Genomic DNA, 70,832 nt, shown 5'->3' with positions numbered 1-70,832 from the left:
ACGGGTAGGACTCAGTTCATTCAATTCTGCTTCCCTTGGCGGCAACAGTGAAAAAATCATTGTCCACACAAATCTGCAATGTGCAGAAGATCACATGAGAAGAGAGTTTTATGGCTTTGACAGGGTTGTCTAGCCTGAGAAACTTTGGTGAGTGTTCTGCTGGAAATGAATGGATCTTTCACCTAAGTTGTTGATCTTTTGCTCTTTCACTGGACGAAACTTCATGTGGGATCGTGTTGCTGTTTGCCTGACTCCAGCTTTGGAGCCTATTAAGTCTCAACATAATGATCCATTTATAGGAGGGTCCAAGCTGTCCCTTAGGGGGCCACTCCGCCAAATACCAGCTGTGGAAGGAGTTGCCGGTAAGAGTGGTTAGGGCACTTTAAGAAGACTGCAGAAGAACACAGTGAAAGTTCTGGATCAATGGGAGGACTGGGGGTGCATTATAGTTAGGGAGGGGCTGAAGAGATAAAACTTTCTGTGAGATATGCCTGCTGCAGTGGAAATTGGAGGAGAGGCAATTTGGCTGCAAGTGTGTGCGGGGACTCCCTAGTCAGTTCCATTTTGGTGCAGAAATACCAGACTTTCACCTGCATTCCCCTAGTATCCATTTCTGCTCCTTTCTTTGTGTCTTTGTGGTTTTGTGTGTACACGTTATCTTCTTCCAGAGGGGACTATATTTAAAGATACAAAGGGGCCTTCCTCAAGGTGGCATCTTGGATTTGCCTTTGGAGACGTAAAGAATATGCAGATCTCTTACATAGCAATAGCGATGGTACGTCTTCTCCGGATGTCCTTTTCCCACTGACTGTTCAGTGATTATTTCTGCATCCAGATTATTCCAGCTGGAAAAGAGCAGGCATGGAACACTCTGGAATGTTCTTGAGCTTTGCAGCTGGAGGTGGTTGCAGGTTATGCAGCATGACAGCTCTCCTTTCCCTCTTCAGAGAATAAAATGCAGGCTGAAGGCTTGGATCCTTGGAATCCAGTTCATTTAGCCAGCCTAGTCCAGGAATTGCCCCAGGGACATTTTCAGCCAGTCTCTTTGAGAGGAAAAGAGAAGCATGCTGAGTAGCCCAGTGTTCAATAGGCCGGCTGAAAAAGGTTAGTTTGGATTTTGGAGTGGACCTTTTTCAGTCAGGCCCCACAAATCACTCCTTCCTTGCAGGCTTCTTCATTGACTTATGGTAGTCTGCAGAGAACTTGCAAATATTAATGACATCATTATAGGGCACTTGGGAACAGGCAGGAAAGCACTAGAGACACCGCGACTATATTCAACCTAATATAATATTGCATTCTACTGTAAAATGTGGCTTTCTGACGTTTGTACTCCTTGTAACCAAAAATATTGAGGGGTCTTGTTCAGTTTCTAACATTAAACTGGTTTTCAAATATACAGTTCGGTTTACCTAAACACATTCATATTTTATTTAATAACTTTTGTAACATTTTGTCTATTCTTTGCACTAATTCATAGCCTTGTAATATAAATACGGTTGCTTCCTTCTTTTTGCCTAAAATATTTGCCTGCCTAGAAGAAAAATAACTTTCTAATACCTGGTTTGGTTTACATGTTCTCTCCATGAAAAAGAGCATTCATTTGTGCTTATTAAGTACTTAGGTTATGATACAAGATTTCTAAAATGATCACAGAAATTGGATACTCCAATTGAGATATGGGCAGATTTGTGACTGCGTTTTTTTGTGTGTGCTTCTTTGAGAAGGTATATTTGTATTACTGTGTCTCTCTTCCTATACTAGTGCTATCTCTTCTGTGAAGCTACCAAACAAAATCCTGCAATTCTGAACGAATTTTTTCCATCCTCTCCTTTTACTCTTTGACAAATTAGGGACTTTCTCTTACAATTCTTCCAATGCCCCGACACCTTCACAATCTCCTCGTGGGGACTGGGTTCTTTTAGATAATAGTTGTTCAGCCTAAGGCTTTCCCCACACCTCGCAAAGTCTTTCTCATTCTCCCATTACCCCATCCCTACCCATGTTCTCCAGAACTCTTTTCCATTGTTTGTTTATAAAGAAGAGAAACAAAGGCATGTGAGACTTTCTAATAAGGTTTCCTATATAAGGTTTCCTGTGTAGAGAGTTTCCTCCTTTAAATTTCTGGGAGTCTACCTCTGTGAAGATCTGACCTGGAAAGTTAACACAACCCAGGTGGCTAGAAAGGCCCAACAGAGGCTTCACTTTCTTAGGGTCTTGCGGAAGAACAGGGTAGAACAACGGCTAATGACCCTCTTTTACCGGTCTACTATAGAGAGCGTCCTCTCGTATGGTATTGTGGTTTGGTATGCTGGTCTGACAGCCGTGGACAGAAAAGTATTACAGAGGGTAGTGAGCACAGCACAAGACATTGTGGGCTGTTCCCTGACACCACTGGATGACATCGCCAGGGCTCGTTGCCTTGGAAGAGTGAGGAAAATTCTCAGGGATGACTCACACCCTGGACGGTATCTCTTTACTCTCCTACCATCTGGTAGGAGATATAGGAATATAGCCAGCCGTACCAACAGGCTGAAAAATAGCTTTTATCCGTGGGCTGTTAGGCTTTTAAATGGGACATAATCGTATGCAGAATTGACTTGGGAGGACAGTGTGTGGCGTAGTTGGTTCACATGGTGTGGTAGGATGGAGGGTTTGTTGTCACTGTGTGTTAGGGGGAGAGAGCATGGGGGGAGGCTCAGCTAATCTCAATGTACACATGTTGTACTTTGACAATAAAGGTTTATTTATTTATTTAATTAATTTACAATGAGAATGAATAGTTAGAATATGAGCTGAAAGGAGTCAGTTAATTCCTGCATTAGAGGAAAGAAAGGGAGAGAAGAAAGAAGGAATTCTGGCCACTTCCTCAAAAGCTGGAGCTTCTTACATCCCTAAGGTGTCCGGGAGGTTGAAATAGGCTTGAATTTCTTTTCCTACTATGAATTATTTCTGAGTGAATACCTTTGCCTAAAGAAGAAATAAATCACCCTATAACTAAGGTCACTGATCTGCCCTCAGCAATTTTGATATTCGATTGCTTATAGCTTTTCTCCTGTGTGACCAGAGATTTTTTTCACTTTCCATGCTTTAATAAACTTCCTGCAATATCTAGATCCTTGGATGAATAATAAGTTGACTGTTGCAAATAAAGCTGAATGCATGGATCCATTTGTTTTTTCCTGTAAATCAGCGCCCAGTCAGCCTGGGCCAGGCTAAGGCACTGTGGGACGGTCTTTCGGCATTTCCAGGGGCTGAATATAACCACATAGCGAGCCGGATTTCACCCGCAGGCCTTGTGTTTGACATGTCTGCTGAACAGGAAGTCCTTGACTTACAGTTTATTTAGTGACCTTTCAAAGTTACGACGCCACTGAAAAAAGTGACTTATGACAATTTTCACACTTAACAGCCATTCCAATATCCTGATGATCATGTGATCAGCATTAAGAGGCTTGGCAACTGGTTTATATTCATGACTGTTTCTGTGTCCCAAGATCATGTGATCCCCTTTTGTGATGTTCTGACAAGTAAAGTCAATGGGGAATCCAGATTCACTTAACAGATTACTAACTTATCAACTGCAATTATTCATTTAACAACATACGAAAGAAATGTCATAAAATGGAGCAAAATTCACTTAACAAATGTCTCACTTAAGAGAAATTTTAGGCTCAATTGTAGTTGTAAATCAAAGACTACCTGTAGTGAATAAAGGCTCCCCCCCAACTCAAGACATTTGTGGGCTTGTTCCCCTAGATACCTTGGAGGCCAGTATCGCTTCTCGCCTCAGAAAGACTCTTTCTAGCCTCCATGGATTTATATGCTTTTATGAGAATTATGTTTTCCAAGTATAGCTATTTCCACACTCTGTGCATTAATGCGGTATATCCCCACTGTGGATCCTTTCATGACAATTCAAATGAGCTTTCCAAGTATAGCATCTTCCAGTCTATGAACTTATATGATCACTTCACACTGTAAGTCCTTTGGTGGCAATTAAGATGACTGTTGCTAATGAAGCTCTTTCCACATTCCATGCATTTTTACGGTCTGTCCCCAGTATGGATTCTTTCGTGACGATTAAGATCTCCTTTCCGGGTAAAGCTCTTTCCACATTCCATGCATTTATATGGTCTGTCCCCAGTGTGGATCCTCTCATGAAGATTAAGAGGTCCTTTCTGGGTAAAGGTCTTTCCACATTCCATACATTTATATGGTCGCTCCTCAGTGTGGCTCTTTTGGTGGTAATTAAGAAGACTGTTGCTAATGAAACTCTTTCCACATTCCATGCATTTATACGGTCTGTCCCCAGTGTGGATCCAGTTGTGACGATTAAGTTCTCCCTTCCTGGTAAAGCTCTTTCCACATTCCATGCATTTATACGGTTTTTCCCCAGTGTGGATCCAGTTGTGACAATTAAGATATCCTTTCCGGGTAAAAGTCTTTCCACATTCCATGCATTTATATGGTCTCTCCCCAGTGTGGATCCTTTGGTGGTAAATAAGATGACTTTTGTTACTGAAACTCTTTCCACATTGCATGCAAAGTTTCCTCTTTCTGCTCAGACTGGAATCCCACCCAGTTTTTACAGAGGTATTTGGTGTCTTTGGTGAAGTAGAAGCGAAGGACTTATTCTCCATAGTTTTTACAGGCATGCATGTTTTTTTTAGTCTGGTTTCTGCCATAGTTATGTAATTCAAATTCATGTTTTCTCTTTTTCTATACTTTTCTTTTCTCATTTCCTTCTGATCATGCTGGGATAGGAAGCCACAAATACCAAGAAAAGTGGATGGCTTCTCCCTTCCATTTTGTGGCTGTTTTCTCCTTAGCATTTTGGTGTCCCTATGATGGCCAAGGATCACTTTTATTTTATTCTTCTCTATTTCAAGTAGATTTAACCTTGCCTCCTTGTTGTCCTTCACAGAGACATCATCTGCATGGGAAAAAATGAGAATATTTTGAGTAATATTTAGAAGGACCCCTTAAAAGCATGCCAATCTGCGTTCCAGGTGTAGTACAATCCATTTCTCTAACCAGGATGTGATACTTGAAAATTGTTATATAGGAGACTTGATTTTATGGAAATAATGTTTTCATCTAAAACACAAATTAAATTTTTGGTGTTGAATCAATCTGTTCAGTCACTTCCATGGAGTATCTAGGACAGGGGTCAGCAACATGAAAGAGTGAAAGAGCCAGTCGGAACCGGTTCCCTCACAAAAGGAAAAACTGGGAGCCGCAAAAAAATACGTGCATATGCGCATAGATGCACGCATGCGCAGAACAGGGTTTGACTGAAGAGTGGTGCCAAGGCGAGATATGCACCTGCCCTGCATATTTGAATTGATTGGTTGAACTTTTTTAGTCCCACTTTTTTTTTGGACTGCACATGGCAGAGGACTGGGAGCCACAGGAGACTGCTGAAAGAGCCGCATGCGGCTCCGGAGCTGCGGGTTGCAGACCTGTGATCTAGGATATCTCTCAAATGTAAGGTGAATGTTTCTACCACGACCTTATAGCAAATTGAACAGCCTGGCCTTACCCAGAGCAGCCATATTGATAGAAACCTCCTGCATGACTTCTATGCACAAGGCCTTCTGCCCACAATCTAGCAGCCTCCACTCCTCCTCTGTGAAGTGCACAGTCACCTCCTCAAAGGGATCAGTGTTCTAGAAAGAGAAAAAAAGTAGACAATTCGAGGAAACAGTTGAAAGTTCTCTCCATGGGGCTGGGAAGTTGCACCTTAACAAATCACGGCTTAGCTGCTTCCAGGTTGTAGAATTGAACACAGCCAACGTTCAACAACAGTTTTATTGTTACAGCCACTTAGTGTTGACTTACTGGCTTATCCTTCATGTGCTATATTTTTCTTGGTATACTTACAATTACAAGGGAGACACGTGGTATAAATATTTAATAAACTAAATAAACACTTCTCAGGTATGTTTATTCCCAGTGTTATAGTTTCTATTATTATTATTATTATTATTATTATTATTATTATTATTATTATTATTATTATTATTATTATTAAGTTGGAAGGGACCTTGGAGGTCATCTAGTCCAACCCCCTGCTCAGGCAGGAAACCTTATACCATTTCAGGCAAACAGCTGTCCAATCTCTTCTTAAAAACCTCCAGTGTTGGAGCATTCACCACCTCTGGAGGCAGGTTGTTCCACTGGTTAATTGTTCTAACTGTCAGGAAGTTTCTCCTTAGTTCTAGGTTGCTTCTCTCCTTGACTAGTTTCCATCTGTTGCTTCTTGTCCTGCTTTCAGGTGCTTTGGAGAATAGCTTCACTCCCTCTTCTTTGTGGTAGCCCCTGAGATATTGGAACACTGCTATCATGTCACCCCTCACTCTTCTCTTCGTTAAACTACACATACCCAATTCCAGCAACCGTTCCCTATATGTTTTGGCCTCCAGCCCCCTAATCAGCTTTGTTGCTCTTCTCTGTACCCTCTGTACTCTGTACCCTTTCTAGAGCATTGTAAAATGGTATTAGTACTTCACTTGATCTTGATTCTATCCCTCTGTTAATGCAGCCTAGCACTGTGTTGGCTTTTTTGGCAGCTGCAGCACACTGCTGGCTCATATTGAAGTGATTGTCTTCTAAGAATCCGAGATCCCTCTCACAGTTACTACTATTGAGCAAGGTACCACATATACTATACCTGTGCATTTGATTTTTCATGCCTAAATGTAGAACCTTACTTTTTTCACCATTGAATTTCATTTTGTTAGATAGTGCCCAGTGTTCGAGTCTGTCCAGATCCTTCTGTATCTTAAGCCTATCTTCTGGAGTATTGGCTATTCCTGCCAGCTTGGTGTCGTCTGCAAATTTGATGAGTTCCCCATCTATTCATGGGCTTCATTTCTAACTATTTTCAGCACTCTTCTTAATAGCATTAAGAAATATTAAACTTTCTACAATTAAATTTCATTTCTAACAAAAGGTTCCTGACTATGAATTGTTGCATTTGCATTTCCAGCACAATCTTGAAAGCCAAATGTGGGTGGACAGTGTTTTCAAGTGCACAGACTCAGCTTTTGGTATTAGACACAGCTCCTGAATGGATGGAGCCGGAACACTACTGTTCTCAGATAAAACCTGCACCTACCTGGCAAGGTGACCAGAATTGGGTCCTCCTGAAAAACTGCTCCTGAATAGAGCTGGATCGATCTCCTCTAACCCAGAGCTCTGCTGAAATCTCCTCTGTGAACGGCTCCTGCATTTGAGGAACAACCTGATTTATAATCCATTTTCAGAGGACAATATCTAGACAATTCCATAAATTTTGCTTTCCTACTTGAATTTCCCCAACAGAATTCAGACACACCTCAGAGACTGTGCATGTGACTTAAATTTCTGAGTAAATGGGAGTTAAAACAGCAGGCTGTGTTTTTATGGACATAAAATTTGTTTGTCTTACTATTGTGGAATTATAGTTTATTAAATGTAAATCATCCAGTTGCTTACCCTTACCTAGATTCAGGTAACAACAGATCATAAAGTAAACACTGATTATTATGAGATATGTGGATAAAATTAATTTAGGAAATAGAAGCATTTGCCTAAAAAAAATTAATTCTTCAAAAGTGAGGAATTTCAGAAAAGGCTGCAGAGTCATATTTTTCATCTGTTTTATTACAGACATAGCTAGATGAAACTCTGATCCTTCCCCCTTACCCGCCCCCCACCAAAGGAGCTGCCAGGACTAATCTACCCCCCCCTCCTCACCTGCCCCTTTCCCGGCTCTTCCCGCTGGGCTTGGCTGAGGAGGAAGCCTTCGGCCAGGGCCACCGCCTGCGAACAGCTCTCGGCTCCGCACTCCCTCACCCAGCTCGCCATCTCCGCGGGCAGCAGGGCCAGCAGCTGCTCCAGCACCACCAGGTCCAGCATCTCCCCTTTGCTGCTCCTCTCCGGCCGCAGCCACTGGCGGCACAGGCGGTGAAGGCGGCTGCAAAGCTCCCGGGGCGTCTCGGCCTCCTGGCGGCAGCCGTCGAGACCGCGGAAGCGCCGGCGGTGGATCTCTGGGCTGAGGGCGGCCTCCATCCCTGGGGATCCCTTCGGGTCTCCTGCTCGAGGGCAGCCAAAAGAAGCCCGAGGCAGTCCCAAATGTCCCTCAGCCCCTCCGCAGCCCCTTCTCCGGTGTGCAGGAGGGAAGAAATGGCTCTCCGCTCACTCGGGCTTTACCCGCCTGAGGAGAGCAACGGCAAATCTTTCCCGCCAATTTCCTGAGCGCTCCTGGCCTCACGTGTCTCAACCAAAGGCACGCTGTCTGAGGATTTCTGGGAGTTGAAGTCCACAAGACAAAAGGGTCAGGTTTGAAGACTCCTGCTCGAGAAGGAGGGAGAACGATAGATATAAGCTTTCTAGAGGGGATCACGTAAAATGAGAATGAAAGGGGACGTTCTTTTTCCGGTATTCCGGAGTGTCTACGCCGGTGCTCTTCTTCGGAGTGGGGCGAGTTTCGCTGAAAGAAGGCGGTGGAAGCGTTGCCTGCAAAGGGTATGAAAGAAGCGATGATCTCGGCGTCGCCCCTCTTCATCGGCCGCTTGCTCCTGCCCGGATCCTGCACCCTGCAGGGAACTCGGGGAGCCTCCTCTGGAAGTTGGGGCTCTGCTTGGCCTCTGGGTCCAGCGCAGGACGGATGGATCGCGAGCTGAACGTCGGAAGGCGCCTGTTAGCCCCTTTTCCCACTGACCCCTTTCCTTGCAAAACGAGAGCTTCGTGAGTGCAGCCGCCTCCGTCAGATGCAGAGACTGACGCGGGATGGAAATCGGGGAGGGCGACGGGAGGAGAAGGCAGGTTGGATCCGGGGCTGCCAACGAGGGAAAGCCTCGCCCTCTGCCTCGCCCTGGAGGTTGTCAGGATGGCTGGAGCAGAGAGCTTCCTCTCCTCTGTGCTCCCTTGTGGAGACGAGACTTGCTCTCTAGGCGTAAAGCATTTCTCCCGCTGGTTCGCTTGCCGCGTTGCTAGAGCAGAAGTGAGCGCAGAGGACCGAGGGTTTCAGTTTAACCGAGCTGGCACCGATTCCCTCGTTTTTTATGTCTGTTTAAATACTCTTCCTCTGGAAATCGTGAAAGAGCAGATTATCTTGGAGAAACTCTTACCTATCTGATTAATCAATACTCATTTGATGCCCCGTAATCAATTCATCAAGAATTGATAAGTGGGTTTTGGGTTGTAGTTTGGGCACTTGGTCTCTAAAAGGTTCACCATCATTGCCCTAGTCACTCCCATTTTGGTGCTGAAATATCAGCCTATCACCTGCATTCCCCTATTATCCATTTTTGCTCCTTTCTTTGTGGGTTTGTGTGTTTGTGTGTACAAGTTATCCTCTTCAAAAGGGGACTATATTTAAAGATAAAAAGGTGCCTTCCCAAGGAGATATCTTGGAGTTGCCTTTGGAGACATCAAGAACAGGCAGATCTCTTAGATAGGAATAGCGATGGTAAGTCTCCTGCAGATGTCCTTTTCCCACTGGCTGTTCAGTGATCATTTCTGCATCCAGATTATTCCAGTTGGAAAAGGACAGCAAGCATTGTACAATCTGGAAAGTTCTTGAGCTATGCTGAAGAAGGCTCAGATCCTTGGAATCCAAAGTTCATTTAGCCAGCCTAGTCCAGCAGTTGCCCCTAGAAACACCTTTTGATGGGGGACATTTTCAGCCAGTCTCTCTGAAAGCAAAAGAGAAGCATGCTGAGTAGCCCAGTGTTCAATAGGCCGGTTGAAAAAGGTTAGTTTGGATTTTGGAGTGGACCTTTTTCAGTCAGGCCCCACAAATCACTCCTTGCTTTCAGGCTTCTTCATTGACTTTCGGTAAAGTCTGCCGAGAAGTTGTGATTAATCACATGATTATAGGGCACTTGGGAACAGGCAGGAAAGCACTAGAGACACCGTAACTATATTCAACCTAATATAATATTGCATTCTACTGTAAAACATGGCTTCCTGATGTTTGTACTCGATGTAACCAAAAACCTGTTGCTGTGTCCCAAGATCATGTGATTTTCTTTTGTGATGTTCTGAAAAGCAAAGTCAATGGGGAATCCAGATTCAGTTAACAACCAGATTACTAATTTATCAACTGCAGTTACTCACTTAACAACATAGTCAAGAAATGCAGTGAAATGGGGCAAAATTCACTTAAAAAAGGTCTCACTTAATGAGAAATTTTGAGCTAAATTGTGGTTGTAATTCGAGAACTACCTGTAATTAAAGGCTTTCCCCCCCCAAACTGAATACATTTGTGGGCTGGTTCCCCTCTGGATACTTTGGTGGCCAATATCGCCTCTCTCCTCAGCAAGGCTCTTTCTACCCTCCATAGACTTATATGCTCTTTATGAGAATTGTGTTTTCCAAGTAAAACTATTTCCACACACTGTGCATTTATGCGGTCTATCCCCAGTGTGGATCCTTTTATGACAATTGAGATGAGCTTTCCAGTATAGCTTTTTCCAGTCTATGCACTTATATGGTCACTTCCCACTGTGAATCCTTTGATGATAATTAAGATGACTGTTTCTAATGAAACTCTTTCCACATTCCGTGCAAGTAGTAGTATAAGTACATACAAACTTTTAATGGATCTTATCAGTAGTTTTGATCAGTGACATCATCAAAGTAAACAAAGCCACGTGCTGATTACGTCACCAGGCCATGCCCATAAATGGAAGTGACGTTCGCACCCCTCCTCCCCGGAAGTGACGTGCATAATCCACACCCCACCCCTCATGGTACAGGACTCACAAGGCCATAACCCTTGCCGGATATGACGTGTCTGCCCAACCCCATCAAAATAAGCATGGGTAACCCTAGCAGATAAGGTGTGATATAAGGTGATAGCCCTATTTCCAGATGGTGCTTGCCAAACCTAATCCCATCAACAAACATGTGGCGGTCAAGCTTCTGTGTACTTGATTACATTAGCCCTAGACTAATTCCATGGACGTGCAAATCCAAAAGAAACACAGAGACCTGTGTTTTTGGGAAACAAAACCCTGCTTTTGGGGGGGTGATAATTAAAAAAAGCTTTTTATTTCTAATCATTCTAGCCTAATGATGCTTTTAATTTTTGTGGAGTTTTAAAAATCAATACCTCAAAAGCTGGGGGTGGGGGGGAAAAAGGATCACCTAAAAGGCTTCCAGGGTTTGCATTTAAACCAGGCAATTTTAAAAACATTTTCCCTGAATGTAGGGGGAAAAAACCACAGGCCTTTTAAAGCCCACAGCTGGTTTTTTACCTTTGTAAAAATCTAAAGACTTATATTTTGGCATTTGCAACTCCCTCGAATTCATATGTACGCGTAACCGTTCATAGCAGAGATTTAATAAAATTTATTCTAACCTTACAGCAAAAGCAAAGCGTTTCTGAATGGCCAGAACACATTGATGTATTAGGTATGTGTATTGTGGGCATGTCTGGACATGTAATTCCCCGTGATTCTGGACAGGCACAAGGCTCAAGGACGTGTCATAGCATGCGTGAGGATGTTGTACAGGCAGGTCTGAACAGCTAGCAAATTAATTCCACCAGTCTTTTGAAGATGGCAAATATTGATGGTGATTTGTTTGATGTAAATTTGACCCCCAAACCTCCCAAGCGTAGACGTAGAATAAGAAAAGGACCTGACCTACGTGGCGTCGTGGAAGACAACAAATTTATAAAACCTTGTTGTTGCAGATTCTGCAAAACATCAAATGGTAAGTAAATATAAAAATTAAGAAAACAGTATTTTGATTAGTTGAAACAGCTAGACTAATTCTACCTTATTTCCTGTTTTAGAAACGGTGGAATCTCAAAATGCCAGCATGCCTCAGATTCTGAAAGCGTGTATCATTAAAATATTACACCATTGTTTAATGGGGTGCCTACAATCAGATGAAGACCATACGGATGGAACCAGTGAAACAGAGCTTATTAGCAGCTTATGCTTTAGACTTTCTATGCCTCATGTTCTCTGGGTCATCATCAGTATTTCTGACAAAGTGAATAACTTATATTTTACCAGGGATTCCCTTGGGGAGGTCAAGAAATTTATATATCGTATAGCTCTTATGCGTGAACCACTGTCATTAATGTCAAAGATTGAAGCCAAATTGCCATTGTCTCTGAAGAGGATCATATGTCAGAATGTAACAGAAATAGATTACAAGAAACTGTTAACGCTATGAAATTTATAATAAAATGTGCTTTACAAATCACATGAAAGTTGTATTATATTTTTTTCTTGATATGAGGGTGTACTGGTCAAAAGGGGTGAAAAACTCAGCAGAATTAATTACAAGAAACTATTAACACTATGAAGTTTACATTTGCTGGTCTCATGTTTAAGCCTATCAGGTGCTAGACACAGATGTATAATCTAATCATTTGGCTGGGGGTTACCTGATTGGTGGGCGATGTGATTTTTGAGAAAGCCAGAGTGTACAAAAAAGTAGGATTCATACTGAACCCAGACACGTTTGTCAGTTTCTGACATATTCATACCTCTGGACCCCTGTTATCTGCTAAGAAGACCCTCTTTACAGAATGGATGCTACAAATGTAAGTAAATTTATTGCTAATTTTTGAAACATTGTTCCTCTTAGCTATAAAAAAATGAGTTTATAATATTCATGGCCTGTTTGTTTTCTTTTACTAGATGGAATTAACTGATTCTGAATGTGTAAGGGGTGCAGATCTAGTAAGTAGTTTTGTTGCTAAAATTTTGAAACACTGCCCTTCTTAGATATAAAAAAGAATGCATTTATAATATTCATGGCCTGTTTGTTTTCTTTTACTAGATGGAATTAACTGATTCCGAATGTGTAAGGGGTGCGGATCTTGTAAGTAGTTTTATTGCTAAAATTTGAAACACTGTCCCTCTTAGATATAAAAAAAAAGTATGTGATTATAATATTCTTGGCATGTTTGTTTTCTTTTACTAGATGGAACTGACTGATTCCGAATGTCTGAGGTTTTATAATGGTATTTGTTTTTCATACCTACATACATTCAGATTCTTACAAAAATTTCTGCAACATTTCTGACCATTGGGTTTTTCTTTTCCTTCAGAATGGGAAGATGATCAACCATTTGTTGATCTCACTATACCCACAGAGCAGGAAGGACCCCGGAATGGCATGACCCCTCAACCATGCACAAGCCACACAGCACAAGAGTTAGTAGGTATAACATCTAGCATTTTATCCAACTACAAATCCAATCGTATTATTTTATAATCTAAAAAAGGGGTGTGTGTGTTTGTATTACATTATTAGGAATGTAGGTGATAACATTTTGTTTGTTTGATTAACCAGGGCCGCCCTGCAAAAAAGCAAAAATGCATGGAGGCGAACTCCCTGCACCCCCAGCAGACAGTGATAGTAGTGAACCTACGCCTGAATCTCAACAAGAAGAGGAGATAAATCATTCTATGCCCCAGCTACAAAGCACTAACTCTGCAAACTCTCAGAATTCGAACAATGTTTATCTGGATTTGGTGCAAGAGTGGGAGCATCCTATCCGAAATTTCATGGCTGTGGAATACTACCGGCGATATAGATTCGTTAATGTTGACCAAATACAGTCTTTTGTACATGCTATAGATGCTATTCATAATGCTATACAGCATATATTGAATAATGTTGCTAGAGACATAGGTGCAAATGATTTTGTTCAACTCCGGTTGGATGCAGATGGGTTAAATCATCCTCTCTTTTCTCTGAGGAGGAATATGGATGGTTTAAATGCTGATGAATTTCTGACCAGTGTTGAAAATCTGCTTCAAAGTAAAGCAGAGATATTGTGGGGGGGAGATTTACAATTAGTGGTTACCATTGTGAGGAACAATGAGGGGGGAGGGCTTAGGAAGTTAAGTACTGTGCTGATCACCAAAGTACTGGAGAAAAAAAGACGTCACCTAGTAGATTTCAATGTGGAAGGCGTATTTCTGTGTTTTGCTAGCTGCTTGCTCTGGCTCATTGGCGGGGGTCTTAGTAATGAAGAAATTATTACCAGGGCCAGGGAACTTCACATCAGACTGGGTATTTCCACAGAAAACATGGTTAACTTTTCTCAGATACACCTCTTTGAAAAAGCTTTAGGGGTTACTATAAAGATCTTGTTTTATCTGCAGGACGGATTACACGACAATCATTACTATGCCATCAAAAATATAAAGGGTTTCCTGGGCGAACGCTATTTCTGTAAATTTTGCCACACACACTATCACCATAAATTCAGTCATGGTTGTCAATATATCTGCAGATCATGTCTCAAGCAAGAATGCAAGCAGGTAGAGAAGGAAAAGATGCGCTGCTATAGGTGCAAAGTGGTTTGTCATTCTAAGGTATGTTTTGAAACTCACGCACAGCTAGCTACGGAGGGAAAAGTTGACTGTAAGAGTAAAGAATATTGTGAAAAGTGTGGGGTTTACGTCTTTACTCCCCACATGAAATGCAAGGAACCCAAGTGTGGGCAGTGTTCCGAGAAGGTTGAAAGTTTGGAATATCATTTATGTTTTCTAAAAGAGCTGGTCCGGCCACGAATTGGCCAAAGGTACATTATTTATGATTTCGAATGCTGCCAAGAAACTGGCACACATATACCTAATTATGCATGCGCCAGGGATATGTTGAAGGATGATGATGACGAAGATGTTGTGATGTGGGATTGTTACGGTGTTAGATGTCTGGATCAGTTTGTAAAGACATTTATAAATGATAAGTTTAAAGGATGCACTTTTATCGCTCACAATGCCAAAGGTTATGATGGGTACCTAGTACTGAGGCAGTTGATCCGGGAAAAGGTTAGGGTTCAACTTATAAGCCAGGGAGGGAAACTTCTGTGTATCACCCTGCCAGCTTACAAGATCCGTTTTATTGATAGCCTCTCATTTTTGCCCCTTAAATTAAGTAAATTACCCAAAGCTATGGGGTTTCAAGGCTGCAAAGGATATTTCCCCCATTTGTTCAATACAATGGCCAATCAGGACTACGTTGGGCCGCTCCCTGAAGCCAAGTATTATAGTCCTGAAACCATGATGCCCGGTGAGAGAGAAGAATTCCTGAAATGGCACGCTGCTAATAGAGGTACTGTAGAGGTACTGTATTTAAACTAAAAGGGATGCGGTGGCTCAGTGGGTTAGGACCCTGAGCTTGTCGATCAGATGGTCGGCAGTTTGGCGGGTCAAATCCCGAGTGCCGCGTAACAGAGTGAGCGCCTGTTACTTGTCCCAGCTTCTGCCAACCTAGCAGTTCGAAAGCATGTAAAAAATGCAAGTAGAAAAATAGGGACCACTCCGGTGGGAAGGTAACAGCGTTCTGTGCGCCTCTGGCGTCTAGTCATGCCGGCCACATGACCACGGAGACATCCTCGGACAAGCGCTGGCTCTTTGGCTTTGAAACGGAGATGAGCACCGGCCCCTAGAGTCGGAAATGACTAGCACGCATGTGCGGGGGAACCTTTACCTTACTTTATTTAAACTAAAGAAGGCTCTGGCTTACTATTGCAGGCAGGATGTTGATATACTAAGAGAAGCATGTATTCGATTTAGGGAACAGGTAATGGAAATGACTGAGCGTGAGTTCGTCAAGAGGGGCGGTGGGGATATTGTTGAGGAGATAGTGATTCGTTGCATTGACCCCTTCCAATATATCACACTGGCGTCTGTCTGTATGGCACAGTACCGGTTCATGTATTTGAAAAACAACTCCATTGCTTTGGCTCCTATGGATAATTATCACAAGACCCAGAAAAGGTATTCAGCACCTGCAATACAATGGTTGATGTACATAGAGCACACTGAGAATGTCAATATCCAGCATGCCCTGAAGGGGGGTGAAAAACAAGTAGGCAAATATTTTTTGGATGGTTTTGCTGTCATAAATGACACCCCCACAGCTTTTGAATTTTATGGTTGTTTTTTTCATGGGTGCCCTGTCTGCTACTCTGAAAGAGACTTCAACAACTTACTTGGTTCAACATATGGCATCCTGCACAGCCGTACTAGGATTAAAGAAGAGGACCTCAGGAGCCAGGGTTATGCTGTGCGCTGCATCTGGGAACACGAATGGAGGGCCTTGGTGGAGGCTGACACCTCTTTGAAGCAGTTTCTGGTTGAGAATAAGCTCCCAGGACCTTTGATACCTCGAGATGCCTTTTTTGGTGGTAGAACAAATGCTACATGTCTTTACTACAAACCAAAACCTGGTGAACAAATCTTATATTACGATTTCACCAGTTTGTACCCCTTTGTGAATAAGACCAAGGAGTACCCAATTGGGCATCCACAAATTATCTACCAAGATTTTGGGGACATAAAACAATATTTTGGGTTAGCCAAAGTCAAAGTGTACCCGCCAAGGAATCTCTATTTTCCTGTACTACCCCACAAATCAGGGGGCAAATTAATGTTTAGTTTGTGTGCAACCTGCACAGAAAAACTGCAAACTACCCCCTGTAAACACAGTGATGAGGAAAGAGCTCTGACTGGAACATGGTGTACTGTTGAATTGAATGTAGCTTTAGAAAAAGGTTACAGAATTGTTGAAATCTATGAGATCTGGCATTTTGAAAGTACATCAAAGGGTCTGTTTTCAGATTATATTAACGCACATCTCAGACAGAAACAGGAGGCCAGCGGTTACCCTGACTGGTGCAAAACAGAACAGGATAAAGAGCAATATATTCGTGATTATGAAAAGATGGAAGGCGTCCGCTTACGCCGTGAACACATTGAGGTAAATCCTGCAAAAAGGCAGATTGCCAAACTTTTTTTAAACTCGCTGTGGGGCAAGTTTGGTCAGAGCACCAATCACCTGACAACATCTGTGGTGACAAACCCTGAAGAATTATTCAAATACCTTTTTGTGCCCTATTATGATGTTTCCTCCTGTGAGTTTGTGGATAGCGAGACAGCCGTTGTGACGTGGAAAACTGCCAAGAGTCATCCCACCAAAGCCTCATGTACTAACGTATTCATTGCCAGCTTTACAACAGCGTATGCACGACTGGAATTATACAGGCTGCTGGATGGGCTGGGCGATAGATGCCTGTATCATGACACCGATTCAGTCATTTTTGTAAGTAGAGAGGGGGCGTGGACTCCACCTTTGGGTGATTATTTAGGACAGCTGACAAGTGAGATTCCTCCAAACACTACGATAACAGAGTTTGTTGCGGCTGGCCCCAAAACGTATGCCTATGCTTTGTCCAACCGTGAAGCGGTGCTAAAGGTGAAGGGAATCACACTGAACTGCGGTAACAGCAAAAAGGTTAATTTTGACAGCTTGAAAGATTTGGTAGATGATTATTGTCTGTCTGGTGCAGAGAGAAAAAAAGAGATCAGGGTAGAACAGTTGGGGATTGTTAGGGTTAAGAAACAGTGGTCCCTTGAAACGCGGGTCCTCCGAAAAACTCTAAAAGTAGTGTATAATAAAAGGTTATTAAAGAGCGAAGATTACTGTACGCTACCTTACGGCTATTAAGGATGGCAGAAAATATTGCACAATTTGTACACCCTTTCTCGTGTATTATAAGCGGTCCGTCCAATTCTGGCAAATCTTTTTTTATCAAACAAATGTTAGAACATGGTGATGTTGTGTTGTCTCAATTGCCTCAAAATATTGTATGGTTTTATAGCTGTTGGCAACCTCTGTACAAAGAACTGCTTAATAAATTCCCTTATATTAAGTTTATTGAGGGGCTTCCGTCTTCTTTTGAAGATGATGATTTGTTTCCGCCAAATCAAATTACTCTAGCTGTGATAGATGATCTCATGACATCGGCCAGTGAGAGCGATCAAATAGAGAAGGCATTTACACAGTACGTTCATCACAGAAACCTGAGCATTATTCTCATACTACAAAACCTGTTCTTTCAAGGCAAGAAAATGAGAACAATAGCTCTGAATTCCAAATATTTGGTTTTATTCAGCAACCCCCGTGATCAGATGCAAATTGTCACACTGGCCAGGCAGATGTACCCCACTAACACAAAGTATTTTTTAGAAGTATTCCAAGATGCCACTCACAAACCACATGGGTACCTTTTGGTAGATTTGGCAGCCACCACTCCAGAATCCTACAGGTTGAGAACAGGTCTCTTTCCACCTGATTGGCCTGCTGTTTACACAATGAAAAAGAAGTGTAAAAAGCAGTAGCCCGGCTGCCTTAGCACTAGTTCATTTAAGATGTCAGAGAGGGTACGTAGAAATTGGGGGCTTTTAAAAATCTTAGTAAAGGCCGGACCAAGACAGAGAAAAGCCATCTTATGCAATGCTAATAATGACCTGGTGGGGGCTATAGCAGAAATAGCTTTGAACACCCTAAAAGGAAACCTTCCTCTGAAACCTTCACAATTCCGGTCTCTGAAGAGAAAGGTGTCATTAAAAAGTTGAGCGATAGAAAGGTCTCACTCAAAAAGAAGAAGCAGGCCATACTTCAGTCGGGTGGTTTTATTGGTCCCTTACTAGGGGCAGCTATTCCGCTGTTGACTAGCCTGTTAGCTGGATAAACCATGGATCATGCTGAGAAAATGTATCTGGTATCGCATCATCAGATGGAGCAACTACAGGGCAGGCCCCCTACTATGGGGGCTACAGCCACTAACCGGTTGGATGCTGAGATGCGTTCCATTCTTCAGAGAGCTGATTTGTCTGAGGATGACAAGATTAAGCTCTACAGTTCTGCATTGCAGAGGTATCTAAGACTAACCAGGCAAAATGAGTCTGAAAAGGACAGACTGAATCTCATTTACCCACCGGAAGAACCTCGGCCACTTCCAACATTACCAGAGCAGCCACCACAGCCATCTCCGCAGGACACAGCGATGGACGAAATCCTAAGCGGTGTGAGCACCCGTTACAGGAAAAATGCGGAACTTTTGCTGAACAAAATGAAACAGCATCAGGACGTCTCAACCTGGAATGATCGCGGTACCTTTTTATACAAAGGGGTCCCTATTCCTGGGACTAATATTTTAGACTTGGTGAAAGAAGCTTCGCAGCACCGAGCCCCTACTGAGAAGCGGAAACCTAAAGGCTGGGATGACTTTATGAATGCTATGGCTGAGGTGAATGTCCCGACCTCTGTGTTGGGGTCTACAGCTGTTAAAGAGCAAGTAGAAAAGTTGAAAGATTCTCTGGTTGTTAAGGATGAAACTGCTACTAGCCCCGACTCTGTTATGACAGCCCCTTTTGGGGCTCAGAAGCCTCTGTTTTCCAGTGCCCCTTCTAGCCCTTGGACATTAAACCCTAGAAGTAGGTTCAGGTTTGGTGACTGGCTCAATTTGTAAAATGAATAAAAACACAGTGAAACAAGTAAAAACGTTTAAGTATTTTTCTTTATTTTACAGTAAGGCAGGCATGTCTGCATGCACTGGTGACGGTTACAGGTTCCAAGCCCCCTTCCCACCTTTATAGTTTTTACAAACAGCTTTACCATTTGATCATTTTTAATATCAACATTGGAGTACATCTTTAAAATGTTTTCGTAGTCTACTCCTTTAGTCCGGTTCAGTAGAAAAAATGCACAGTGCTGCCCGCAGGTCACAGCGCTGGGGTGCTGCAGTTGGCGTTGGTGAAATGTGTACTTCTCAGCTTGCTGCTCTAAAAACGTCGCTATGGAGCCAGGAAAGTCAGGGCTATCCGGCGGTCTTCCATAAGAATCAAAAAATTCGCCATATCCGGGAGATGGGAAGTAGAGAGCCAGCCAGTGTTCACCAGGCAGAGTGTGAGGGTGGGTATTTACAATTAATCCAAAAGGTCTTTTGGAGATCTGTCTCTGGGGTAACAGGTCGCAAGGGTAGACCCCTAGAAAGGCTTTATTTCCAGAGAACAAGTGGCGGAGTTGCAGTGTGTCCATACTCACATATAATCAAAGAGCACATTCCTTGTGTGACTTATTTCAATAAGGTTTTCGAAGATTGCATAGAGAATCATGTTGACGGTGTTGGGGAGGGGTTGCGCAAATCTAATTTCGGCTCTGAGTTTACCATTCCTGATCAAAGAATAGTGCTCAGAGCACCCCTGATCAGGACTCAAGTCAAAACAATACAAAGTATACCCTCGGTTAAACTCTTCCCTACTGATTAACAGCAGTCTGTCTTTCATGCCTTTGCCTGTGGCCTGCACCATCTGCATGTACTCTCTCACAAAAAGACCGTGCTCATAATCAGGCTGAAGAGGCTTTGCAGGGATCTGCTCGCCATCACAATGCAAGGCGCAAAAATTGACATTGCAGTGTAGAAAATTGAACGGATTTCTTTCATAATCCCCACTAAAAGATGCATTGTCCACAAACCCAATCACTAATTGTTTAGGTAGCTGGCCCAGAAATAGATTTTCCTGATTACACACAAGGCTACCTGCAGGAATGCTGTAAACCTTCATTCCCACTCGATCAATGGGGTATTTAGCATTGGAGGAGAGCAAAGCTTCTGCATGACCGAGGCGCACTCCCGGGGCTACTTTTACACGCTTTACAAAGAGAGATGCCTCCAAGAGTTGTACTTTGTAATTCTCGTTGCCATCCTTCATCACGCAAAATTCATTTCTGCTTCTTGTGAGTTTGACTTTCACATCGACACCGTTAATTAGCAGTCTGTCTTGAAAAAACAAATCGCTATGCAGAGGCCCTAGCAGGTCCCATTTACGGCTACCGGCCGTCTGTCTTGCTCTCACTTTGAAACCGGAGTTCCCAGCGGCTGTCAGTAGAGTACTCTCCATGAGGTCCGAGTCATCTTTGTAAAAACCGCCAGCTGTAAATTGAGTACCCAGCGCATCACCACCAAAGTTCAGAATCAGTTCAATCATGGCCCGGTAAGAATAGCAATGATGGCTCTGTGTAATGAGCCGATCTCCCAAGGTAACATCCAGCTGATTAAACAGTGATGCTATGGGGTAGTTGGTCAGGGCCACCCTAGCCCCGTCATCAATATCCGTACCGTCAGCCTTTACAATCTTGCAACTCACATACAGCAGGGTGTTGTTTAAATCCGTGTAATGTTCACCATGCCCCGTGATAAAAAATTCCAGGGGAGCATTGGGTGTCAGCGCTGATAAAGGTGGGATCTCGACATAAGTACTGCTTTCAATACTGATCTGTGTAGGTGCCAGTTGAAAAAGATCCAGTTCTGATTTAACACATTCCTCTGAAGCAGAATGAATAAATGCCATATCGTATTAGAATATGTCTTCCTTGTCACAGGGCTTCCTCTTCTGTGCACGTCTCCTCTTGGTATGGCGGGTCTTTTTCACAAGTCTTCTCTTTTTAAACGGAATAGGCGGGCCCAATGCGTAATTCTTCTTGGTTATGATCATCCCTGATCCATCCTGCCCCCTCTCAACAACACGGGAGACAAGATGACCCGCGACATCTCTGGCAATGTTTTTGGCAGCAGATTTCACATGCGGCTTAATGATTTCTAATCCTCGCCTCAAAAACGGCATTGCTTTTCGAAAAAGCCCACGGAACAGGCCCCCTAAACCTGTCCCGTACATAATGGGGGCTCCTCGAAAGCCTGGAAGGCCCCCGCCAGCTTGTGCCCTGTAGTAAGCCACGTAGTCTTGAGGGTTCCCGTGCTCCTTGATTACAACCATCCTTCACTTTTCCGAGGCCTAAAATGAAGCTTGACAATCACCTTCCCGTGATAAAAATGCACATTTTTGTCCTGATCGGTTTTGATTTCTATGGTAATGGTATCGATGTGATGTTTGCTGACCGGTACATAATGCGGGCGGTCATAGGTAATTGTGATGACATCATTGTCTTGCCCTCGCACAGGCACACAGCGCAGTAACGGCACATAGAAGTCGCCCACTATCTGGAGCTCTACAATGTCTGTGTAAACATATAATGTACTGAATCCAGGGAACATCCCTAACAAATGTCCGAGATCTCCGCTAACTAGAATGGTGTGCGGTTCGTCTCCTTTAAGATTAATTTTTCGTCCCACCGAATCATAATGTAGGGTTGTCTTAGGTCCATCCTTGGCGTTTGATATAAGCTTGTTCATATTTTCTAACAGGTGACGGATGCTGTTATAGTACCCGCTTCTCAAAGAAAAATGCCATCTCTTTCTCTCGTTAGCAATTTCAAAATATCCAGGTGAAGTTAATGTGTACCAACTATGCGGATACTGTATCTCTGCTAGCGCTACTTCCCACGCTCCTGGAAGATCCAGCACTCTCGCTAATTGTATGGTAAAATTAGAATTTTTGTTTTGGGGGAAAATTGCTGCTGATGCATTGCTGGGTAGGGTGATGTAAAACTCCTCCATATCAAAGATGTTGTACTTCAGACTCCTTAATCCAACTGTTGAACTTTTCTGGCCACCCCTGCCATTTAACCAGGAATTCTCTTTGTTTACCCCTCCCTCTTTTCCGTAATATTTTTTCAATTCTGTAGACGCGTTCTTGATCACTAGGAATTTTTTGCAGCTCTTCTGGGTAAAAAGACCCTTGTACCGGCTCTTCTGCATAATCCATTAATCTATATACATCCCCAAGATCTTACAGGTCATGTCCAGACATGCCCACAATACACATACCTAATACATCAATCTGTTCTGGCCATTCAGAAACGCTTCGCTTTTGCTGTAAGGTTAGAATAAATTTTATTAAATCTCTGCTATGAACGGTTACGCGTACATATGAATTCGAGGGAGTTGCAAATGCCAAAATATAAGTCTTTAGATTTTTACAAAGGTAAAAAACCAGCTGTGGGCTTTAAAAGGCCTGTGGTTTTTTCCCCCTACATTCAGGGAAAATGTTTTTAAAATTGCCTGGTTTAAATGCAAACCCTGGAAGCCTTTTAGGTGATCCTTTTTCCCCCCCACCCCCAGCTTTTGAGGTATTGATTTTTAAAACTCCACAAAAATTAAAAGCATCATTAGGCTAGAATGATTAGAAATAAAAAGCTTTTTTTAATTATCACCCCCCCAAAAGCAGGGTTTTGTTTCCCAAAAACACAGGTCTCTGTGTTTCTTTTGGATTTGCACGTCCATGGAATTAGTCTAGGGCTAATGTAATCAAGTACACAGAAGCTTGACCGCCACATGTTTGTTGATGGGATTAGGTTTGGCAAGCACCATCTGGAAATAGGGCTATCACCTTATATCACACCTTATCTGCTAGGGTTACCCATGCTTATTTTGATGGGGTTGGGCAGACACGTCATATCCGGCTAGGGTTATGGCCTTGTGAGTCCTGTACCATGAGGGGTGGGGTGTGGATTATGCACGTCACTTCCGGGGAGGAGGGGTGCGAACGTCACTTCCATTTATGGGCATGGCCTGGTGACGTAATCAGCACGTGGCTTTGTTTACTTTGATCACGTCACTGATCAAAACTACTGATAAGATCCATTAAAAGTTTGTATGTACTTATACTACTCGTGCATTTATACAGCCTATCCCCAGTGTGGATCCTTTTGTGGCGATTAAGATTTCCTTTCCGGGTAAAGGTCTTTCCACACTTATACGGTCTCTCCCCTGTGTGGATCCTCTCATGAAGAGTAAGATTTCCTTTCTGGGTAAAGGATCTTTCCACATTCCATGACTTTGGAGGTCATCTAGTCCAACCCCCTGCTCAGGCAGGAAACCCTATACCATTTCAGACAATTGGCTGCCCAGTCTCTTCCTAAAAACTTCCATTGTTGGAGCATTCAGAGCTTCTGGAGGCAGGTTGTTCCATTGGTTAATTGTTCAAACTGTCAGCTAGTTTCTCCTTAGTTCTAGGTTGCATCTCTCTTTGATTAGTTTCCATCTGTTGCTTCTTCTCCCACCCTCAGGTGCTTTGGAGAATAGCTTGACTCTTCTTTGCGGCAACCCCTGAGATATTGGAACACTGCTATCATGTCACCCCTCGCCCTTCTCTTCATTAAACTAGACAAATCCAATTCCAGCAACCATTCCCTATATGTTTTACCCTTCAGGCTAATAATAATAATAATAATAATAATAATAATAATAATAATAATAATAATAATAATAATAATAATAATAATAATAATATAAAGTTGGAAGGGACCTTGGGACCTTGGAGGTCATCTAGTCCAACCCCCTGCTCAGGCAGGAAACCCTATACCATTTCAGGCAAATGGCTGTCCAATCTCTTCTTAAAAACCTCCAGTGTTGGAGCATTCAGCACCTCTGGAGGCAGGTTGTTCCACTGGTTAATTGTTCTGTCAGGAAGTTTCTCCTTAGTTCTAGGTTGCTTCTCTCCTTGACTAGTTTCCATCCGTTGCTTCTTGTCCTGCTTTCATGTGCTTTGGAGAATAGCTTGACTCCCTCTTTTTTGTGGTAGCCCCTGAGATATTGGAACACTGCTATCATGTCACCCCTCATCCTTCTCTTCATTAAACTACACATACCCAATTCCAGCAACCGTTCCCTATATGTTTTAGCCTCCAGCCCCCTAATCTTCTTTGTTGCTCTTCTCTGTACCCTTTCTAGAGTCTTGACATCTTTTTTACATCGTGGTGACCAAAACTGGATGCAGTATTCCAGGTGTGGCCTTACCAAAGCATTGTAAAGTGGTATTAGTACTTCACTTGATCTTGATTCTATCCCTCTGTTAATGCAGCCTAGCACTGTGTTGGCTTTTTTGGCAGCTGCAGCACACTGCTGGCTCATATTGAAGTGATTGTCTACTAAGACTCCGAGGTCCCTCTCACAGTTACTACTATTGAGCAAGGTACCACCTATACTATACCTATGCATTTGATTTTTCCTGCCTAAATGTAGAAACTTACTTTTTTCACCATTGAATTTCATTTTGTTAGATAGTGCCCAGTGTTCGAGTCTGTCCAGATCCTTCTGTATCTTAAGCCTATCTTCTGGAGTATTGGCTATTCCTGCCAGCTTGGTGTCGTCTGCAAATTTGATGAGTTCCCCATCTATCCCCTCATCCAAATCATTAATGAAGATATTGAAGAGCACTGGGCCCAGAACAGAGCCCTGGGGCACCCCACTACACACTTCCTTCCATGTAGATGCGGTTCCATTGAGGACCACACGCTGAGTACGGCCTGTCAGCCAGCTACGAATCCATCTGGTGGTAATGCTATCTAACCCACATTTTTCTATCTTATCAAGTAGTAGGTTGTGATCTACTTTTATCAAATGCCTTACTGAAGTCCAAGTAAATTATATCTACAGCATTCCTCTGGTCCACTAATTTTGTCACTTGGTCAAAGAATGTAATAAGATTTGTCTGGCATGATCTGTTTTTGACAAACCCATGTTGACTTTTAGTGATGACTTTGTTTCCATCAAGGTGCTCGCTGATTTGTTGTTTGATTATCTTTTCCAGAATCTTCCCAGGTATTGAGGTCAGGCTGATAGGTCTGTAGTTTCCTGGATCTATTTTTTCCCTTTTTTGAAGATGGGAACTACATCAGCTCTCTTCCAGTCCTCTGGTAGTTCCCCAGTGCTCCAGGATCTTTGAAAAATATAGTTCAGTGGTTCTGAGATCACATCTGCCAGTTCCTTGAGAACCTTGGGGTGTAATCCATCTGGTCCTGGTGATTTGAACTCGTCACTTACCATTTTCTTGCCTATCTTAACTTGCGTTTCTATTCTGTTTTTTATGTCACTGGTTTGGGTAGGTTGGACTGTTTTTTCCCTTTGTGTAAAGACAGATGCAAAAAACGAATTAAATAGTTCTGCTTTCTCCCTATTGCTTGTCACCTTCTTGCCACTTTCCCCCACTAATGGACCAATCATTTCCTTAACTTTTTTCTTGTTTTTTATATGTTGAAAGCTTTTTTTTGTTATTTTTGACTTTGGTCGCAAGCCTTAGTTCATTTTGAGCCTTAGCTTTCCTCACTTCATCTTTGCAGGCATGGGCTATTTGCTGATATTCTGACTTAGTTATGTGCCCCTCTTTCCAATTCTTATACTTGTCCTTTTTATCTTTCAATATATCAGAGAGTTCTTTATGCAGCCATGCTGGTTTCTTTTGAGAGCTGTTATTTTTCTTCTTTGTTGGTATTGTACTAGACTGGGCCTTTACTATCTCACTTTTCAAAATTTCCCAAGCTTCTTGAGTTGTTTTCCCCTTTAGGATTCTCATCCATGGAATTCTTCCCATGGTCTCTCTAAATTTATTGAAAATAGCTCTTTTAAAGTCCAAGACTCTAGTTTGGCTGTGTTCTATTGCTTGTGCCTCCAGAATGTTGAATTCCAATATTGCATGATCACTTTGTTGCTCTTCTCTGTACTCTTTCTAGATTCTCAACATCGTTTTTACATCGTGGTGAGCAAAACTGGATGCAGTATTCCAAGTGTGGTCTTACTAAGGCAGGGGTGTCAAACTCAATTTCATTTAGGGCCACATCAGCATTATGGTTGCCCGGGGGCGGGGCAGGTGGGTGTGGCCAGGTGGGCATGGCCAAGTGGGTGTTGCCGGGCGGGCGTGGCCAGCTCAATGCTGCTCACTCAGCGCAGCTGACTCTTGGCTTCCATGTTTGCTAACTTAATGTTTTGTAGCATCATACCAGCAAAGTTTTGATTTTAATTTAATTTTCATGAATAAAATACTGTCCGGATTCATACACTCTGGGAAGTGATGGATTATTTAATACATGAAGTACCAAATGAGCAATTAGCTGCATGTAGACCATCAGGCTACTTCATAAATCATGGTTCAAAAATCCGAATGATTAAAGACTAAGAAATATCATTATGTCTAAACACATTATACAGATCCTGCCTCTAGTGTCCCACAATAAACCTTAAAAGTGGGACTTTAATTCTAAGTTAAGGTGGTGACTTTGTCAATTGCAGATAGTCCTCGACTTACACCATTTCATTTTGTGACTGTTCAAAGTTGCAATGGCACTGAAAAACTTATGTTTTTCACACTTATGACCATCACAGTATCCCTATACCCATATGATCAAAATTCGGATAGGTGGCAACCGGCTCATATTTAGGAGAGTTGCAGCGTCCCAGGGTCACATAATCACCTTTTGCAACCTTCTGACAGGCAAACTCAATGGGGAAGCCAGATTCACTTAACCACTGTGTTACTAATTTAACCACTTTAACAATTGTGGAAAAAAGGTCGTAAAATGGGGAAAAACTCATTTAACAATGGTCTCACTTAGCAACAGAAATTTTGGGCTCAATTGTGGTCATAAGTCAAAGACTACCTATATTGGCAAAATAACTTTAGTTTTACACAGAAAAAAACCCAGATGCATAAAAGTAGGTCATGTTTGGACTATCTCATGGGTTGTTCAACCATCACAGAAGTCTCTATACTGGGATCTACTCTTTAAATTTATGCAAGTTACCTCTTCCAGGATCTGGGCCAGGCCAGCTGGGCGCCTCCGCTTGCCCACTTTCTTGCCCTCGGCAGCGAGTGGCCCAGGAGCCCGCGTGCCAGAGCAGCTCGGCAGAGGAGCCACAGTGGCTCCACTGCTGGGGGCATGTCTCGGCCAGGGCGTTGCAGGATCGGGCCTTGTGTTTGACATGTCTGTACTAAGGCATTGTAAAGTGGTATTAGTACTTCATGTGATCTTGATTCTATCCTTCTGTTAATGAAGCCTAGCAGTGTGTTGGTTTTTTTTGCAGCTGTAGCGCACTGCTGTGTCATATTTAAGTGGATCATCCACGACAGGGGTGTCAAACCGCTGGCCAGACACGTCACAAGGAAACCGCGCCCACCCCATGGCTGGCAATGGGGAAAAAGCTCCAATATGTCACACAACGTCAAATGACGTCAGGAGTTTGATATGTCTGGTCCACTAGGAGTCCGAGATCCCTTTCAGTTATTACTATTGAGCAAGATACCACCTATACTACACCTGTGCATTTGGTTTTTCTTGCCTAAATGTAGAACCTTATTTTTTTCACCACTGAATTTCGTTTTGTTAGATAGTGCCCAATGTTCAAGTCTGTCAAGATCCTTCTATATCTTAAGCCTATCTTGTGAAGAGCACTGGGCCTAAAACACAGCCCTGGCGCACCCCACTACACACTTCCCTCCATATAGATGCAGTTCCATTGAAGACCACACACTGAGTAAGGACCACACACACTTTTTTATTGCTTTTAACTTTGTAAGCACAGAGCCCCCTTGTGGCGAGACAGGCAGCAAATAAAAATAGTAAATAATATTTTGATGTTTTTCTGCCATTCTTTAAATTAGTGCTTTTCAACCTGTTGTACTTGTACCACTGGTGGTACTTTGGCAGTGGGCAGGTATAACACGTACGGTGGGTTGAAAAGCCGTGTTAAAAAAAAAGGGGGGGGAATGGAAAAGTGTGCCGGGGGATGAGCTGAACTGGTCGCACACCACACAGGCCTGTGAGAGGGTCAGTTGGAGCTACGGTGTTGCCAGGGCACTGCTGAGCGCCCAGGATCACCAGTGGGGCTCCATTTGATTGGCCCTTCTGGAAGTTGCCTCAGGGAAAGGACTCAGCTGCAACTACACCAAACAGAAGAGGAGGGGGGGGAGAGGAAAGGATACAAAGGGACGTTTTGGAGCGAAAGAGAGAGAGAAAAAAACCAATGGGGAAAGAGAACGGGACACAGAGACGGAGAAGAGGAGAAGCTTCTTTAAGACAAGGAGAGGAAGAGAAGAAGTGCAAAGATTAATGGCAGAGAAAGAAGCACAAATTTTCTATTTAAAGTGTGGTAAGTGGGTGGGTAGACAGTCTTCAACCTACAACCAGAATTGAGCCCAAAATTGATGTTGCTAATGGAGAAATTTGTTAAATGAGTATTGTCCCATTTTATGACTTTACATGCCCCACTTGTTAGGTGAATCACTGAAATTGTTAGGAATAGAGATTGTAACTCTTCTCCGGATGTCCTTTTCCCACTGACTGTTCAGTGATCATTTCTGCATCCAGATTATTCCAGTTGGAAAATAACAAGCATGGAACACTGGAATGTTATTCAGTTTTTGAACTGGAGGGGGTTGCAGCTCATACTCCTTTGCAGCATGACAGCTCTCCTTTCCCTTTTCAGAGGATAAAATGCAAGCTGAAGAAGGCTCAGATCCTTGGAATCCAAAGTTCATTTAGCCAGCCTAGTTCAGGAGTTGCCCCTAGAACACCTTTTGATGGGGGACATTTTCAGCCAGTCTCTTTGAGAGCAAAAGAGAAGCATGCTGAGTAGCCCAGTGCTACTTTTGGTAATGAAGCTCTTTCCACATTCTGTGCATTTCTACAGCTTGTCCCCAGTGTGGATCCTTTCGTGACATTTAAGCTGATGTTTCTGGGTAAAGGTCTTTCCACATTCCATGCATTTATACGGTCTCTCCCCAGTGTGGATCCTCTCATGAAGTTTAAGAGCTCCTTTCCGGGTAAAGGTCTTTCCACATTCCATGCATTTATACGGTCTCTCCCCTGTGTGGATCCTTTCATGACGATTAAGTTTTCCTTTCTGGGTAAAGGTCTTTCCACATTCCATGCATTTATAGGGTCTCTCCCCTGTGTGGATCCTCTCATGAAGAATAAGAGGTCCTTTCTGGGTAAAGGTCTTTCCACATTCCATGCATTTATACGGTCTCTCCCCAGTGTGGATCCTCTCATGAAGTCTAAGATGTCCTTTCTGGGTAAAGGTCTTTCCACATTCCATGCATTTATACAGTCTGTCCCCAGTGTGGATCCTCTCATGAAGTCTAAGATGTCGTTTCTGGGTAAAGGTCTTTCCACATTCCATGCATTTATACGGTCTCTCCCGTGTGTGGATCCTTTCATGACATTTAAGAAGTTCTTTCCGGGTAAAGGTCTTTCCACATTCCATGCATTTATATGGTCGCTCCCCAGTGTGGATCCTCTCATGAAGAATAAGAGCTCCTTTCTTGGTAAAGGTCTTTCCACATTCCATGCATTTATACGGTCTCTCCCCTGTGTGGATCCTCTCATGAACATTAAGATCTCCTTTCCGGGTAAAGGTCTTTCCACATTCCATGCATGTATACGGTCTCTCCCCTGTGTGGATCCTCTCATGAAGATTAAGATCTCCTTTCCGGGTAAAGGTCTTTCCACATTCCATGCATGTATACGGTCTCTCCCCTGTGTGGATCCTTTCATGATGTTTAAGATATTCTTTCTGGGCAAAGGTCTTTCCACATTCCATGCATTTATACGGTCTCTCCCCTGTGTGGATCCTCTCATGAAGATTAAGATGTCCTTTCTGGGTAAAGGTCTTTCCACATTCCATGCATTTATATGGTCGCTGCCCACTGTGGATCCTCTCATGAAGAATAAGAGGTCCTTTCAGGGTAAAGGTCTTTCCACATTCCATGCATTTATACGGTCTCTCCCTTGTGTGCATCCTTTCATGACATTTAAGATGTCCTTTCTGGATAAAGGTCTTTCCACATTCCATGCATTTATACGGTCTCTCCCCTGTGTGGATCCGCTCATGAAGATTAAGATCTCCTTTTTGGGTAAAGCTCTTTCCACATTCCATGCATTTATATGGTCTGTCCCTAGTGTGGAATCTTTCGTGACGATTAAGTTCTCTTTTCTGGTTAAAGCTCTTTCCACATTCCATGCATTTATATGGTCGCTGCCCAGTGTGGATCCTCTCATGAAGAATAAGGGGTCCTTTCTGGGTAAAGGTCTTTCCACATTCCATGCATTTATATGGTCGCTCCCCAGTGTGGCTCTTTTGGTGGTAATTAAGAAGACTGTTGCTAATGAAACTCTTTCCACATTCCATGCATTTATACGGTCTGTCCCCAGTGTGGATCCTTTCATGACGATTAAGATCTTTTTTCTGGGTAAAGGTCTTTCCACATTCCATGAATTTATACGGTCGTTCCCCAGTGTGGATCCTTTGGTGGTAAATAAGATGACATTTGTTACTGAAACTCTTTCCACATTTCATGCAGACTTTCCTCTTTTTGCTCAGACTGCAATCCCCCCCAGTTTTTACAGAGGTATTTGGTTTCTTTGAAGTAGAAGCGAAGGAGTTATTCTCCATAGTTTTTAGAGGCATGCATGTTTTTTTTAGTCTGGTTTCTGCCATAGTTATGTAATTTGAATTCAAGTTTTCTTTTTTTCTGTATTTTTCTTTTCTCATTTCTTTTTGATCTTGCTTGGATAGGAAGCCACAAATACCAAGAAAAGTGGATGGCTTCTCCCTTCCATTTTGTGGCTGTTTTCTCCTTAGCATTTTGGTGTCCCTCTGATGGCGAAGGATCACTTTTATTTTATTCTTCTCTATTTCGAGTAGATATAACATTGCCTCCTTGTCGTTCTCATTCACAGACACATCATCTGCATGCGGGGGGGGGAATGAAAATTAATATTCTGATTAAAATTTAGAAGGGTCCCACTCAAAAACATACCAATCTGCATTCCAAGTTTAGTACAATCCATTTGGCTAGCCAGGATGTGATATCTCCAAATTGTTATATAGGAGAATCTTCATCACATAGAAATAATGTTGTCATCTAAAACACAGATTAAAGCATTAGTGTTGAATCAGTCAATCTGTTCAGTCATTTCAATGGGCTATCTAGGATCTTTCTTAATTCTATGGTGAATGTTTCTGCCACGACCTTATAGCGAATTGAACTGTGTGCCCTTACCCAGAGCAGCCATATTGACGGTAACCTCCTGCATGACTTCTATGCACAAGGCCTTCTGCCCAGAATCTAGCAGCCTCCATTCCTCATCTGTGAAGTCCACAGTCACCTCCTCAAAGGGATCAGTGTTCTAGAAAGAGAAAAAAGTAGACTATCCCAGGAAACAGTTGAAAGTTCTCTGTCTCAATGCACACAAGGGAAAACACAGAGTTGCAAGAGCCAAATGAACATTCAGGATGGATTCATGTCATCTTGTCCACATAGTCCATGAGGCTGGGAAGTTGCACCTTAACAAATCACGGCTTAGTTGCTTCCAGGTTGCAGAATTGAACATAGCCAAGGTTGAACAACAGTTTTATTGTTACAGCCACTTAGTGTTGACTTACTGGCATATCCTTCATGTGCTGTATTTTTCTTGGTATACTTACAGACACATTACAAGGGAGACAGGTGGCATAAATATTTAATAAACTAAATAAACACTTCTCAGGTATGTTTATTCCCACTGTTATAGTTTCAATTCATGGGCTTCATTTCTAACTATTTTAGGCACTTTTCTTAATAGCATTAAAAAATATTAAATTCTTTCTACAATTAAATTTCATTTCTAACAAAAGGTTCCTGCCTATGAATTGTCGCATTTCAATTTCCAGCACAATCTTGAAAGCCAAATGTGGGTGGACACTGTGTTCAAGTCCACATAGACTCAGCTTTTGGTATTAAACACAGCTCCTGAATGGATGGAGCTGGAACGCTACTGTTCTCAGAAGAAACCTGCACCTACCTGGCAAGGTGGCCAGAATTGGGTCCTCCTGTAAATCACCTCTTGAATAGAGCGGGATTGATCTACTCTGCCCCAGAGCTCTGTTGAAATCTCCCCTGTGAACGGCTCCTGCATTTGAAGAACAACCTGATTTATAATCCATTTTCAAAGGACAATATCTATGATAGTTCACATTCCTTACATTTTGCTTTCCCCAACTGAAATCAGAGACACTTCAGGGACTCTGCATGTGACTTATATTTCTGAGTAAATGGGAGTTAAAACAGCAGGCTGTGTTTTTAAGTAGATAAACTGTAAGGGTGTGTTAATCAGTTTGTTTCTCTTACTATTGTGGTATTCTAGGGGTATCAGAGGCCATTCACATAATCCAGTTCCTTCCCCTTATCTAGATTCAGATAGCACAGATCAGAACCTAAACACTGATTATTATGAGATAAATGGATAACATCACAAAGGACACAGAGCTGTAATGGAAGAGAAATGTTAAATTAGGAAACAGAAACATTTTCCTCAGGAATAAAAAATTATTCAAATGTGAGTAATTCCAGAAAAGGCTGCAGTCATATTTTAGTCCTATTGCAGATATAGCTAGATCGCTAATCTTTTCTTTCCCCCCCCCCCCATGGAGCTCCCGGGATGAAGCCCCCCCGTCCTCCTCACCTGCCCCTTTCCCAGCTCTTCCCGCTGGGCTTGGCTGAGGAGGAAGCCTTCGGCCAGGGCCACCGCCTGCGAACAGCTCTCGGCTCCGCACTCCCTCACCCAGCTCGCCATCTCCGCGGGCAGCAGGGCCAGCAGCTGCTCCAGCACCACCAGGTCCAGCATCTCCCCTTTGCTGCTCCTCTCCGGCCGCAGCCACAGCCGGCACAGGCGGTGAAGGCGGCTGCAAAGCTCCCGGGGCTCTTCGGCCTCCTGGCGGCAGCCGTCGAGACCGCGGAAGCGCCGGCGGTGGATCTCTGGGCTGAGGGCGGCCTCCATCCCTGGGGATCCCGTCGGGTCTCCTGCTCGAGGGCAGCCAAAAGAAGCCCGAGGCAGTCCCAAATGTCCCTCAGCCCCTCCGCAGCCCCTTCTCCGGTGTGCAGGAGGGAAGAAATGGCTCTCCCCTCACTCGGGCTTTACCCGCCTGAGGAGACAGCGGTCTTCAAAGTCGGCCCTTTAATGACTTCTGGACTTCAACTCCCAGAATTCCTCAGCCAGGCACGTTTGAAGACCCCTGCTCAACAAGAAGCCAGAACGAGAGATATGTGCTTCCTAGAGGGGATCTGATAGAAGAGAATGAAAGGGGACCTTCCTTTTCCGGCCTCCCGGAATCTCTACGTCGCTGCTCTTCTTCCGAGGGGGGCGGGGTTCGCCGAAAGGAGGGCGGCGGAAACGGAGGCTGGGGCGGCGATGCCTGCAAAGGGCGGGGAAGGACTGATGATCTCGGCGTCGCCCCTCTTCATCGGCAGCTTGCTGCTGCCCGGGTCCTGCGCTCTGCAGGAAAGTTGGGGAGCCTCCGCTGAAAGTTGGGGCTCTCCTTGGTCTCTGGCTCCAGCGCAGGACGAACGGAACAATCTGTGAAAAGCTTGAAAAGCCCTGCTTTAAACCTATTGAGAGAATAGGTTTTGTCTGGAACAAAAATAATGTTCAAGATAAATCAATCTTCTTAATCATAGAAATTGTCGCTAACAACTGTAGCTTTTCCCTCTTTATCGTATCTTCAATTTCAACCCATACCTTAACGTAATTATTTTGAAACAACATGAAGTTCATATTTGTCAGATTAACACCCACGTATTTTACTGTTTATTCAATCTCAAAACCTGATTTTTTTATCATTTCTGTTTCACCTTCTATTTATTTTGGTAACATCTTGTTTATTAGTGTTATAAATTTCAAAATTATTTTTATTTTTCCTCTTGTTATTTTGTGGAGTAGAAAGGTTATCCAGCTGATCAATTGTCCCTGTCCTTTGGTAGAATCCCCCCCCCCCCCCCGGTTCTTGCCATTTGACAAACACTCCACATTCCTTCGTTCCTGGGTATACTAATTTGAAATACAAAGTTTCCCCCCCCCCATATTTTGTCAACTTCTGGGTTTTGCCCAATTTAATGGTGCATTCTGTTTGATATGGGTGTTGTCATTTTATTTTACATAAATATCCAGATTGCAGTCGTGATTTTTCTCTTAAAATGTACATAAGCCCTGCTCAGCACAACCAGTACCTAATGCTCATCCCATGCTTGAATTTTTCTGCGAATTTCTAATGTTAACTGAAGATAACAAATTCTATTCAAAATATAGTCTGCATTCTATGACATGTTCCTTTCTTGTGATTAAAGGGGCTCTCCTTGGCCTCTGGGTCCAGCACAGGACGGATGGAACAGAGTAGCCTGGTAGCCCCTTTTCCCACTGACCCCTTTCCTTGCAAAACGAGAGCTTTTTGAGTGCACCCGCCTCCATCACATGCAAAGACTGGTGCAGGAGAGAAATCGGGGAGGGCGACAGGAGGGGAAGGCAGGTTAGATCTGCGGCTGTGAACGAGGGGGGGGGAGCCTTGCCCTCTGCCTCGCCCTGGAGGTTGGCAGGATGCCTGGAGCAGAGAACTTCCTCTCCTCTATGCTCCCTTCCTGGAGATGAGACTTGCTCTCTAGGCGTAAAGCGTTTCTCCCGCTGGTTCGTTTGCAGAAGTGAGCCTAGAGGATCGAGAGTTTTGGTTTAACGGAACGGGAACCGATCCCCTCTTTTTCTATGTCTCTGTTTAAATACTCCTCTGGAAATCGTGAAAGATCATCTTGGAGTAAATCTTACCTATCTGATTAATCAATACTCATTTGATGGCCCATAATCAATTTATCAAGAATTTGTATAACTAAAGATCAAGAATAAGCTAAACAAAATTCTTAATTTCATATGATAACTAAATAGACTTCTCAGAATAGCAATTTGCATATGTTTTACACAGGAATTATACTTTTCTCCTTTACATGTTGAATCTAGTAGCAAAATTGGTTCTTACCTCACCCCCAAATTTAAGCACTTGTTATTGGAGGTCTTTCTGGTCAAGTATTACTGGTAGTTTGTAATTAGGGAACAAGAATTGTGGAAGTTGCAAAGAATAATGCAGAAATCTGTATTGCTGAACTGCAGGAGACCAGATCACATAGATCCACATCAACTAAAGTCACAGTACGTTCTGCTAGAATAGAAAAGGAACGAGCAGCTGCCTGAGCAAAGCTGAAGGTCTATGAACAAGGCCTATGTGCTTAATTTCACCTAATCTTTCATCCAAACTAAACTACAAGCTGCAAAATATAGTTTCAAATTTGGTTAACTTAAACTTCCTCTTTCTTTAGCATCTAGTGACATGTTATATTTACCTCCAGGTTTTTTACCCTAAGGCACTGGTGGCAAAAACCTTAGTGACCGAGTGCCCAAACTGCAACCCAAAACCCACTTATGTATCCCTGGGTGGCGGGTGGGCATGACCCGTCTGGTGGGCGTGGCTATGGTGGAAATGGCAGACTGGGTGGGCATGGCCAACTTTATGTCGCTCTGGCAGATAGGGCAGGGTTAGGATGAGATTACTCTGTGGGCAGCCCTGCGCCTGTCCCCGGCCAGCCCTCCTCCTCCATCCTTCTGCGCCTTCTGTGGGCGGACTGCGGCTTACCGAGCTGGGCACCCCTCTCCTCGCACATGTCCTCAAGTGGAGGAGCTGGGTAGCCATGGCTCTCATTCCCCTCTGGCCTCCATCTGCCAAGGCCTGAGCTTGGCAAGCCCAGCTGGGCAGCGACGGGCTGGAGAGCGTGGGATGGTGGCAGGTTCCCTGGGACAAGCGGTAGGTAGGGTGGGCGCTCCCAATGTCCGCGGCAGAAGAAGCAGCAAGCAGTCTCCACGCCCAGTCCATCCCAACTCCGGTACGGAAAGCGAGGCAGCAGCCCCTCATACATTAGACCCAAGTCCTCGTGTTTGTAGGACTATTGGTAAAAAAAAAGTTCCATGAGATTTTCTAACTTCTTGCGAGTCTGATGGAACGTTTTGTCCCAGAAACGCATGGCAAAGGCTGAGAAGCAAATGGAGAAACGGAATGCAGCTGAAATGCAGACTAGTGTCTGGTAGGGAGAGGGAAGCAACAGGTCCCGTCCCACCCCTCGCATGGAGTGCCCTTCTCCCACCACTCCCCCCACCCCCACACGGAACCTTTTTACCAGCTCCAACGCATCACTTCCTCCACCGCTGTGTGGGACTGAAAATAAAGTTCAATCAAACAATTCCAACTTTGCGAGATCTTTTTTTCCCACCAGAAGTTGAAATTGATTGATTGTAACTTTTTTTGGGGGGGCAGACACGGTGGCGGCCGAGGACTGGGACGATGGTGTGCGTGCCACAGAGAGGGCTCTGCGTGATACCTGTGGTATAAGTGCTATAGGTTCGCCACCATGGCCCTAAGTTATAAATTTTGATAAGTTTTTCTGCCATTCTTTAAATGCTACTTGAGTTGTGAGAACAGGTTTTGTCTGGAACAAAAGTAACATTCAAGGATGTCATGTTAATCATAGAAATTCTCCCCAACAATTGTAGTTTTTCTCTCTTAAACATATCTTTATCAACTTCAACCCGTAGCTTAACATAATTATTTTGAAACAATATACAGTTTATATTTGTCAGATTAACACCCAAGTATTTTACTTTTTATTCAATCTCAAAACCTGATTTTTTCATCATTTCACCTTCTACATATTTTGTTAACATGTTTTCATTAGTGTTATAGCCACATTGCCCATTAATACAATTCTTTTTTAACACTTCAAAATTATTTTCATTCTTTCTCTTATTTTCTGGAATACAATGATTATCCTGCTGATTAATTGTCCCTATCCTTTGGCAGAATATTGTATTTTTTTTTCTGTTTTTTCCATCTGACAGTCCACATTCCTTGCTTCCTGGGTATACTACTGTGGTGGCGAACCTATGGCACGCTTGCCACAGGTGGCACGCATAGTCCTCTCTATGGTCCCACGCGCCATTGGCCCCACTCCTAGGGCTTCAGCTGGGTTTTATAAAACCTTTTTGCTTTAGGCCTCTGCCGCTGTGTGCAAAAAAAAAAAGAGGTCAGTCAATCAATCAATTTCAACTTACGAGAAAAAAAAAACTTGCAAAATTGGAACTGATTGATTGAACTTTTTAGTCCCACCCAGTCTGCTATTACCACCGCAGGCACGCCCACCCAATGGGCCACACCCATCCAGCACCCAATGATACATAAGTGGGTTTGGGGTTGCAATTTGGGCACTCAGTCTCTAAAAGGTTCGCCAGCACTGGTTGCCATACAAAGTTTCTCTCTCTCCACCCGCCTTTTAATATTTTCCCTCAGGATATATTTTCTTAGCTTCTGGGTATTGCCCAATTTAATGGTACATTCTGTTTCATATGGTTGCTGTCATTTTATTTTACATAAATATCCAGATTGCAGTCGCGATTTTTCTCTCAAGAGATACGTAAGCCCTGCTCAGCCACTATCTTGCTGTCATCCCATTCTTGAATTTCTCTACATATTTGCAATATTAACTAAAAATAATTAATTCTATTCAAAATGTACTATACTCTGCATTCTATGATGGAGAAAACATTCCTATAATTTTTTTAGTTTTTCTTATCACTGATACCTGTTAGGAAAGGGGGCTGAAATTGCCCCAATTAAATTGCCACTGACACAGAACATTGTTGTAGAGTCCTATGATGCCTAATTTAATTTCTCCTTGGGGACATTTAATTCTTTTGGAAGGAGTTGCCGGTAAGAGTGGTTAGGGCACTTTAAGAAGACTGCAGAAGAACACAGTGAAAGTTCTGGATCAATGGGAGGACTGGGGGTGCATTATAGTTAGGGAGGGGCTGAAGAGATAAAACTTTCTGTGAGATATGCCTGCTGCAGTGGAAATTGGAGGAGAGGCAATTTGGCTGCAAGTGTGTGCGGGGACTCCCTAGTCAGTTCCATTTTGGTGCAGAAATACCAGACTTTCACCTGCATTCCCCTAGTATCCATTTCTGCTCCTTTCTTTGTGTCTTTGTGGTTTTGTGTGTACACGTTATCTTCTTCCAGAGGGGACTATATTTAAAGATACAAAGGGGCCTTCCTCAAGGTGGCATCTTGGATTTGCCTTTGGAGACATAAAGAATATGCAGATCTCTTACATAGCAATAGCGATGGTACGTCTTCTCCGGATGTCCTTTTCCCACTGACTGTTCAGTGATTATTTCTGCATCCAGATTATTCCAGCTGGAAAAGAGCAGGCATGGAACACTCTGGAATGTTCTTGAGCTTTGCAGCTGGAGGTGGTTGCAGGTTATGCAGCATGACAGCTCTCCTTTCCCTCTTCAGAGAATAAAATGCAGGCTGAAGGCTTGGATCCTTGGAATCCAGTTCATTTAGCCAGCCTAGTCCAGGAATTGCCCCAGGGACATTTTCAGCCAGTCTCTCTGAAAGCAAAAGAGAAGCATGCTGAGTAGCCCAGTGTTCAATAGGCCGGCTGAAAAAGGTTAGTTTGGATTTTGGAGTGGACCTTTTTCAGTCAGGCCCCACAAATCACTCCTTCCTTGCAGGCTTCTTCATTGACTTATGGTAGTCTGCAGAGAACTTGCAAATATTAATGACATCATTATAGGGCACTTGGGAACAGGCAGGAAAGCACTAGAGACACCGCGACTATATTCAACCTAATATAATATTGCATTCTACTGTAAAATGTGGCTTTCTGACGTTTGTACTCCTTGTAACCAAAAATCTTGAGGGGTCTTGTTCAGTTTCTAACATTAAACTGGTTTTCAAATATACAGTTCGGTTTACCTAAACACATTCATATTTTATTTAATAACTTTTGTAACATTTTGTCTATTCTTTGCACTAATGTAGTTATCCCAGACTACCAAAAGACCTTTTTGATTCCTATATTAAAAGTTACAAAAGTTCTCCCTTCCTGTCTCTAGTGATAACACCTCTGCCTTCCCCCCATTTGCAATTGTAAAGTCACATTCCTGCATTCCATTCCTGCCTCTGGTGATAAAACTCTTTTCTTCTCCATTTACAATCACATTCCTGCCTCTGGTGATTCTTCATTTACAATTGTATATAACAAGACTTGTTTCATGTAATTGCCCATGCCTCAAGATATGGCTTCCTGTCTCCTGTAATTATCTTTGCTTCAAGTTATGTCTTTTAAGTCATGTCTTCCTGTGATAACCTTTGTCTTCCCTGTTAGCATTTGTATATGGTTCCTGTCTCCTGCAATTATCCCTGCCTCAAGTTATGTCTTCCTATGATAATCCTTGTCTTCTTGGTTAACATTTGTATAAGATAAGCTATGCATTATTGTTTCCTGTAATGACTTTTGCCCTCTTCATTAGCAGTTCTCTGTTAGCATAAACTATGCTTTATTGTTTCCTGTGATGACCTTTGCCCTCCTCATTAGCAGTTGTATGCTACGAACTATGTTCTCCTATGACCTCACATATGTTAATTCCTTATGTGTACTTCCCCCCGCCGTGATGAAACTGCCCAATAAAAGAGGGTGTGCAAAGCTGTTCGGGGGGCAACACCATCCACCCCGGGCACTCTGTGCTCTCTCACCTTGAACAAACTTGTGTCGGTGCCTCAGTTTGTCCTAGGATCGTGTTCCTGGGCCATCACAGTTCCCAAGTGTGACCGTTGGAACGTCCGGCACACTGGGTCGGTGGCAAAGGGCAAAATCCTTCCATATTCAAGGTGTTCACCCTTGCGAGGGTCCCTCTAAATTCTCACCCCTGTTACGGGGCTCTAAGAGTTGAGGCCAGAACCCTGATCAGTCGCTCAGCGCAACAACTGGGGGCTCGTCCGTTGGATCGCGGCTTCAACTCCACAGTACGACTCCTGTCCAGGGGTGTACTGCCTGCACTCCTGTTCTCACGCACCTCGGAGAAGGCTTTTACTCGTGAGTAATGGGCTCCCCACTTTTCAAAGTTTCGTCAGGTCATAGGGACGAACTTTTTAATATAGTGCAGAAGGATAATTTTGTTCAAAAACACAATGGCACCATGGTCCATCTTGTAGGAAAGAGACTTTTAACAAAACTTTTACAATATATTAACAAACATTGTCCGGCTTATCCGGAATCAGGCACTTTGTCTGTTATAACCTGGGACAAGCTAGGTAAATATCTTCACAATCATCCCAGGGCGCCTGCTGACATTCTGTCTGCATGGCAAGCAGTGATGGCAGCATTAAAACTTTTGCCATCTCCTTTAGATCTGACATCTTCTACCTCTAAACCTCTTGATCACTCTTCTGATCTTCCGCCTTCACCCGTGCCGCCCCCACCCTGTGAAAAATCAGAGAAACTTCCTCCTATTGCTGTGCCTGTCCCCCCCTCTGCTCTGCCTCCGGAGAATCTTCCTTCTGCTTCTCTTTGCCCTGCTGTGCCTGTCCCTCTTTCTGCTCCCGACAAAGAGGAAAAAGCCTCTGAGCTTGTTGCCATTACTATTTCTAACCCCCCCTCCCCCCTTCCCTCCTCCTCCTTCTCCAAATCTCTCTCCTCTGCCTCCCCGACCCACTCAAGGGGCACCTTTTGTTCACTTTATGCTTGCAGCTCATGCCTCCGGGACATTTCTTTTCCTCTTAATGCTTCTAACCCCTCTGAACTTTTCACTGATTTTCTTTTTCATTAAGCCTTTTCAGTTTCTCCGGCTCCCCCTCCTTATGAGGATTCAGCCGGGAGAAACTTAGCACAATTGAACATGGAAGATTTGTCATCTTGTTATCCTGTTAATTTTTTGCCAGCACCAGCAGCCGGAGGTTAACCAATCCAAGAGTATACACCCTTGCATCATGAATTGATCAACTATGTGCAAGGATTTTTAATAAGTATAGGTAAGCTAACATGGTTTTGACTCTATCACAATATCTTGTTTGGGAATCTGAATATAAATAAAAAAGAAATAGAGAAAAAATTCTTGCTGGATTACCTCAAGGAGTAAATAGGGATCAATTATTTGGCACGGGATCAAGGTCCCAATCAGGCTTATTCAGACTTTGTGGATGGACTGCAGGAAGAAAATACAAGGCAAATAGACAATGAATATGCCCGAAATGAACTCCTGTTAAAATTGGCTTATGTGGGGCTTGAAAGAGCCTCTTGGGGCGAGCTGTTCTCATAAAGTCCAGGGGCGCGCCTGTTGATTTCAACTGCCTGGACTTGTCTGAGATCTAGCTTCCCATTGCAGGCTCCGAGCCAAGCTAAATTGACAATTCTGGTCTACCAAATCAAAGAATAGGAAAGTAGTTGTTGTTGTAAACCTAAAGAAAAGAAAAATCAAAGAAATAAAATCAAGTTTTTCTTCTATCTTTTTCTTTTAATCTAGCTCTTTGGATTATTGTTTTGGCCTAAAACCCCAAATTGATATGTGTGTTTTGTTCTGTTTTATATATCTGTGTATATATGTCTGTCTGTGTTGTTCTGTGTTATTTCCAAGACTTGGAAGAGGGTCAAAATCCTCTCTGATAACACCAAACAAAAAGGCCTTATTTAACAATGTATGGTTTGTCTGGAGAAAGTATGAAATGGAATTCTTGTATGTGAAATTGTTTATGCAAGCAGTCAGAATGGAAGTGAATGAGTTAATTTGCTGATATGTAAATGTCAGTGTGTTAGCCCTCAAACCCACCTACCACCCCCCACCCCATCCCAGGCTGTGAAAGGAACAGTAAACTGCAGATTTTATTGTTGTAAAAGCCATGGATGATGTGTGAGAGAAAATGTATGTAAAGGAGAGCAAACTATTTTTTTTAGTGGTGAGATTTTTGTAAAGTTTCTTTTACACCCCCCCCAACCCCGCTCTGTTACTTTAAGAGTGAGAAAGGGAGAGACAGCCAGAAGAGGGGGGGGTGGCTGGTCCTTTTAACCATTTTTTTTTCTCTGCTTAGAATTCCAGTCTGAGAAAGGGGGGTGGATGTGAAACTTGATGCCCACTCTTGCAGTTTCAGCTTGCAATTTTTTTTTACTCGTAAGAGGAGAGATTAATTGTTGGACAAGTTTTTGGAAATATTTGAGTTTTAGTTAAACATCACCCAAAAGAAATTACTCTGATCTTTTTGTGGAGTTGTTTTTTGTTTTTGTTTTTTTGTTTTTGATGTTTTTGTGTCTGTGTACAGGACACATTGATAGAAGGTGATATCTGGGAGAATTTCCCTCCCTTAATCAGCACTAGCCTGTGGATTTTATACCTTACAACAGGCTCTCAGATTGTTAATACAGGAAAGGAGGAACATATACACTGACTCCAAATATGATCATGGAATCTTCAATACTTTTGGAGAAGAGAAATGTAGAGGATTGATTAATAGCTAAGAGAAACAGTTGGCTCATGCAAAAGTTGATAGAAGCTGGAAGCAGAAAAGACAGAAGTTAGGCCAGAATGGCAGAAGGGCAGTAAATGAATGGATATAGAAGGGAGAAACAGAAAAGTGGTTTTTAAGTTGGTTTGCACAGATTTGTGAATTGCATGCATGAATTGTATGCCTTAACACAAGCCTTAGAAAACATGGGAAGTAGATTATTTTAAACACACCTGGACTGTTTACTGCTGCTATTGTTTAATGTGCTAACCAATTGAAAATTCTGGAGTGGATTCATTTATCCCACACGCCCAAAGTTTCTGTTTTAACCAGAGAAGCACAATTGGCTCAATTGATTTTTAAAATCCTGGAGATAGACACTCTTTTTGTGCCTATGTCTTTGCAAATTTGGGAATCATTTTTTCAAACCTCAAGTGAATTGCAATTTTCCTTAGCTGATTGGCATGGCAAGGTTTCTTGCCACCCACCACCCGATTATCGTTTGCAAATTGTTCGCACTGTACCCATTGCCTGGTTGTCACCCTTGTCTCCTCACTCCTACATTCTGCTGTTACAGTTTTTGCAGATGGGAGCAAGGAGTGTGGCGCCTGTGCCTGGTTGGAAAATGGTCAATGGAGAACCAAGCAAACAACACCCTAGCAGTCAGCTCAAAAAGCTGAACTGGCTGCTTCAATTTTGGCTTGTCAACTTTTTTCATTTCAACCTTTGAATCTTATTGTGGATAGCTTTTATGTTTATCACACAATTCAAGTGATTTATGGATCTTATTTATCCCCATCCATTCAACCAGATTTGTTACAACTTTTTTTTTAACCTTGCAAAATTTGCTTTTTGAACGCCAACATTCTGTTTTTGTTGCTCACATTCGTAGTCATCAGCCTTTTCCAGGTTTTTTGCAAGAGGGAAACAATTTCGCAGATCAGGCTGCCTCCGGACCTTCAGCCTGTTCTTTGCAACCCCTCACCCCCTGGGAAAGTCATTCATATTTTCATCAAAATTCCAAAGCCTTACAAAAGCAGTTTGGCATCACCGCTGCAGGAGCTATTGCAATTCGCCAGCAGTGTCCAACATGCAGCAAACAAGCAACTGCAATTCCTATGGGTGTAAATCCAAGGGGATTGGAGCCTTGCCAAATTTGGCAAATGGATGTCACACAATATGCACCATTTGCCCCATGGACGTATTTGCATGTTTCAATTGATACCTTTTCAGGATTCATCATGGCTACCCCCCAAAGGGGAGAAGCCACTAAACATGTAATTAATCATTGTATTCGGACCTTTGCAGTGCTGGGATGTCCAAAAGAACTCAAAACAGATAATGGCCCTGCCTACAGCAGTCAAGCCATGGCAAAATTTTGTCATCATTGGCAAATCACACACAAATTCGGAATTCCATATAATAGCCAAGGCCAAGCCTTGGTGGAAAGAGCTAACCAAACCTTGAAACATGCTTTAGATCGTTATAAAAATCAGAACGGGGGAAAACGAAACCCCAACCTCCCAGCAGTGCAAGAAACTTTTAATCTTTGCCTCTACACTCTAAACTTTTCCAACTTGACTGGCTATCCCTTAACTACAGCTGCAGAGCAGCATTTTTTATCTCCAGTTGCAGATCAGCCTAAACCCAAAGTGTGGTATCGCCAACTTCCAGACCTAACTTGGAAAGGCCCTGCAGACCTTCTCACTTGGGGAAGAGGCTACGCAGCTGCTCAACTGCCAGACAAAGTGCTGTGGATCCCCGGTCGCCACGTTCGCCCGTATCATGCCTCCACAAACACAACTGCAGAACCCATTAAAGATGACAGCATGGTTTGTGACTTTTTTCAGCTTTAACACCACTGACTGATGCCACTAAAACACAATTCCATCTGAAAGCTTACCCCAGACGTCAACTCCACTTCACCAGCTATCCCATCCCGTTCTTTACAATGGCTCACACCTTTGACATTGGTTCCAGTCAAAAATGACACTTTTCACACTGTTTTTGCCCATCGCATGGACCCAGAAGGAACAACCTGTTGTTAACAACGAATCTACCATCATCATCTATGTGAACTCTCTAGCTCATGTTCCTGTCCAAACTTGAAATGGTTTCAACTTTCAGGAATTACTTGGCTCCTGGTTTCACAAATTACCTGGTTTACAAGCTATTGTAGCTTTAATTGGTATGATTGTATTAGGATGTATTATTTTACCTTGTGTTTTGCCTATTTTTATCAGAAGTATTACTAACAGTATTTCTTTGACTGTGCTTGACTCCATGGCAGAATTAAACAAACGATTGAAAGACAGAGAAGGGGAACGCTCCCAGCATTATACTTGGTATCAAGGAATGTTTAACTTTTCTCCCTGGCTGACCACCCTTTTCTCAGCTATAGCTGGTCCTTTAATTTTATTATTACTTGCATGTGCAATTGGCCCATGTGTTATGGGTAAACTTTTAGATTTTCTACAACGAAGGCTGAGCAGCATTGGCGATGACATTCTGTTGATGAAACACACTGTTGACAATGAATGCAAACACCCTCTTTTAGAATTTGCCTCTGATGAACCCTCACACCAACACTCTTTGAAAGGAACACTGGCGCCGGCACAGGAGGTATCGGAGGATTTCTCTTTTTCCCGCGCAAGTATCCTAGAAGAGAAAGTTCTGGACATTGAGGGGCCTTCTCAGTAATTGGCTTTAAAAAACAGAAAAGGAGGAGTTGTAGTTATCCCAGACTACCAAAAGACCTTTTTGATTCCTATATCCCAAAAGACCTTTTTGATTCCTATATTAAAAGTTACAAAAGTTCTCCCTTCCTGTCTCTAGTGATAACACCTCTGCCTTCCCCCCATTTGCAATTGTAAAGTCACATTCCTGCATTCCATTCCTGCCTCTGGTGATAAAACTCTTTTCTTCTCCATTTACAATCACATTCCTGCCTCTGGTGATTCTTCATTTACAATTGTATATAACAAGACTTGTTTCATGTAATTGCCCATGCCTCAAGATATGGCTTCCTGTCTCCTGTAATTATCTTTGCTTCAGGTTATGTCTTTTAAGTCATGTCTTCCTGTGATAACCTTTGTCTTCCCTGTTAGCATTTGTATATGGTTCCTGTCTCCTGCAATTATCCCTGCCTCAAGTTATGTCTTCCTATGATAATCCTTGTCTTCTTGGTTAACATTTGTATAAGATAAGCTATGCATTATTGTTTCCTGTAATGACTTTTGCCCTCTTCATTAGCAGTTCTCTGTTAGCATAAACTATGCTTTATTGTTTCCTGTGATGACCTTTGCCCTCATTAGCAGTTGTATGCTACGAACTATGTTCTCCTATGACCTCACATATGTTAATTCCTTATGTGTACTTCCCCCCGCCCTGATGAAACTGCCCAATAAAAGAGGGTGTGCAAAGCTGTTCGGGGGGCAACACCATCAACCCCGGGCACTCTGTGCTCTCTCACCTTGAACAAACTTGTGTCGGTGCCTCAGTTTGTCCTAGGATCGTGTTCCTGGGCCATCACAGTTCCTAAGTGTGACCGTTGGAACGTCCGACACACTGGGTCGGTGGCAAAGGGCAAAATCCTTCCATATTCAAGGTGTTCACCCTTGCGAGGGTCCCTCTAAATTCTCACCCCTGTTACGGGGCTCTAAGAGTTGAGGCCAAAACCCTGATCAGTCGTCCAGCGCAACACACTAATTCATAGCCTTGTAATATAAATACGGTTGCTTTCTTCTTTTTGCCTAAAATATTTGCCTGCCTAGAAGAAAAATAACTTTCTAATACCTGGTTTGGTTTACATGTTCTCTCCATGAAAAAGAGCATTTATTTGTGCTTATTAAGTACTTAGGTTATGATACAAGATTTCTAAAATGATCACAGAAATGGGATACTCCAATTGAGATATGGGCAGATTTGTGACTGCATTTTTTTTGTGTGTGCATCTTTGAGAAGGTATGTTTGTATTACTGTGTCTCTCTTCCTATACTAGTGCTATCTCTTCTGTGAAGCTACCAAACAAAATCCTGCAATTCTGAACGAATTTTTTCCATCCTCTCCTTTTACTCTTTGACAAATTAGGGACTTTCTCTTACAATTCTTCCAATGCCCTGACACCTTCACAATCTCCTCGTGGGGACTAGGTTCTTTTAGATAATAGTTGTTCAGCCTAAGGCTTTCCCCACACCTCGCAAAGTCTTTCTCATTCTCCCATTACCCCATCCCTACCCATGTTCTCCAGAAGTCTTTTCCATTGTTTGTTTATAAAGAAGAGAAACAAAGGCATGTGAGACTTTCTAATAAGGTTTCCTATATAATAAGGTTTCCTGTGTAGAGAGTTTCCTCCTTTAAATTTCTGGGAGTCTACCTCTGTGAAGATCTGACCTGGAAAGTTAACACAACCCAGGTGGCTAGAAAGGCCCAACAGAGGCTTCACTTTCTTAGGGTCTTGCGGAAGAACAGGGTAGAACAACGGCTAATGACCCTCTTTTACCGGTCTACTATAGAGAGCGTCCTCTCGTATGGTATTGTGGTTTAGTATGCTGGTCTGACAGCCGTGGACAGGAAAGTATTACAGAGGGTAGTGAGCACAGCACAAGACATTGTGGGCTGTTCTCTGACACCACTGGATGACATCGCCAGGGCTAGTTGCCTTGGAAGAGTGAGGAAGATTCTCAGGGATGACTCACACCCTGGACGGTATCTCTTTACTCTCCTACCATCTGGTAGGAGATATAGGATTATAGCCAGCCGTACCAACAGGCTGAAAAATAGCTTTTATCCGTGGGCTGTTAGGCTTTTAAATGGGACATAATTGTATGCAGAATTGACTTGGGAGGCCGGTGTGTGGCGTAGTTGGTTCACATGGTATGGTAGGATGGAGGGTTTGTTGTCACTGTGTGTTGGGGGGAGAGAGCATGGGGGGAGGCTCAGCTAATCTCAATGTACACGTTGTACTTTGACAATAAAGGTTTATTTATTTATTTATTTAATTTACAATAAGAATGAATAGTTAGAATATGAGCTGAAAGGAGTCAGTTAATTCCTGCATTAGAGGAAAGAAAGGGAGAGAAGAAAGAAGGAATTCTGGCCACTTCCTCAAAAGCTGGAGCTTCTTACATCCCTAAGGTGTCCGGGAGGTTGAAATAGGCTTGAATTTCTTTTCCTACTATGAATTATTTCTGAGTGAATACCTTTGCCTAAAGAAGAAATAAATCACCCTATAACTAAGGTCACTGATCTGCCCTCAGCAATTTTGATATTCGATTGCTTATAGCTTTTCTCCTGTGTGACCAGAGATTTTTTTCACTTTCCATGCTTTAATAAACTTCCTGCAATGTCTAGATCCTTGGATGAATAATAAGTTGACTGTTGCAAATAAAGCTGAATGCATGGATCCATTTGTTTTTTCCTGTAAATCAGCGCCCAGTCAGCCTGGGCCAGGCTAAGGCACTGTGGGACGGTCTTTCGGCATTTCCAGGGGCTGAATATAACCACATAGCGAGCCGGATTTCACCCGCAGGCCTTGTGTTTGACATGTCTGCTGAACAGGAAGTCCTTGACTTACAGTTTATTTAGTGACCTTTCAAAGTTACGACGCCACTGAAAAAAGTGACTTATGACAATTTTCACACTTAACAGCCATTCCAATATCCTGATGATCATGTGATCAGCATTAAGATGCTTGGCAACTGGTTTATATTCATGACTGTTTCTGTGTCCCAAGATCATGTGATCCCCTTTTGTGATGTTCTGACAAGTAAAGTCAATGGGGAATCCAGATTCACTTAACAGATTACTAACTTATCAACTGCAATTATTCATTTAACAACATACGAAAGAAATGTCATAAAATGGAGCAAAATTCACTTAACAAATGTCTCACTTAAGAGAAATTTTAGGCTCAATTGTAGTTGTAAATCAAAGACTACCTGTAGTGAATAAAGGCTCCCCCCCAACTCAAGACATTTGTGGGCTTGTTCCCCTAGATACCTTGGAGGCCAGTATCGCTTCTCGCCTCAGAAAGACTCTTTCTAGCCTCCATGGATTTATATGCTTTTATGAGAATTATGTTTTCCAAGTATAGCTATTTCCACACTCTGTGCATTAATGCGGTATATCCCCACTGTGGATCCTTTCATGACAATTCAAATGAGCTTTCCAAGTATAGCATCTTCCAGTCTATGAACTTATATGATCACTTCACACTGTAAGTCCTTTGGTGGCAATTAAGATGACTGTTGCTAATGAAGCTCTTTCCACATTCCATGCATTTATACAGTCTGTCCCCAGTATGGATTCTTTCGTGACGATTAAGATCTCCTTTCCGGGTAAAGCTCTTTCCACATTCCATGCATTTATATGGTCTGTCCCCAGTGTGGATCCTCTCATGAAGATTAAGAGGTCCTTTCTGGGTAAAGGTCTTTCCACATTCCATACATTTATATGGTCGCTCCTCAGTGTGGCTCTTTTGGTGGTAATTAAGAAGACTGTTGCTAATGAAACTCTTTCCACATTCCATGCATTTATACGGTCTGTCCCCAGTGTGGATCCTTTCGTGACGATTAAGATCTTCTTTCCAGGCATAGGTCTTTTCACATTCCATGCATTTATACGGTCTGTCACCAGTGTGGATCCAGTTGTGACGATTAAGATCTCCCTTCCTGGTAAAGCTCTTCCCACATTCCATGCATTTATACGGTTTTTCCCCAGTGTGGATCCAGTTGTGACAATTAAGATATCCTTTCCGGGTAAAAGTCTTTCCACATTCCATGCATTTATATGGTCTCTCCCCAGTGTGGATCCTTTGGTGGTAAATAAGATGACTTTTGTTACTGAAACTCTTTCCACATTGCATGCAAAGTTTCCACTTTCTGCTCAGACTGGAATCCCACCCAGTTTTTACAGAGGTATTTGGTGTCTTTGGTGAAGTAGAAGCGAAGGACTTATTCTCCATAGTTTTTACAGGCATGCATGTTTTTTTTAGTCTGGTTTCTGCCATAGTTATGTAATTCAAATTCATGTTTTCTCTTTTTCTATACTTTTCTTTTCTCATTTCCTTCTGATCATGCTGGGATAGGAAGCCACAAATACCAAGAAAAGTGGATGGCTTCTCCCTTCCATTTTGTGGCTGTTTTCTCCTTAGCATTTTGGTGTCCCTCTGATGGCCAAGGATCACTTTTATTTTATTCTTCTCTATTTCAAGTAGATTTAACCTTGCCTCCTTGTTGTCCTTCACAGAGACATCATCTGCATGGGAAAAAATGAGAATTAATATTCTGAGTAATATTTAGAAGGACCCCTTAAAAGCATGCCAATCTGCGTTCCAGGTGTAGTATAATCCATTTCTCTAACCAGCATGTGATACCTGAAAATTGTTATATAGGAGACTTGATTTTATGGAAATAATGTTTTCATCTAAAACACAAATTAAATTTTTGGTGTTCAATCAATCTGTTCAGTCACTTCCATGGAGTATCTAGGACAGGGGTCAGCAACATGAAACAGTGAAAGAGCCAGTCGGAACCGGTTCCCTCACAAAAGGAAAAACTGGGAGCCGCCAAAAATATGTCCACATGCGCATAGATGCATGCATGCGCAGAACAGGGTTTGACTGAAGAGTGGTGCCAAGGCAAGATATGCACCTGCCCTGCATATTTGAATTGATTGGTTGAACTTTTTTAGTCCCACTTTTTTTTTTGGACTGCACATGGCAGAGGACTGGGAGCCACAGGAGACGGCTGAAAGAGCCGCATGCGGCTCCGGAGCTGCGGGTTGCAGACCTGTGATCTAGGATATCTCTCAAATGTAAGGTGAATGTTTCTACCACGACCTTATACCAAATTGAACAGCCTGGCCTTACCCAGAGCAGCCATATTGATAGAAACCTCCTGCATGACTTCTATGCACAAGGCCTTCTGCCCAGAATCTAGCAGCCTCCACTCCTCCTCTGTGAAGTGCACAGTCACCTCCTCAAAGGGATCAGTGTTCTAGAAAGAGAAAAAAGTAGACAATTCGAGGAAACAGTTGAAAGTTCTCCCCATGGGGCTGGGAAGTTGCACCTTAACAAATCACGGCTTAGCTGCTTCCAGGTTGTAGAATTGAACACAGCCAACGTTCAACAACAGTTTTATTGTTACAGCCACTTAGTGTTGACTTACTGGCTTATCCTTCATGTGCTATATTTTTCTTGGTATACTTACAATTACAAGGGAGACACGTGGTATAAATATTTAATAAACTAAACACACACTTCTCAGGTATGTTTATTCCCAGTGTTATAGTTTCAATTATTATTATTATTATTATTATTATTATTATTATTATTATTAATAATAATAATAATAATAATAATAAGAAGAAGAAGAAGAAGAAGTTGGAAGGGACCTTGGAGGTCATCCAGTCCAACCCCCTGCTCAGGCAGGAAACCTTATACCATTTCAGGCAAACAGTTGTCCAATCTCTTCTTAAAAGCCTCCAGTGTTGGAGCATTCACCACCTCTGGAGGCAGGTTGTTCCACTGGTTAATTGTTCTAACTGTCAGGAAGTTTCTCCTTAGTTCTAGGTTGCTTCTCTCCTTGACTAGTTTCCATCCACTGCTTCTTGTCCTGCCTTCAGGTGCTTTGGAGAATAGCTTGACTCCCTCTTCTTTGTGGTAGCCCCTGAGATATTGGAACACTACTATCATGTCACCCCTCACTCTTCTCTTCGTTAAACTACACATACCCAATTCCAGCAACCATTCCCTACATGTTTTGGCCTCCAGCCCCCTAATCAGCTTTGTTGCTCTTCTCTGTACCCTTTCTAGAGTCTCGACATCTTTTTTACATCGTGGTGACCAAAACTGGATGCAGTATTCTAGGTGTGGCCTTACCAAAGCATTGTAAAGTGGTATTACTACTTCACTTGATCTTGATTCTATCCCTCTGTTAATGCAGCCTATCACTGTGTTGGCTTTTTTGGCAGCTGCAGCACACTGCTGGCTCATATTGAAGTGATTGTCTACTAGGACTCCGAGATCCCTCTCACAGTTACTACTATTGAGCAAGGTACCACATATACTATACCTGTGCATTTGATTTTTCATGCCTAAATGTAGAACCTTACTTTTTTCACAATTTGAATTTCATTTTGTTAGATAGTGCCCAGTGTTCGAGTCTGTCCAGATCCTTCTGTATCTTAAGCCTATCTTCTGGAGTACTGGCTATTCCTGCCAGCTTGGTGTCGTCTGCAAATTTGATGAGTTCCCCATCTATTCATGGGCTTCATTTCTAACTATTTTCAGCACTCTTCTTAATAGCATTAAGAAATATTAAACTCTTTCTACAATTAAATTTCATTTCTAACAAAAGGTTCCTGACTATGAATTGTTGCATTTGCATTTCCAGCACAATCTTGAAAGCCAAATGTGGGTGGACAGTGTTTTCAAGTGCACAGACTCAGCTTTTGGTATTAGATACAGCTCCTGAATGGATGGAGCTGGAACGCTACTGTTCTCAGATAAAACCTGCACCTACCTGGCAAGGTGACCAGAATTGGGTCCTCCTAAAAAACTGCTCCTGAATAGAGCTGGATCCATCTCCTCTACCCCAGAGCTCTGCTGAAATCTCCTCTGTGAACGGCTCCTGCATTTGAAGAACAGCCTGATTTATAATCCATTTTCAGAGGACAATATCTAGACAATTCCATAAATTTTGCTTTCCTACTTGAATTTCCCCAACAGAATTCAGACACACTTCAGAGACTGTGCATGTGACTTAAATTTCTGAGTAAATGGGAGTTAAAACAGCAGGCTGTGTTTTTATGGACATAAAATTTGTTTGTCTTACTATTGTGGAATTATAGTTTATTAAATGTAAATCATCCAGTTGCTTACCCTTACCTAGATTCAGGTAACAGCAGATCATAAAGTAAACACTGATTATTATGAGATATGTGGATAAAATTAAATTAGGAAATAGAAGCATTTGCCTCAAAAAAAATTAATTCTTCAAAAGTGAGGAATTTCAGAAAAGGCTGCAGAGTCATATTTTTCATCTGTTTTATTACAGACATAGCTAGATGAAACTCTGATCCTTCCCCCTTACCCGCCCCCCACCAAAGGAGCTGCCAGGACTAATCCACCCCCCCTCCTCACCTGCCCCTTTCCCGGCTCTTCCCGCTGGGCTTGGCTGAGGAGGAAGCCTTCGGCCAGGGCCACCGCCTGCGAACAGCTCTCGGCTCCGCACTCCCTCACCCAGCTCGCCATCTCCGCGGGCAGCAGGGCCAGCAGCTGCTCCAGCACCACCAGGTCCAGCATCTCCCCTTTGCTGCTCCTCTCCGGCCGCAGCCACTGGCGGCACAGGTGGTGAAGGCGGATGCAAAGCTCCCGGGGCGTCTCGGCCTCCTGGCGGCAGCCGTCGAGACCGCGGAAGCGCCGGCGGTGGATCTCTGGGCTGAGGGCGGCCTCCATCCCTGGGGATCCCTTCGGGTCTCCTGCTCGAGGGCAGCCAAAAGAAGCCCGAGGCAGTCCCAAATGTCCCTCAGCCCCTCCGCAGCCCCTTCTCCGGTGTGCAGGAGGGAAGAAATGGCTCTCCGCTCACTCGGGCTTTAACTGCCCCAGGAGAGCAACGGCAAATCTTTCCCGCCAATTTCCTGAGCGCTCCTGGCCTCACGTGTCTCAACCAAAGGCACGCTGTCTGAGGATTTCTGGGAGTTGAAGTCCACAAGACAAAAGGGTCAGGTTTGAAGACTCCTGCTCGAGAAGGAGGGAGAACGATAGATATAAGCTTCCTAGAGGGGATCACGCAAAATGAGAATGAAAGGGGACGTTCTTTTTCCGGTATCCCGGAGTGTCTACGCCGGTGCTCTTCTTTGGAGTGGGGCGAGTTTCGCTGAAAGAAGGCGGTGGAAGCGTTGCCTGCAAAGGGTATGAAAGAAGCGATGATCTCGGCGTCGCCACTCTTCATCGGCCGCTTGCTCCTGCCCGGATCCTGCGCCCTGCAGGGAACTCGGGGAGCCTCCTCTGGAAGTTGGGGCTCTGCTTGGCCTCTGGGTCCAGCGCAGGACGGATGGATCGCGAGCTGAACGTCGGAAGGCGCCTGTTAGCCCCTTTTCCCACTGACCCCTTTCCTTGCAAAACGAGAGCTTCGTGAGTGCAGCCGCCTCCGTCAGATGCAGAGAGTGACGCAGGATGGAAATCGGGGAGTGCGACGGGAGGGGAAGGCAGGTTGGATCCGGGGCTGCCAACGAGGGGAAGCCTCGCCCTCTGCCTCGCCCTGGAGGTTGTCAGGATGGCTGGAGCAGAGAGCTTCCTCTCCTCTGTGCTCCCTTCCTGGAGACGAGACTTGCTCTCTAGGCGTAAAGCGTTTCTCCCGCTGGTTCGTTTGCCGGGTTGCTAGAGCAGAAGTGAGCGCAGAGGACCGAGGGTTTCGGTTTAACCGAGCTGGCACCGATTCCCTCGTTTTTTATGTCTGTTTAAATACTCCTCCTCTGGAAATCGTGAAAGAGCAGATTATCTTGGAGAAACTCTTACCTATCTGATTAATCAATACTCATTTGATGCCCCGTAATCAATTTATCAAGAATTGATAAGTGGGTTTTGGGTTGTAGTTTGGGCACTTGGTCTCTAAAAGGTTCACCATCATTGCCCTAGTCACTCCCATTTTGGTGCTGAAATATCAGCCTATCACCTGCATTCCCCTATTATCCATTTTTGCTCCTTTCTTTGTGGGTTTGTGTGTTTGTGTGTACAAGTTATCCTCTTCAAAAGGGGACTATATTTAAAGATAAAAAGGTGCCTTCCCAAGGAGATATCTTGGAGTTGCCTTTGGAGACATCAAGAACAGGCAGATCTCTTAGATAGGAATAGCGATGGTAAGTCTCCTGCAGATGTCCTTTTCCCACTGGCTGTTCAGTGATCATTTCTGCATCCAGATTATTCCAGTTGGAAAAGGACAGCAAGCATTGTACAATCTGGAAAGTTCTTGAGCTATGCTGAAGAAGGCTCAGATCCTTGGAATCCAAAGTTCATTTAGCCAGCCTAGTCCAGCAGTTGCCCCTAGAAACACCTTTTGATGGGGGACATTTTCAGCCAGTCTCTCTGAAAGCAAAAGAGAAGCATGCTGAGTAGCCCAGTGTTCAATAGGCCGGTTGAAAAAGGTTAGTTTGGATTTTGGAGTGGACCTTTTTCAGTCAGGCCCCACAAATCACTCCTTGCTTTCAGGCTTCTTCATTGACTTTCGGTAAAGTCTGTCGAGAAGTTGTGATTAATCACATGATTATAGGGCACTTGGGAACAGGCAGGAAAGCACAAGAGACACCGTAACTATATTCAACCTAATATAATATTGCATTCTACTGTAAAACATGGCTTCCTGATGTTTGTACTCGATGTAACCAAAAACCTGTTGCTGTGTCCCAAGATCATGTGATTTTCTTTTGTGATGTTCTGAAAAGCAAAGTCAATGGGGAATCCAGATTCAGTTAACAACCAGATTACTAATTTATCAACTGCAGTTACTCACTTAACAACATAGTCAAGAAATGCAGTGAAATGGGGCAAAATTCACTTAAAAAAGGTCTCACTTAATGAGAAATTTTGAGCTAAATTGTGGTTGTAATTCGAGAACTACCTGTAATTAAAGGCTTTCCCCCCCCAAACTGAATACATTTGTGGGCTGGTTCCCCTCTGGATACTTTGGTGGCCAATATCGCCTCTCTCCTCACCAAGGCTCTTTCTACCCTCCATAGACTTATATGCTCTTTATGAGAATTGTGTTTTCCAAGTAAAACTATTTCCACACACTGTGCATTTATGCGGTCTATCCCCAGTGTGGATCCTTTTATGACAATTGAGATGAGCTTTCCAGTATAGCTTTTTCCAGTCTATGCACTTATATGGTCACTTCCCACTGTGAATCCTTTGATGATAATTAAAATGACTGTTTCTAATGAAACTCTTTCCACATTCCGTGCATTTATACAGCCTATCCCCAGTGTGGATCCTTTTGTGGCGATTAAGATTTCCTTTCCGGGTAAAGGTCTTTCCACACTTATACGGTCTCTCCCCTGTGTGGATCCTCTCATGAAGAGTAAGATTTCCTTTCTGGGTAAAGGATCTTTCCACATTCCATGACTTTGGAGGTCATCTAGTCCAACCCCCTGCTCAGGCAGGAAACCCTATACCATTTCAGACAATTGGCTGTCCAGTCTCTTCCTAAAAACTTCCATTGTTGGAGCATTCAGAGCTTCTGGAGGCAGGTTGTTCCATTGGTTAATTGTTCAAACTGTCAGCTAGTTTCTCCTTAGTTCTAGGTTGCATCTCTCTTTGATTAGTTTCCATCTGTTGCTTCTTCTCCCACCCTCAGGTGCCTTGGAGAATAGCTTGACTCTTCTTTGCGGCAACCCCTGAGATATTGGAACACTGCTATCATGTCACCCCTCGCCCTTCTCTTCATTAAACTAGACAAATCCAATTCCAGCAACCATTCCCTATATGTTTTACCCTTCAGGCTAATAATAATAATAATAATAATAATAATAATAATAATAATAATAATAATAATAATAATAATAATAATATAAAGTTGGGAGGGACCTTGGAGGTCATCTAGTCCAACCCCCTGCTCAGGCAGGAAACCCTATACCATTTCAGGCAAATGGCTGTCCAATCTCTTCTTAAAAACCTCCAGTGTTGGAGCATTCAGCACCTCTGGAGGCAGGTTGTTCCACTGGTTAATTGTTCTGTCAGGAAGTTTCTCCTTAGTTCTAGGTTGCTTCTCTCCTTGACTAGTTTCCATCTGTTGCTTCTTGTCCTGCTTTCAGGTGCTTTGGAGAATAGCTTGACTCCCTCTTCTTTGTGGTAGCCCCTGAGATATTGGAACACTGCTATCATGTCACCCTTCACCCTTCTCTTCATTAAACTACACATACCCAATTCCAGCAACCGTTCCCTATATGTTTTAGCCTCCAGCCCCCTAATCATCTTTGTTGCTCTTCTCTGTACCCTTTCTAGAGTCTTGACATCTTTTTTACATCGTGGTGACCAAAACTGGATGCAGTATTCCAGGTATGGCCTTACCAAAGCATTGTAAAGTGGTATTACTACTTCACTTGATCTTGATTCTATCCCTCTGTTAATGCAGCCTAGCACTGTGTTGGCTTTTTTGGCAGCTGCAGCACACTGCTGGCTCATATTGAAGTGATTGTCTACTAAGACTCCGAGGTCCCTCTCACAGTTACTACTATTGAGCAAGGTACCACCTATACTATACCTATGCATTTGATTTTTCCTGCCTAAATGTAGAACCTTACTTTTTTCACCATTGAATTTCATTTTGTTAGATAGTGCCCAGTGTTCGAGTCTGTCCAGATCCTTCTGTATCTTAAGCCTATCTTCTGGAGTATTGGCTATTCCTGCCAGCTTGGTGTCGTCTGCAAATTTGATGAGTTCCCCATCTATCCCCTCATCCAAATCATTAATGAAGATATTGAAGAGCACTGGGCCCAGAACAGAGCCCTGGGGCACCCCACTACACACTTCCTTCCATGTAGATGCGGTTCCATTGAGGACCACACGCTGAGTACGGCCTGTCAGCCAGCTACGAATCCATCTGGTGGTAATGCTATCTAACCCACATTTTTCTATCTTATCAAGTAGTAGGTTGTGATCTACTTTTATCAAATGCCTTACTGAAGTCCAAGTAAATTATATCTACAGCGTTCCTCTGGTCCACTAATTTTGTCACTTGGTCAAAGAATGTAATAAGATTTGTCTGGCATGATCTGTTTTTGACAAACCCATGTTGACTTTTAGTGATGACTTTGTTTGCATCAAGGTGCTCGCTGATTTGTTGTTTGATTATCTTTTCCAGAATCTTCCCAGGTATTGAGGTCAGGCTGATAGGTCTGTAGTTTCCTGGATCTATTTTTTCCCCTTTTTTGAAGATGGGAACTACATCAGCTCTCTTCCAGTCCTCTGGTAGTTCCCCAGTGCTCCAGGATCTTTGAAAAATATAGTTCAGTGGTTCTGAGATCACATCTGCCAGTTCCTTGAGAACCTTGGGGTGTAATCCATCTGGTCCTGGTGATTTGAACTCGTCTAGGCTGGACAGGTGCTCACTTACCATTTTCTTGCCTATCTTAACTTGCATTTCTATTCTGTTTTTTATGGCACTGGTTTGGGTAGGTTGGACTGTTTTTTCCCTTTGTGTAAAGACAGATGCAAAAAACGAATTAAATAGTTCTGCTTTCTCCCTATTGCTTGTCACCTTCTTGCCACTTTCCCCCACTAATGGACCAATCATTTCCTTAACTTTTTTCTTGTTTTTTATATGTTGAAAGAAGCTTTTTTTGTTATTTTTGACTTTGGTCGCAAGCCTTAGTTCATTTTGAGCCTTAGCTTTCCTCACTTCATCTTTGCAGGCACGGGCTATTTGCTGATATTCTGACTTAGTTATGTGCCCCTCTTTCCAATTCTTATACTTGTCCTTTTTATCTTTCAATTTATCAGAGAGTTCGTTATGCAGCCATGCTGGTTTCTTTTGAGAGCTGTTATTTTTCTTCTTTGTTGGTATTGTACTAGACTGGGCCTTTACTATCTCACTTTTCAAAATTTCCCAAGCTTCTTGAGTTGTTTTCCCCTGTAGGATTCTCATCCATGGAATTCTTCCCATGGTCTCTCTAAATTTATTGAAAATAGCTCTTTTAAAGTCCAAGACTCTAGTTTGGCTGTGTTCTATTGCTTGTGCCTCCAGAATGTTGAATTCCAATATTGCATGATCACTTTGTTGCTCTTCTCTGTACTCTTTCTAGATTCTCAACATCGTTTTTACATCGTGGTGAGCAAAACTGGATGCAGTATTCCAAGTGTGGTCTTACTAAGGCAGGGGTGTCAAACCCAATTTCATTTAGGGCCACATCAGCATTATGGTTGCCCGGGGGCGGGGCAGGTGGGTGTGGCCAGGTGGGCATGGCCAAGTGGGTGTTGCCGGGCGGGCGTGGCCAGCTCAATGCTGCTCACTCAGCGCAGCTGACTCTTGGCTTCCATGTTTGCTAACTTAATGTTTTGTAGCATCATACCAGCAAAGTTTTGATTTTAATTTAATTTTCATGAATAAAATACTGTCCGGATTCATACACTCTGGGAAGTGATGGATTATTTAATACATGAAGTACCAAATGAGCAATTAGCTGCATGTAGACCATCAGGCTACTTCATAAATCATGGTTCAAAAATCCGAATGATTAAAGACTAAGAAATATCATTATGTCTAAACACATTATACAGATCCTGCCTCTAGTGTCCCACAATAAACCTTAAAAGTGGAACTTTAATTCTAAGTTAAGGTGGTGACTTTGTCAATTGCAGATAGTCCTCGACTTACACCATTTCATTTTGTGACTGTTCAAAGTTGCAATGGCACTGAAAAACTTATGGTTTTCACACTTATGACCATCACAGTATCCCTATACCCATATGATCAAAATTTGGATAGGTGGCAACCGGCTCATATTTAGGAGAGTTGCAGCGTCCCAGGGTCACATAATCACCTTTTGCAACCTTCTGACAGGCAAACTCAATGGGGAAGCCAGATTCACTTAACCACTGTGTTACTAATTTAACCACTTTAACAATTGTGGAAAAAAGGTCGTAAAATGGGGAAAAACTCATTTAACAATGGTCTCACTTAGCAACAGAAATTTTGGGCTCAATTGTGGTCATAAGTCAAAGACTACCTATATTGGCAAAATAACTTCAGTTTTACACAGAAAAAAACCCAGATGCATAAAAGTAGGTCATGTTTGGACTATCTCATGGGTTGTTCAACCATCACAGAAGTCTCTATACTGGGATCTACTCTTTAAATTTATGCAAGTTACCTCTTCCAGGATCTGGGCCAGGCCAGCCGGGCGCCTCCGCTTGCCCACTTTCTTGCCCTCGGCAGCGAGTGGCCCAGGAGCCCGCGTGCCAGAGCAGCTCGGCAGAGGAGCCAGAGTGGCTCCACTGCTGGGGGCATGTCTCGGCCAGGGCGTTGCAGGATTGGGCCTTGTGTTTGACATGTCTGTACTAAGGCATTGTAAAGTGGTATTAGTACTTCATGTGATCTTGATTCTATCCTTCTGTTAATGAAGCCTAGCAGTGTGTTGGTTTTTTTTGCAGCTGTAGCGCACTGCTGGGTCATATTTAAGTGGATCATCCACGACAGGGGTGTCAAACCGCTGGCCAGACACGTCACAAGGAAACCGCGCCCACCCCATGGCTGGCAATGGGGAAAAAGCTCCAATATGTCACACAACGTCAAATGACGTCAGGAGTTTGATATGTCTGGTCCACTAGGAGTCCGAGATCCCTTTCAGTTATTACTATTGAGCAAGATACCACCTATACTACACCTGTGCATTTGGTTTTTCTTGCCTAAATGTAGAACCTTTTTTTTTTCACCACTGAATTTCGTTTTGTTAGATAGTGCCCAATGTTCAAGTCTGTCAAGATCCTTCTATATCTTAAGCCTATCTTGTGAAGAGCACTGGGCCTAAAACACAGCCCTGGCGCACCCCACTACACACTTCCCTCCATATAAATGCAGTTCCATTGAAGACCACACACTGAGTAAGGACCACACACACTTTTTTATTGCTTTTAACTTTGTAAGCACGGAGCCCCCTTGTGGCGAGACAGGCAGCAAATAAAAATAGTAAATAATATTTTGATGTTTTTCTGCCATTCTTTAAATTAGTGCTTTTCAACCTGTTGTACTTGTACCACTGGTGGTAGTTTGGCACTGGGCAGGTATAACACGTACGGTGGGTTGAAAAGCCGTGTAAAAAAAAAAGGGGGGGAATGGAAAAGTGTGCCGGGGGATGAGCTGAACTGGTGGCACACCACACAGGCCTGTGAGAGGGTCAGTTGGAGCTACGGTGTTTCCAGGGCACTGCTGAGCGCCCAGGATCACCAGTGGGGCTCCATTTGATTGGCCCTTCTGGAAGTTGCCTCAGGGAAAGGACTCAGCTGCAACTACACCAAACAGAAGAGGAGGGGGGGGAGAGGAAAGGATACAAAGGGACGTTTTGGAGCGAAAGAGAGAGAGAAAAAAACCAATGGGGAAAGAGAACGGGACACAGAGACGGAGAAGAGGAGAAGTTTCTTTAAGACAAGGAGAGGAAGAGAAGAAGTGCAAAGATTAATGGCAGAGAAAGAAGCACAAATTTTCTATTTAAAGTGTGGTAAGTGGGTGTGTAGACAGTCTTCAACCTACAACCAGAATTGAGCCCAAAATTGATGTTGCTAATGGAGAAATTTGTTAAATGAGTATTCTCCCATTTTATGACTTTACATGCCCCACTTGTTAGGTGAATCACTGAAATTGTTAGGAATAGAGATTGTAACTCTTCTCCGGATGTCCTTTTCCCACTGACTGTTCAGTGATCATTTCTGCATCCAGATTATTCCAGTTGGAAAATAACAAGCATGGAACACTGGAATGTTATTCAGTTTTTGAACTGGAGGGGGTTGCAGCTCATACTCCTTTGCAGCATGACAGCTCTCCTTTCCCTTTTCAGAGGATAAAATGCAAGCTGAAGAAGGCTCAGATCCTTGGAATCCAAAGTTCATTTAGCCAGCCTAGTTCAGGAGTTGCCCCTAGAACACCTTTTGATGGGGGACATTTTCAGCCAGTCTCTTTGAGAGCAAAAGAGAAGCATGCTGAGTAGCCCAGTGCTACTTTTGGTAATGAAGCTCTTTCCACATTCCGTGCATTTCTACAGCTTGTCCCCAGTGTGGATCCTTTCGTGACATTTAAGCTGATGTTTCTGGGTAAAGGTCTTTCCACATTCCATGCATTTATACGGTCGCTCCCCAGTGTGGATCCTCTCATGAAGTTTAAGAGCTCCTTTCCGGGTAAAGGTCTTTCCACATTCCATGCATTTATAGGGTCTCTCCCCTGTGTGGATCCTCTCATGAAGAATAAGAGGTCTTTTCTGGGTAAAGGTCTTTCCACATTCCATGCATTTATACGGTCTCTCCTGTGTGTGGATCCTTTCATGACATTTAAGAAGTTCTTTCCGGGTAAAGGTCTTTCCACATTCCATGCATTTATACGGTCGCTCCCCAGTGTGGATCCTTTCATGACATTTAAGAAGTTCTTTCTGGGTAAAGGTCTTTCCACATTCCATGCATTTATACGGTCTCTCCCCTGTGTGGATCCTCTCATGAAGATTAAGATGTCCTTTCTGGGTAAAGGTCTTTCCACATTCCATGCATTTATACGGTCGCTGCCCACTGTGGATCCTCTCATGAAGAATAAGAGGTCCTTTCAGGGTAAAGGTCTTTCCACATTCCATGCATTTATACGGTCTCTCCCTTGTGTGCATCCTTTCATGACATTTAAGATGTCCTTTCTGGATAAAGGTCTTTCCACATTCCATGCATTTATACGGTCTCTCCCCTGTGTGGATCCTCTCATGAAGATTAAGATCTCCTTTTTGGGTAAAGCTCTTTCCACATTCCATGCATTTATATGGTCTGTCCCTAGTGTGGAATCTTTCGTGACGATTAAGTTCTCTTTTCTGGTTAAAGCTCTTTCCACATTCCATGCATTTATATGGTCGCTGCCCAGTGTGGATCCTCTCATGAAGAATAAGAGGTCGTTTCTGGGTAAAGGTCTTTCCACATTCCATGCATTTATATGGTCGCTCCCCAGTGTGGCTCTTTTGGTGGTAATTAAGAAGACTGTTGCTAATGAAACTCTTTCCACATTCCATGCATTTATACGGTATGTCCCCAGTGTGGATCCTTTCATGACGATTAAGATCTTTTTTCTGGGTAAAGGTCTTTCCACATTCCATGAATTTATACGGTCGTTCCCCAGTGTGGATCCTTTGGTGGTAAATAAGATGACATTTGTTACTGAAACTCTTTCCACATTTCATGCAGACTTTCCTCTTTCTGCTCAGACTGCAATCCCCCCCAGTTTTTACAGAGGTATTTGGTTTCTTTGAAGTAGAAGCGAAGGAGTTATTCTCCATAGTTTTTAGAGGCATGCATGTTTTTTTTAGTCTGGTTTCTGCCATAGTTATGTAATTTGAATTCAAGTTTTCTTTTTTTCTGTATTTTTCTATTCTCATTTCTTTTTGATCTTGCTTGGATAGGAAGCCACAAATACCAAGAAAAGTGGATGGCTTCTCCCTTCCATTTTGTGGCTGTTTTCTCCTTAGCATTTTGGTGTCCCTCTGATGGCGAAGGATCACTTTTATTTTATTCTTCTCTATTTCGAGTAGATATAACATTGCCTCCTTGTCGTTCTCATTCACAGACACATCATCTGCATGCGGGGGGGGGGGGGGAAATGAAAATTAATATTCTGATTAAAATTTAGAAGGGTCCCACTCAAAAACATACCAATCTGCATTCCAAGTTTAGTACAATCCATTTGGCTAGCCAGGATGTGATATCTCCAAATTGTTATATAGGAGAATCTTCATCACATAGAAATAATGTTGTCATCTAAAACACAGATTAAAGCATTAGTGTTGAATCAGTCAATCTGTTCAGTCACTTCAATGGGCTATCTAGGATCTTTCTTAATTCTATGGTGAATGTTTCTGCCACGACCTTATAGCGAATTGAACTGTGTGCCCTTACCCAGAGCAGCCATATTGATGGTAACCTCCTGCATGACTTCTATGCACAAGGCCTTCTGCCCAGAATCTAGCAGCCTCCATTCCTCATCTGTGAAGTCCACAGTCACCTCCTCAAAGGGATCAGTGTTCTAGAAAGAGAAAAAAGTAGACAATCCCAGGAAACAGTTGAAAGTTCTCTGTCTCAATGCACACAAGGGAAAACACAGAGTTGCAAGAGCCAAATGAACATTCAGGATGGATTCATGTCATCTTGTCCACATAGTCCATGGGGCTGGGAAGTTGCACCTTAAAAATCACGGCTTAGCTGCTTCCAGGTTGCCAAATGTAGGTGGACACTGTGTTCATGTCCACATAGACTCAGCTTTTAGTATTAAACACAGCTCCTGAATGGATGGAGCTGTAACGCTACTATTCTCAGAAGAAACCTGCACCTACCTGGCAAGGTGGCCAGAATTGGGTCCTCCTGTAAATCACCTCTTGAATAGAGCTGGATCGATCTACTCTGCCCCAGAGCTCTGTTGAAATCTCCCCTGTGAACGGCTCCTGCATTTGAAGAACAGCCTGATTTATAATCCATTTTCAAAGGACAATATCTATGATAGTTCACATTCCTTACATTTTGCTTTCCCCAACTGAAATCAGAGACACTTCAGGGACTCTGCATGTGACTTATATTTCTGACTAAATGGGAGTTAAAACAGCAGGCTGTGTTTTTAAGTAGATAAACTGTAAGGGTGTGTTAATCAGTTTGTTTCTCTTACTATTGTGGTATTCTAGGGGTATCAGAGGCCATTCACATAATCCAGTTCCTTCCCCTTATCTAGATTCAGATAGCACAGATCAGAACCTAAACACTGATTATTATGACATATATGTATAACAGCACAAGGATACAGAGATGTAAAGGGATAAATTAATTTAGGAAAAAAATGAAATTAGTTATCAAAATATTTGATAATATAGTTTTAATAAAGGCTACAGAGTCATATTTCTAATCCCTTTGTTTTCTTGCAGAAGTGATTAGATTCTTGATCATTCCCCCCCCCCAATGGAGCTCCCGGGATGAAGCCCCCCCCCCGCCTCCTCACCTGCCCCTTTCCCGGCTCTTCCCGCTGGGCTTGGCTGAGGAGGAAGCCTTCGGCCAGGGCCACCGCCTGCGAACAGCTCTCGGCCCCGCACTCCCTCACCCAGCTCGCCATCTCCGCGGGCAGCAGGGCCAGCAGCTGCTCCAGCACCACCAGGTCCAGCATCTCCCCTTTGCTGCTCCTCTCCGGCCGCAGCCACTGGCGGCACAGGCGGTGAAGGCGGCTGCAAAGCTCCCGGGGCTCTTCGGCCTCCTGGCGGCAGCCGTCGAGACCGCGGAAGCGCCGGCGGTGGATCTCTGGGCTGAGGGCGGCCTCCATCCCTGGGGATCCCTTCGGGTCTCCTGCTCGAGGGCAGCCAAAAGAAGCCCGAGGCAGTCCCAAATGTCCCTCAGCCCCTCCGCAGCCCCTTCTCCGGTGTGCAGGAGGGAAGAAATGGCTCTCCGCTCACTCGGGCTTTACCCGCCTGAGGAGACAGCGGTCTTCAAAGTCGGCCCTTTAATGACTTCTGGACTTCAACTCCCAGAATTCCTCAGCCAGGCACGTTTGAAGACCCCTGCTCAACAAAAGCCAGAACGAGAGATATGTGCTTCCTAGAGGGGACCTGATAGAAGAGAATGAAAGGGGACCTTCCTTTTCCGGTCTCCCGGAATCTCTACGTCGCTGCCCTTCTTCCGAGGGGGGCGGGGTTCGCCGAAAGGAGGGCGGCGGAAACGGAGGCTGGGGCGGCGATGCCTGCAAAGGGCGGGGAAGGACTGATGATCTCGGCGTCGCCCCTCTTCATCGGCAGCTTGCTGCTGCCCGGGTCCTGCGCTCTGCAGGAAAGTTGGGGAGCCTCCGCTGAAAGTTGGGGCTCTCCTTGGTCTCTGGCTCCAGCGCAGGACGAACGGAACAATCTGTGAAAAGCTTGAAAAGCCCTGCTTTAACTGTTACATCACTTGAGAGAATAGGTTTTGTCTGGAACAATAATAATGTTCAAGATAAATCTCTCTTCTTAATCATAGAAATTGTCTCCAACAACTGTAGCTTTTCCCTTTTTACCACATCTTCATTAACTTTAACCCATAACATACCGTAATTATTTTGAAACAACATGAAGTTCATATTTGTCAGATTAACACTCAAGTATTTTACTTTTTATTATTATTAAAAGTTTTATAAAGTTACAATACAAATCCACCCCCAAACCACCCCCGTCCCCCTCTTCCCAGAACTGAATACAGAGTTACAAAAATAATCAAAATCTAAATAACATTTAACCAACTATATATGTAACCAAGTTCCTAACACACTTTAACTCCCCTTTAACATGAAGGCAAACAAGATAAAAATAAACATAATAATAATAACATAAAAGCAAGATAATATATTATTAAACAATGCTAATAATAAAAATAACAATAAAATATAATAAAAACTAATAAAATACCATAAAAACATACTAATATTAATATCATTCGGTAGTTCATTCATAAGCTAGATGAAACTTTTTAGTCCCATATTTGTTCTGAATATAATCTTATCCATCTTCTCCAGACCGAAATGTATCTTTCTTGTGAATGATCCTTCAAATAAGCAGAAATCTTAGCCATTTCTGCCAAATTTGACACCTTAAGTGTCCAATCTTCTATAGTAGGCTAACTATCTTTCTTCCAATATTGACCTACCAAGAGTCTTGCTGCTGTTATCAAATTCAACATCAAATTTGTTTCTTTGGTATCACAATCTATAACAATACCCAATAAAAACAATTGTGGAGAAAATTTTATCTTTCTCTTAAAAATCTTTTGAATATTCCACCAAATTTTAATCCAAAAAGCTTTAACATTTCTACAAGTCCACCATATATGATAATAGGTAGCATCCAAACTACCACATCTCCAACATTTGGGCTGTAAGTTAGGATACATACAGGACAGGTTTTTTTGATCCAAATGCCATCTATAAAACATTTTATAAAAGTTTTCTCTTAAATTTTGAGCCTGGGTAAATTTCACATTTCTAACCCAAATTACCTCCCATGTATCCAATGAAATTGGTTCTTGAATATTTTGGGCCCACTTTATCATACAGTCTTTAACTAATTCTGTTTCAGAATCCAATTCTATTAAGGTATTATATATTCTCTTTATATGCGCTCGGTTTTGATCTTTAATTTGTTTTACCAAATTTTCATTAGTTAATGCAGACATGTCAAACACAAGGCCCGGGGGCCGGATCCGGCCCGCAAACTGGTTTCATGTGGCCCACGAAGCCATCCTGGAAACAGTGAGGGAACGGCCCCCACTGCCTTGGCCCTGGCCCAGAGACCCTCCTTCTGCCAGAGACCCTCAGATCTGTCCCTCTCCTGCCCAGGCCCCCATAGGCACCCTTGATGCGAACGATGTAGAGCTGGCCACGCCCACCCAGTAGGCCATACGCACTCTAGCCATGCCCACCCTGGTCATACCCCCCCCTGAGGGCAACCGCAATGCTGATGCGACCCTCAATGAAATTGAGTTTGACACCCCTGAGTTAATGTAATACCAATTTTCTGATCTATCTTCCACCTCGTTTGCAATTGAGTATATTGAAACCAAGATTGTATATTTTCTTGTTTTAACTCACCTAATGATTTTAATTGCCAACCATTCCTGATCCATCTAAGTAATTCCTTATATGAAGTCATATCCAAACTCACACCCATAGATACACCCTGTATCGCATGCCCAGGAATCCCCCAAATTGGTATAATTTAACTTATAATAATATTTTTTCCACACGCGCAATAGAGCGCTTCTTAAAATGTGAGATTTAAATGTCTTATCCACTTTTTTATCATAAACTAAATATGCATGCCACCCATATAGTAAGTCCCATCCCTCAAGTTAAAGTAATCTTTCATTTGTTAAATTAAGCCAATCACTAACCGCTGATAAAACAACCGCATCATAATATAATTTCAAATTAGGCACTTTAAGTCCTCCTCTTTCCCGTACATCTTGTAAGATCTTAAATTTATCTCTTGGTCTTTTCCCTGCCCAAAGAAATTTATTAATATCCTTCTGCCACTCATCCAAATTGGCATCCTTTTTCAATATAGGTATCATTTGAAACAAAAAAAGAAACTTTGGTAGAACATTCATTTTAACAGCTGCAATTCTCCCCAACAGAGATAATTGTAATTTTTCCCAACTATCTAACTCCTTTTGTACTTTTTGCCATAATATCTCATAATTGTTCTTATATAATTTCACATTTGAAGCTGAAATATATACTCCCAAATATTTAACCTTTTTCACTATTTCAAAACCCGTTAGTTTTACTAACTTTTCTTTTTCATTCATAGTCATATTTTTAGATAATATTTTACTCTTATAATTATTTATTTTAAAACCAGAAACTTTCCCATATTGAGTTATAATTTCCATTAAATCTGTAACCGATTGAGTCGCTTGAGATAGTGTAACAACCAAGTCGTCCGCAAATGCTCTTAACCTATAATCATTTTTTTTATTTTTATTCCCCTTATTTTAGTTGATACACGAATTTTAATCAGTAAAATCTCCAATGTTAAAACAAACAACAATGGTGAAAGGGGGCATCCCTGTCTTGTACCTTTTTCAATTTTAAATGCATCTGTTAATCCCCCATTAATTATAATTTGTGCCAATTGTTGTTGATATATAGCCTTAATAGATTGCAAAAATTTATCCCCAAAATTCATCTTATCAACAACTTTCAATAAAAATTGCCAGTTCAATTGATCAAATGCTTTTTCAGCATCTAAAAATATCAGTGCCGCAGGGACTTGGTTGTTCTTATCCTAATACAAATTTACAATTTGTCTTACATTATGTTTCATATGTCTTCCAGTTATAAATCCAGACTGATCACTATGAATCATTTGTTTCAAAACCTGCATTAATCTATTTGCCAATATTTTTGCAAAGAATTTAAAATCTATATTTAAAAGCAATATAGGTCTATAATTCTTTGGTTGAGTGGGATCTTGCTCCTCCTTTGGAATCAACGATATAAAAGCCCTTCTCCAGGATGGAGGCACCCCCCCTCCAGCCTGGATATTATTAAGTAATTCCTTTAACGGTTCTATCATCTCTGCAAATAATAATTTATAATAAGTTGCTGATAACCCATCTGTACCAGGAGCCTTACCCAATTTTAACTGTTTAATTGCTAAAATGATTTCCTCAGAAGTGATTAATCGATTCATCTCCTCCCGTTGCTCATTTGAGAGCATAGGAATATGTGCTTCCTGTAAATACTTATCTATATCTAAAGCTTGTATATTCTCACTAGCATATAAATTTGCATAAAAATCTAAAAAACCCTTTTTAATCAAATTTTGATGATAAACCTCTTTACCCTTATATTCTATTTTCTCTATAGTACGTATTTTTTGTTTTTTCCTTAATTGATAAGCTAACCACCTACCAGGTTTATTTGCATTATAAAAAGTATTATGTTTCGCATACCGCAAGTTAGTTGCAACCTGATCCACCATTAACATATTAAATTGCTCTTTCAGCAAATTTATTGAGTCCCTTACTCTCTTATCTAATGGATTCAAAATAAGAGCTTTCTCTTTCAACTTAATTTCTTCTTCCAACTCTTTACGTTTTTGCATCTGCTTACACCTATGTCTATTATGCATATAAATCAAAACCCCTCTCATATAAGCTTTACTAGCATCCCAAACCATTTCAATCAAAGTACCTTTATGCATATTCAAAGCAAAAAATTCTTTCAAATGTTCCCTACATTTCTCCAAGAACTCATCATATCTAAATAAATTTTCATTCAGTCTCCAAGATCTTCTGATCCCATCTTCATTAAACAACTCCATCCAAACCGGACTATGATCCAATAGTGTTCTAGAAAAAATCTTGACCTTTTTGACCCTAGAAAAAAGATCATTAGTAATTAAAAAAAATCAATTCTGGAAAATGATTGATGCCTATCTGAAAAGAAGGTAAAGTCTCTGTCCTCCAAATTTCACTCCCGCCAAATATCTCTTAATTCCAAATCATCTTTCAAATCAAAAAAAGGCTTTGGGCTGTTTAGAATGATTAGGGGTATTTTTAAAAGATCCCTTCTTATCCTTTCATGAGTCCAAAACACCATTCCAGTCACCCATCATAATTACAGATTTATAATCCAATTGAGTTATTTTGTCATGTAAAAGCTTATAAAACTTTCTTTGCTGTTGATTAGGTGCATATAATCCAATAATAAGAACTTTCTTGCCTTGTAACAGTAGTTCAATAATAACATATCTTCCTTGTATATTAGTCTCAATTAATCTAACTGGTATGAGTTTCTTGTAAGCAAACAATATCATTTTTATGTTGCTTCAGGTAATGAAATACTTTATTTCTTTTTTGTGGTGAATTCAGACCATTAACATTCCAAGTCAGGAACTTTGTCGCCATTCTTTGCGACCTGAAGCCTATAAAACAATGCCTGAAGATCCTCAGTTGGTCTCTTCGGTCTTGCTCCTCCCACCGCCTCAGTAATAACAGGACCTTGTATTGTAGAACCAGTATCTATCTTCTGTTTCAATTGCTCCTTTTCTTTACGTTTATGCGCGTGTCATTCTCTGTTCCTTTGGATCATCCTTTAACACCAAAAACTGTTCAGTAGACTCAGCCTGCTGTGCCTCTCCAGCAACCAATGACATTGCACCCTCAGTTTGCTGTTTATCATCCAACTTTTCTTCTTTTCTCTTAAGTCGTGGAGATGGTGGAGAACCTGCTTTCAGGACATGAACATAAAAATCTTTTGCCTTTGAAATCGTATTAAGTCGATATCGTGTCCCTGCATAATTCACCACCATTCCGATAGGTATCTCCCATCTGAACTGAATCTGTCAATTTTTGAGCTCCTCAGACAGGAAACCAAAATCTTTTCTCTTTCTCAAAATTTTTGGAGGTATTTCTATTAAAATTCTAATATCCTGACCTGCAATTTGAAATCTCTGTTGATAAAAGGCCTGGATAATTGCATTTCGGAGTGACCTCTTAGAGAAATAAATCACCACATCTCTAGGTAATTTTTTTCTGCCTCGCAATCCAAGAGTTAACCCTAAATATTTTATCTACCTCTCTTGATAATTCCTCAGGATCACATCCCAAAATGGGAGCTATATCTTTTGCTACCTCCTCCTTCAAGTCTTCACGTGGGTTCTCTTTCAATCCTCTTATTCTCAAGGCAAATTCCATGTCTCTATATTGTGAGATAGTCACCTCATCCTCCGTTCTATCAATTTTATTTCCAACTGTGGCAATTCTACTTTCTAATTTTGCACTGTTTTCCACAACCTTATCCACATGATCATCTAAACGTTCAATGTGTGTGGCCAGCCCTTGGAGTGCAAGCAATATGTCTTCTCTCATCTTTCTATTTTTACTCTCAAAAAGATCAGCCATCTCCTTCTTTATTTGTTGAGC

The 70,832-nt window shown here is 42.6% G+C and overlaps 4 protein-coding genes across 5 annotated transcripts; all 4 read right to left on the bottom strand.

The window, feature by feature from the left end:
* Window positions 1–2,747: 2,747 nt before the first annotated feature.
* LOC310636549 (uncharacterized protein) lies at window positions 2,748–7,493 on the bottom strand. The gene is made up of 3 exons (XM_083356489.1): window positions 7,124–7,493; window positions 5,546–5,672; window positions 2,748–4,936 (listed from the first exon to the last, which is right to left on the bottom strand). The coding sequence occupies exons 1-3, from the start codon at window positions 7,235–7,237 to the stop codon at window positions 4,047–4,049; spliced, it is 1,131 nt and encodes a 376-aa protein (XP_083212615.1). The 5' UTR covers window positions 7,238–7,493; the 3' UTR covers window positions 2,748–4,046.
* An 18,997-nt stretch (window positions 7,494–26,490) lies between these two features.
* LOC310635367 (uncharacterized protein) lies at window positions 26,491–32,817 on the bottom strand. Of its 2 annotated transcripts, XM_083354219.1 has the most exons (4): window positions 32,661–32,817; window positions 32,335–32,442; window positions 31,554–31,680; window positions 26,491–31,239 (listed from the first exon to the last, which is right to left on the bottom strand). In XM_083354219.1, exons 3-4 carry the CDS (start codon window positions 31,585–31,587, stop codon window positions 29,174–29,176), a joined length of 2,100 nt encoding a protein of 699 aa, XP_083210345.1. In that variant the 5' UTR covers window positions 31,588–31,680; window positions 32,335–32,442; window positions 32,661–32,817; the 3' UTR covers window positions 26,491–29,173. The 2 variants fall into 2 exon arrangements, with proteins under 2 accessions (XP_083210345.1, XP_083210344.1); XM_083354218.1 differs by lacking the exon at window positions 32,661–32,817 and having other exon boundaries at window positions 32,335–32,652.
* Window positions 32,818–47,618: 14,801 nt separating this feature from the next.
* Window positions 47,619–53,132, bottom strand: LOC310634741 (zinc finger protein 202-like; the record flags this gene model as incomplete). The annotated part of the gene is made up of 4 exons (XM_083353276.1): window positions 47,619–49,930; window positions 50,544–50,670; window positions 52,198–52,305; window positions 52,818–53,132. 4 exons carry the CDS (start codon window positions 53,130–53,132, stop codon window positions 48,879–48,881), a joined length of 1,602 nt encoding a protein of 533 aa, XP_083209402.1. The 3' UTR covers window positions 47,619–48,878.
* A 5,606-nt stretch (window positions 53,133–58,738) lies between these two features.
* LOC310635721 (uncharacterized protein) lies at window positions 58,739–64,174 on the bottom strand. Its single transcript, XM_083354938.1, has 3 exons — window positions 63,737–64,174; window positions 63,303–63,429; window positions 58,739–62,982 (listed from the first exon to the last, which is right to left on the bottom strand). The coding sequence occupies exons 1-3, from the start codon at window positions 63,848–63,850 to the stop codon at window positions 61,421–61,423; spliced, it is 1,803 nt and encodes a 600-aa protein (XP_083211064.1). The 5' UTR covers window positions 63,851–64,174; the 3' UTR covers window positions 58,739–61,420.
* Window positions 64,175–70,832: the final 6,658 nt, after the last annotated feature.

The sequence above is a fragment of the Vipera ursinii genome, assembly GCF_947247035.1.
Source record: "Vipera ursinii genome assembly, chromosome: 2".
Classification (NCBI taxonomy): domain Eukaryota; kingdom Metazoa; phylum Chordata; class Lepidosauria; order Squamata; family Viperidae; genus Vipera; species Vipera ursinii.
Note: the sequence above shows the minus strand (reverse complement) of the source record. Positions and strands in the feature narration are given on the sequence as shown.

What these genes read in the sequence shown, in the direction of transcription:
- LOC310636549 (XM_083356489.1), bottom strand. Translation starts at nt 7,237, where the DNA reads ATGCAGGAGCCGTTCACAGAGGAGATTTCAGCAGAGCTCTGGGTTAGA. An exon ending in AATTCTGGTCACCTTGCCAG is followed by an intron (nt 5,673 to 7,123) that starts GTAGGTGCAGGT and finishes TTCTCTTTCTAG; the next exon opens with AACACTGATCCCTTTGAGGA. An exon ending in TATCAATATGGCTGCTCTGG is followed by an intron (nt 4,937 to 5,545) that starts GTAAGGCCAGGC and finishes TTTCCCATGCAG; the next exon opens with ATGATGTCTCTGTGAAGGAC.
- LOC310635367 (XM_083354218.1), bottom strand. Translation starts at nt 32,448, where the DNA reads ATGCAGGAGCCGTTCACAGGGGAGATTTCAACAGAGCTCTGGGGCAGA. An exon ending in AATTCTGGCCACCTTGCCAG is followed by an intron (nt 31,681 to 32,334) that starts GTAGGTGCAGGT and finishes TTCTCTTTCTAG; the next exon opens with AACACTGATCCCTTTGAGGA. An exon ending in CGTCAATATGGCTGCTCTGG is followed by an intron (nt 31,240 to 31,553) that starts GTAAGGGCACAC and finishes CCCCGCATGCAG; the next exon opens with ATGATGTGTCTGTGAATGAG.
- LOC310635721 (XM_083354938.1), bottom strand. Translation starts at nt 63,850, where the DNA reads ATGCAGGAGCCGTTCACAGGGGAGATTTCAACAGAGCTCTGGGGCAGA. An exon ending in AATTCTGGCCACCTTGCCAG is followed by an intron (nt 63,430 to 63,736) that starts GTAGGTGCAGGT and finishes TTCTCTTTCTAG; the next exon opens with AACACTGATCCCTTTGAGGA. An exon ending in CATCAATATGGCTGCTCTGG is followed by an intron (nt 62,983 to 63,302) that starts GTAAGGGCACAC and finishes CCCCGCATGCAG; the next exon opens with ATGATGTGTCTGTGAATGAG.